Raw genomic sequence first — 72,089 nt, 5'->3', positions numbered from 1 at the left:
ACTGTAGGTTTCACAAACACAGTCTTTGAGGAAGAAGGAACATCAGAAGAGGGAGCTACTACCCGAGACCAGTCTTGTCATTTGGGCTATTCTGGATAAACAGCATACGAGTCAACTTCTCATCAATGACTCTCTCTAGTTGGAGCTGCTTCTCTAGTAGCTTTTCCTCGAGCTCTTGTATTTTGAGCAGCATTGAATTCTTCTCAGTCTGCAAATTGTTCAGATCATTAAGATGCTGCTTTCGGCCTTCCCTCAGCTTCTCATACTCTTTGTAGAGTGTCTTGTAAGATTCCTTGAGCTCTACCTCATTATCACTATAATCTGAATAATATGAGTCTTCTTCTTCAACATATGGGGCTACAAAGGCCAGAAATTTGTCAGACTCTGAAGCGTCTTCTTCTGACTCATCACTGAGAGTCACATTGTATGCCTTCCCCTTTCCCTTCTTGAGATTCCCGCAATCAACCCGGATATGCCCAAAGCCTGAGCATTCAAAACATCAAGGTCCTCTGGGATCTTTCTTCTCTTCTTCCTCAAGTTCAGCTTCTCTGGGAGGTTTCTTTATCTTTTCAAAAAACTTCTTTTTGAACCGATCATCTTTCATCAGTCTTCTGAAATTCTTGGCTAACATAGCCACAGCTTTTTCTTCATCCTTAGAGTCATCTTCAGATGACACTTCTACCTTCTTGGAAGTCTTCAGGGCAACGATCTTTAACTTCTTAACCGGGGGAAGAGACTGCTCATATGTTTGAAGAGATCTTACCAGCTCTTCAATCTTCATTTCCTCAAGATCCTTGCTTTCCTTAATGGTGGTCACCTTGATCCTGAAATGCTCAGACAAAGATCTTAGAATCTTTCGGATGAGTTTTACATCCGAGATAGGTTTCCTAAGACTCACCATGGAGTTCCTCAGGTCACTTATCTTGGAGTAAAACTCTCCAAATGTCCCTTCTTCCAACATCTCAATTTCTTCAAATCTCGAAATCAACATTTGAAGTTTGGCAGATTTAACAAGTTTCGTGCCTTCATATGTTGTTTCCAAGATTTGCCATGCTTCTTTGGCTGATTCGCAATTTGAAATTTTAACGAATTCAGATGGAGAAAATGCTTGGCATAGAGCATGAAGGGCTTTATCATTTGAAAGGCGTGCGTTCTTTTGAGGGACTAGTTTAGGTGTTGCATCCTCTGGTTTAGTCCAACCAGTTTCAACAATACCCCAATAGTCAATAGATTTCAAAAAGAAACGCATACGTGCCTTCCAATTGCCATAGTTCGTACCATCAAAGGCAGGAACAAAATTAAGAGTTTGAGACAAAATATAGAAGTCAACAAAAAATAACACTCAAGAATTAAATCTACACAGAGTGTACCAAGCTCTGATACTAATTGAAAATTGAAAATGACTTCTAAATAAAATGCAAGTGTGTGCAAAGTGTGCAACAAAAATATCAATGCGGAAATAAAAATAACACAGATTTTTGTTGACGAAGTGGAAACTCAATCAAGAGAAAAACCACTCCGGGGCAGCCAAACCCAGGAATTCCACTATTCAGAAGACGAAACTAGATACAAGACAGTAACACTCACATGTACCCGATGCAATGGTCTTACCTTACTCTCTAACGTGTAACCCAACACGAATGCTTCCCAACCAGGTCACCTACCTGAAGGGGTCTTCAATGGAATCCTTTATCTTAGAGCCGACCTCTAAGATAGACTTCAGATGTAGCGCAGCAATAGCAAACTTGTAATGGCTTCAGAGGAAACTTGAACAGCTAATACTTCTTTGAGCTCTAATGGAATTCAATACCGAATTCTTGCAGTTCTCAATGCCCAGGGGCCTCCATTTATAGGCTAAGGTGCAGAATGGGCGACTGTTGAAATATAAGCAGGTGCTGTCCAGAAGGTTGTCATGGCCGTCCGGACGGGCAACTATGCGACAGGATTTTCAAAAAATTTCGATGAAAATCTTTACTGTTTAAGAGCTGCGTCCGGACAGAAGACACAGTCATCCAGACGGTTGCACGTCCACTGCAAGTATTTTCCATATAAGGCTTCACGCGTCTGGACCATGGGGATGAACGTCCGGACGGCTGATCTTCAACACGCAATTTCCATAACTGATGTGCGCGCGTCCAGACCATGATAGGTAGTCGTCCGGACGGTTGAAGTCGAATCTGCAATTTCCTTCTTTGATGAACGCGCATCCGGACCAAGGCTGTATGATGTCCGGAAGGGTGTATTTGAATTGCAATTCTTGCCTTGTGGAGACGCGCGACCGGACGGGATACCACATCGTCTGGACGTGTTAGTATTTTGGCCTCATTCTGTGTTTGGACAAAGTCACTTGTGTGTAACGATGCTCCACAGGGATTCTACTATTCAAAAATTCTTTAGAGTCAGAAGATTTTCAGTTCCCTGTCAACCGTCCGGACGATCGAGCCATCTCGTTCGGACGTCCATCTGTCACTGTTCCATCCGTCCGAACGACGTACCATACCGTCCGGACTCCAGACAGACCAAGCATCATCCGTTCGGACGACGTATCTCTCCGTCCGGACCCTCCACTGTGTCGAGAAGGTTCTATCCAGCTTGCATCCGTCCGTACGTTTCAGCAGCACGTCCGGACGCCTCTCAGTACTCGATCAGTTTCAGATTTCTTTCCAAGTTCCAAGAAAGGGAAGATCGATCAATCGTCCGGACGCGTGTCTCTTTAAGGCAAGAATCGCAATTCAAATATCAACGTCCGAACGTCTGACAGCTATGGTCCGGACGCGCGTTCATCAAATAAGGAAATTGCCGATTCGACTTCAACCATCCAGACGACTGCCTATCATGGTCCGGACGCACGCATTACAGATATGGAAATTGCGTGTTGAAGAATAGCCGTCCAGACGCTCATCCCCCTTGGTCTGGACGCGCGAAGTCTTATAAGGAAATTACTTGCAGCGGATGTGCGACCGTCCGGACGATGTGCCATCCCGTCCGGACGAGGCTCATAAACAGAAGGATTTCCTCGCGAAATTTTTGAAAAATCTTGTCGCACAGTTGTCCGTCCAGACGGCCCATGTCCACCGTCCGAATGGCACCCAGGTATATTTTGCCTGACGCCTATAAATAGAGGCCCCTGGGCAATGAGAACTGCAAGAATTCGGTATTGAATTCCACAACTGCTCAGAGACGTGATATTTCCTCTGATGCCCTTTCAAGTGTGATGTTGCTGTGCTACATCTGAAGTCTATCTTAGAGGTCGACTCTAAGGTAAAGGATTCCATTGAAGACCCCTTAAGGTAGGAGACCTGGTTGGGAAGCATTCGTGTTGGGTTACACGTCAGAGATCAAGATACGACCACTGCATCGGGTATATGTGAGTGTTACTGTCTTGTATCTAGCTTTGTCTTCTGAATAGTGGAATTCCTGGGCTTGGCTACCCCGGAGTGGTTTTTCTCTTAATTGAGTTTCCACTTCGTCAACAAAAATCTGTGTGTCATTTATTTTCCGCTATGCTTTAATTTTTGTTGACACTTGTGCACACACTTTATTTTTAGAAGTCAATTTTGTTTTTTAGGACGGTTGGTTGATCTTCCCTTTATTGGAACTTGGAAAGAATCCGGAGCTAGTCGAGTACAGAGAGGCATCCGAACGGGCTGCTGAGACGTCCGGAGGGATGCAAGTTGGACAGAACCTTCTCGACACAGTGGATGGTTCGGACGGAAATGCATGTCGTCTGAACGGATGATGCTTGGTCTGTTTGGCGTCCAAAAGGTATGGCACGTCGTCTGGACTGATTGAACAGTGCCAAATAGGCGTCCGGACCGGATGGCACATCGTCTGGACGGCTGACAGGGAACCGGAAATCTTCTGACTCTGAAGCACTTCTGAATAGTTGAATCCCTGTGAAGCATCTTTTACAAACAAGTATTTTTGTCCAAACACAGAATGAGGCCAAAAATTAACAAAGGCATATTGTAAATTTAGCACATAAGCAGAAAATATACATATATAGCACATAATTCATAAGAGTAACTGCTTGATTCTTTTAATGCTGCAACCTAGAGAAAATGCTAGAATTTTTAGGTTCTAGGTTCAACTAGCATTCAATCAATTTGGCCATCTTATCAAAAACCTCTTCTCTTATCCATAATTTCTAGAAGCAAAAAGTCAGAGAAGGAAAGATGTACGTTTAGGGGAGTCTTGGATAGTGTACATTTTCATCGAGATTTACCTTTAGGGGAGTCTTGGATAGTGTACATTTTCATCGTATGAGGAAAGAAGTTATCCAACTTTTGCATATACAGGAAAACACTTGGCAGATATAGTCATAAACTCTCAATCATATCTAAGCAAAGTAGATTAATGCATAAAGAATTGAGATATCAGGTGAAAACACAAGCAATATCTGACATGCCAAGAAAAGAAAAAAAGTTTCCTGCAATTTCTCCCCCTTTTTTTCTATTATTTTTTTATTAAACAAAATGCTATATGGAAATGACATCATATAACATGCAAGGCTTGATCAAACCTGTGTAAGCTCGATGTTGCCAATACAGAAAAATAGTCGCTCGACCTGCTTTTTCTGTCTTCCCAAATAGTACCTGGAATATTCTCTCAAGAGAAATAGGGGCAAAACAAAATTGGTTCCTAGATTGCATAGTAAGCACAAAATATAGCAAGGAAAAGTCAAGCAATCAAACCTGATGCCTTAGGATTAGGAACCAAATCCTAGGCATGAACACCTTTTCCTACTTGGTGCGTACATTCCCCCTCATGGGGTGAATGTCCCCCTTCTTTTTGACCCAAGCCTACCTTCCTGTGGGTGGTTGCTGGCAGGACTTCATCTGTTGACCCATCCACTCCATCATGCTTTGCATCCAAATAGGTGGCTCCATGCAGTATTAATCATCTTCCACCTTCTGTAGCCATTTAAAGTGCTTGGATTTGGTCTTGGACTTGCCACTATGATTGGCAGGTACAAATCGTTGCTGAGGCCGCTGATGTTGTGATGCCTGGTGCCGAGGGGCATGAGACCAAGGAGCTTGATATTGAGGAGCCTGATGCCTTGGTGCTTGATTCCATGGAGCATGATACCATGAAGTCTGCTGCTAGGCCAAAGGTCTTGTGCCATAATTTGCTTGTCTGGGCACTTCTTTATTGACCTTTGCCTTTTGTTCTTTGAGAAGGGAGCACTGGGGTAAGACATGCCCACTTAAATCGCAGTGGTGGCAAATAGGAAATTTTCTTATGGAAGGAGGCTTTTGAATGCCCGGAACATCTCCATCAATTTTGTCATTCCCTTTATCTTCAACAGTAGGGGGAGGTTCTGGGACTACAGGCTTGACAAAGACAGTCCTGGAAGTAGAGGGAGTATCAGAAGGAGGAGCTACATACCCGAGACTAGTCTTGTCGGTTGGACTCTTCTGGATAGATAACATGTGAGTCAGCTTTTCATTCGTGACTCTCTCTAATTGGAACTGAGTCTCTAGTAGCTTCTCCTCTAGCTCTTTGTATTTTGTGCAGCAATGAACTCTTCTCAGTTTGCAAACTGTTCAGATTATGAATGTGCTGCTTACGACCTTCCCTCAGCTTTTCAAACTCTATATAAAGAGTTTTATAAGCCTCCTTGAGTTCTTCCCCATCATCACTATGCACCGAGTAAGAATCTTCTTCTTTGACATGTGGAGCCACAAAGGCTAAAAAGTCGCGTTATATGCCTCAGGAGCTTCTTCTTCTTCAGACTCATCACCGAAAGTCGCGTTATATGCCTTCCCCTTACCTTGCTTGGGATTCCCACAATCGGCCCGGATATGCCCAAACCCTGAGCATTCATAACATCTAAGGCCCCTGGGATCTTTCTTCTCGGCTTCCTCAGGTTCAGCTTCTCTAGGGACCTTCTTCAGTTTTTCAGAAAACTTCTTTTTGAACCGCTCATTCCTCATTAGTCTTCTAAAATTTTTGTCCAACATGGCCACAGCTTTTTCTTCATCCTCAGAGTCGTCTCCAGATGAGACTTCAACCTTCTTCTTGGAAGCTTTCAGAGCAATGGTTTTCAGCTTCTTTACTGGGGGCAAGGACAGCTCATACGTTTGAAGAGATCCCACCAACTCTTCAATCTTCATTTCTTCTAGATCTTTGCTTTCCTTAATTGTAGTTACCTTGATCCTGAAATGCTCAGGCAAAGATCTTAGAATTTTACTGATGAGTTTTACATCAGAGACGGTTTTTTCAAGACTCACCATTTGGTTTCTTAGGTCGCTCATCTTGGAGTAAAATGCTCCAAATGTCTCATCCTCCAACATCTTAATTTCTTCAAATTTAGAAATCAACATTTAAAGTTTGGTAGATTTTACAAGTTTAGTACCTTCATATGTTGTTTCTAGAATTTGCCACGCTTATTTAGCGGACTCACTATTTGAAATTCTTGCGAATTCAGATGGTGAAAGTGCTTGACAAAGAGCATGGAGGGCTTTGTCATTGGAAAGTCGTGCGTTTTTCTCAGGGACTAGTTCGAGAGTTTCATCAATTGGCTTAGTCCAACTAGTTTCAACAATACTCCAACAGTCAATAGATTTTAAAAAGAACCGCATACGAGCTTTCCAATAGCCATAGTTCATACCATCAAAGGCAGGAATAGTATTAAGACTTTAAGACATTTTATAAAATAGAAGTAAAAAAAAATAACACTCAAGAATTTAATTTAAACAGAGTGTACCAGACTCTGATACCAAATGAAAAATTAAAATTGACTTCTACTATAAACAAGTGTGTGTGTGTGTGTGTGTGCACAAAGTGTTAACAAAATAATAACAATGCGGAATTTAAACAACACAAGAATTTTGTTAACGAAGTGGAAACTCAATATGAGAAAAACCACTCCGGGGCAACCAAACCCAAGATATCCACTATTCAGAAGACAAGACTTGTTACAAAGTAGTAACACTCACATACCCTTGATGCAGTGGTCGTACCTTGCATTATAACGTGTAGCCTAACACAAACGCCTCCCAACCAGGTCTCCTACCTGAAGGGATCTTCAATGGAATCTTTTACCTTAGGGCCAACCCCAAAGATAGACTTCAAATCAACGCAGCAACAACACACACATCAATGGCTTTAGAGAGACTAACTCAGCTCAATAATCTCACAATATAACTCTCTAAGCACTAATGGAATTCAATACCAAATTCTTGTTGTTCTCAAGCCTAGGGACCTCTATTTATAGGATGCAGGTTCAACTGAGCGTCTGGCTTGATAAAACCTAGGCGCCGTCCGGACGGTAGTCATAAGACGTCCGGACTGACAACTGTGCGATCGGCTTTCCAAAATTCGCAGAAATTCTTTCCTGATTTGAGCAGCGTACGGACGGTGGTGCCCTGTCATCCGGATGGTTGCACTTCCGCTGCAAGCAATTTCTATATAAAGGCTTCGCGCGTCCAGACCAAGGGAATGGTCGTCTGGACGGTTGATCTGATGCACTCAATTTCCATATCTGATGCACGTGGGTCCGGACCAAGAGGACTGATGTCCGGACGTCTGGATTTTGAATGCGATACTTGCCTTATGGATGAACGCATCCGGACGGGATTCCACATCGTCCGAACGGTAGCAGCGAACTTCCCAAATCTGTGTTTTGGAAAGAAATCCCGTAGCTGGTGGAACAATGAGTGTCGTCCGGACGTGCTGATGAAACGTCTGGACGGATGCAAGATGTAACAGTTCGAAGCTTCTCAACACAGAGGAAGGTCCAAATAGAAATTTCTCGTCGTCCGAACGGAAGATGCTTTGGAAAGTTGGGCGTCCGAACGGTATATCATGTCTTCCGGATGGCTGGCAGGGAACCGAATTTTCTGACTTGTAAACTGTGCAGAATCTTCTGTAATCACTCTAAATAGCGGAATCCCTGTTTAAAAGCATCATTACAAAGAAGTGATTTTGTCCAACAGAATGTGGCCAATTACCAACTAACAAAACCGACCATCCTGTTAAGTTGCAACCATTACATAAAGTGTTTTTGTTTGTCCAGAATGTAACCAATTAAAATACTAACGTAATTATTTCCCTTTTGTGTGTACCTACCATAATACTCTTTGCCTATATCAGATCTTACGATCTTCATGTTATTTCTCTTCTTCTTCCTTATAGGTATTGAAAGCATTCAATACCTCAGCTTATTATTTAGAAGATAGAGATACATAAACCTTATATGGTCATCACTAAAAGAGATACAAATATCTCTGACCATTTAGGCAATATGTATGAAAATGTCAACACCTTTCAATGTACATGACATCAAGAATCTCAAAAGGCTCTCTTTGGCACCTTTAGTGGTCTTGTTGGTATACTTTCCCTTATGCAATCCACACAAGTACCAAAGTGAGTAAATTATTATTTTCTGACTTTTATTTTCTGTATGGAGATATATTTCAATCTCCAATACCATAATAAGAGTATTTTTTAAATTCACAAAGACTCCACTTTATGTCAACATCAATATGCAAAAATAATTTTGTTTCAAAATTTGGACATAGGTCAATTTTAAATAGACTTTGAATAAACCCCCAACCAATATTCCACCCAAGATAATAAAAATATCAAGTTTAAAATAAAATTGAAATTTTTAAAAAACTAAAATAGAAAATAAATTTCTAAAAGATTATGGAATATAAATCAATTTTTGAGATAAAAAATATAACTAAATTTCAAAATTAACCTATAGATCCTAACAACCTCCAATTATGAAAAACATGTGTTCTGTATTTGTTGACAATGTGGATTGTTAAACCATAATCAATCCACAACATATTTGAATGAGTCACTAAAATAGATTCACGGCATACTAGATATATGAGATTATCTTTATTTTAAGTCATTTCTCATACTTCATACAATCTTTCTTTATATGCCCTTAATTTTCCTTATTGCAGGAGAAATAGGTATCTTAATTGCCATAATACTTTATTGGCACCTTATTCTCATACTTTAACTGTTGGACATGATTGCATTTATTGGTCTTTTCCTTAACATGACTAACCATGTGAACACTTTATGGATTCTCTCATATTCTTGAACATACATGGTCAGAAGTTTATTTACTAACCAATTATTCTTATGTATGCCTCAAGATAAAATTCCATATTTAGAAGAGAGAATTCAAAAAATGAAATAGACCAATAATGACTCAAAATCTCAATCTTTAGGGACTTAACCTAAGCTATAATATCCTTCATTCTCATAATGGAATTAGAAACACTCAAATGAAAAAGCATATTAATCTTTTTCCAGTCAGAAAAATATTACCATAAAGTATTGGAACATAAAACTACCAAAAGGAAGAGTAATAAGAATAGTTGGAATCATCAAGAAAATTTAAATAATAATACTTTAATGCTATGAAGTAACTTTATTTTGAATTAGCCAATGCTAATTTAAATAGTAAATTTCAACCTAACTGTGGGCAAAAGTTGCATCACGCATTAAATTTACTCTTTATTAATAAGACTAATAAACTTAAATATTAATAAATAAAAATTCTCCATACCTGTGGGCAACCGAGAGAAATTTTACTTTTAATACTAAATTTGTTATCTTATTCTAATTAAGTCATAAAAATAAAAACCTCCCTGTGGGGATAAATAATTAAATTTATGAATTAATTACAAGACGATGTCAATTTTTCTATATGAAGTTCATGTGTATAATCTTTATGCAATTATTATAAAATCGAGATGCTGTGGCTTTCCCAAAATCATAATAATCACGCTGCAATTCATGAACTTCTAATGAAATTGTTTATGAGGTTCATGCGTGTAATCTTGATGTAATTATCATTAAAAATTGGGATGCTGTGGCTCTCCCAAAATTATTATGATAATTACGTTTGTGTAATCTTGATGCAATTATCATTCAAAAATTGGGATGCTGTGGCTCTCCCAAAATTATCATAATAACTGCAACTTTATTAACATCTAACAACTTTATAGATGCCTACAAATGGCCTCAAGTATATAACAAATCAATACCGAAATGGAGTAAAAAACAATTTTCCAAGGTGCAACCAAGTGAGTTCTCAGGAAAGTGATGGGGTCACAAGGACACACTTAAATCCCAAGACTTTCCTGGCCAGAACTTTTCTAGATATTGCATTCTTGGATATTACTGTAAACACACCAGCATATATGATATTGTTAATTATTCTTAAGTCTAGGTATCAAGTAATTTATAATTGAACAATATAAATTAAACAATTAAATATATTCCTAAGTTCATGTATTAAAGAAATAGTAATTTTAATACAGAACAATGTAAATCATAAGTGGAATAAAACTTTAATAAGAAAATATAAAACCAAGCATAGCTGAATGGTTAGAAGCTTGGCACTTTATGGACATGAAGGTCCAAAGTTCAAACCCCATATATGCCCAATTTATCTTATTTGACAAAAACCGAATGGGCTTCTGGGTCAACTTTATATCTGGCGGGCTACTATATTGGGCTCGGGTCAGCCCACCCCTTTTTTAAAAAAAAATAAAAAAATAAAAAGCTAAATTAGGTTGACCCAAAGGGGTCGGCGCACTTAGCAACCCAACGCACACTTTAATATTAATACCCGACCCGAACCGGATTTGCTTAATGGGTTGAAATCCTACCCGATTCCCAAACCAAGGAAAACTGACACGTAATATTCTTAACGGGTTGAAAACCCTAAAAGCTGAAAAATGAACCCTAGCTACTGCCGCCGCCCTTTTCTCCTTCCTGTCGTGCAACCTCATGCAGTGGCCACGGGAGGCCGCTGCTCAGTAGGCCACGGCGACCCATAGGGGTCGCCGGTTGCCTAGAATCTAGGCGGCCGGTAAGGGCCACCGTTACTTCTCTTTGTCGTTTTTAGGGACCAACGGTGCAATTATCCCTTGTTTGGGTATGCATATCATGTGTTATTATTTTGGTCATACTATTTTTGACGTGCAAATGGGGTCTAACTATTTGGATAATTGGTGCATTTTCTGGGTATATTTGTTTTGTTTTGTTTTACAAATATGTCTAGCCAACACAAGAGGACAAAAATAGAGATTGTCGCTACCAAGGCAAGGATCGAGAAACTGACCATTGTGATGGAGCGAGCTGTTGTGAGATAGGATGTCATGGTCACCCCATTTGACTTCATCAATCAGATCTCTGAGGAGAATGATTGGCAAAGCATGTTTACTTGGAGCAAAGTCTACCCTAGACTTGTGCGGGAATTCTATGTGAATCTGCTGATTTATTAGATTAGTTAGAGTTGTCCAGTACTAAAGATTAAAGTGCTTGAACAAGCAATCAAAGTTGATCCTACCCTTATCAGCCTAGGGACTCACATCCCACTATTTCCTGCTCTTGGTATTCCTTATCCAAATTCTATGGATCCCCTCTCCAATGAAGACTTGAGGTTGTTGTTTGATCCTCAGGGGGCTCGAGATTGGAATGAAGACATGAAGAATATTCAAATCGGTTGGCTGCAATCTTTTCACCGGCTCCTAGCTCGCATTATGATGCAAAATCTTTGGCCGCTCTCTAGGAACAACAATGTCACCATTAGAAGGGCCAGATTTTTGTATGCTATTATCCACCGTGTTCCTTTCTACCTATGCAAGCACATTGTTGTGACTATGATGGAGATGCAGGAGGAGAATCAGATGGGATTGCCTTATGGCTGCTTAGGGACTAGGATCTGTCAAAGGTTTGTGACTGACATTCCTGCCTATGAGCCTGAACCTTCAATTAAAGGAGCTTTCAGCAAGCATATAGTCATGAAGTCCAATGCTCAACTTCAGAGGCACATGGACCCAAAGAGCAAGATCATCCAGCTCATCCAGCTCCATGAGCTCAACCAGAGCCGTCAGCCACTTCTTCTTCATATGTGACCCCTCCCAGTGATGCAGTCATGAGTGCACTGGACCGGATCACAAGTCCTCTACAATCCAAGGATGCTCGGTGGAGTGAGTAGTTCTAGACCATGGATACCAAGATGACTGAGCATTTTTGGTCAGTTGACGAGCGGTTCCAAGTGTTAGATGCCAAAGTGGAGCAGGTCAATATCAATATGGACACGTCTTTACGTTATTTGCCATTAGAAGATGATGAGGATTAAGTGTTGTGTCACTTCTTTTTATCAGTTGTTTGATAAACATTTTACTTTATTTCTGGGCTACTGTTGATGAACACTGATATTTGTTGATTACATTAAACCTATGTGGTTTATTTTTACTGGCTTTTATTACTCTATTTACCCTTTGTCTTTTTTAGACAAAAAGGGGGAGTAATTTTTATTTTTGGTATAAGTCGTTTTTGTCCCAGAATGGCCAATGAGGGAGTTTGTTGGTTTATTTTAATTGGCTACATTCTGTTTGACAAAAACGCTTCCATATCAAGGACTTTCATATCAGGTACTTCCATAACAGGGACACCGTAATTCTAGAAGAATATTGCAAAATATTAATTCCAATATGGAAAGGACTAATCAAGGCATGAATCTGCACATAATATCACTAAGAAGGCAAGTTCCTGTTGAAGGAAATATTTCTGGAGAATTTACAGCTCAAAAAGTCAGTTTTGCCTATGGCCCGTCTAGACGCCCAAATGCCAAAGTCTGGATGCCTAGCTCAGAAACTCAGAGTCCTATGAAGGTTCGAACAGCTCAGTGGATGCAAACCACAGAAAGCATTCGTCTGCAAGAAGTCCAGATAGCTCAGCAGACGCGAGCCACAAAGAGCACCCGTTTGCAAGAAGGTACGAACACTAATGCGATGATTGCTGACGGAGGAACTATTTTATGCAATTGTTTGGACGCTAGGGTTGCCAGTTTTGATGCGCTTCAGTAATTACTTGAAATTTCAATTGCAGGTCTGGACGCCAGAAGCCAGGTCCATACGCTACCTATGCAAATTTGAGTTTGAGTAGAATTAGGATTTCTGAAGCCTATTTAAAAAGGATTATAGGCTGTGTTTTGTTAAGAATTCCGTGTATAATTCCAGTGTGCTAAGAGAGGGTGTTTAGGCATAAATTGTTAGATGCGCTAACTCTCTTAGAGTTTTTATTTGGTTTGTATTCAACCATTTGAAGTCTAACTTAGAGAGGATCTCTAAGTCAAAGGGATCTATTAAAGAATTCTTCAGACCAGGGTCTGGTTGAGAGGCGCTCAAGTATAGGTACTTGTTAGAGTTCAAGATACAACTACTGCAAGGGTCTTATGAGTACTACTATCTTGTAACTAGCTATTTCGTTTGAATAGTAGATTTCTTGGTTTTGGCTGCCCCGGAGTGGTTTTTCTCTTTGGTGCAAGGAGTTTTCACTTTATAACCAAAATATCTGTGTCCATTGCTTTTCTGCTTTTATATTTTGGTTGCATGTTTATTTATGGTTGATTATTTATGAGTCTTTTTTATTTTTCAAGTACCTATACTTGAACACCTCTCTCCCAGACCAGCCTGGAGAGTTCTTCAACTGACTTCCTTAACTAGAGCTCCTCTCTAGTTAAACTTCAACGGTTGATCAGTTACAACACAAATAAAACTCTAAGAGAAATACATATAAACGTTTATGCCTAAATAATCTTCTCTTACCACACTGGAATTCTCTACAAGAATTCTTGCAATAACATTGCCTAGAAGCCTCTTTAAATAGGCTCTGGAAATCCTAAAATAAGACATGAACGGATTCCTAGGCGACAGCGTCCGGACAGGATATTGAGGGTCTGAACGGGCAATAGCAACTTCATGTTTTGTTGAAGGGCATCTAGACGACTTGACCTAGCGTCCGAACGGTTGCAGAAAAATTCTTCTCCGTCCGTAGTCTTCACTTTTGCGTCCGGACATCCTTGTAAACAATTGCTCTTTGTAGTTTGCGTCAGCTAGGCCTTCTGGACAAGTAGCGAACATGAGTTTTCTGTGGTTCACGTCCAATGGGCCGTCCGGACAAGTATCGAACACTGACTTTCTTTGACTGACGTCCAGACGCTACTTCTAGTCGTCCAGACAGGCTGCAGGGAAACTGACTTTACTGATTCTGTGAAGTCTTTAGGATATTTTATTTCCTTCTCTAAAAGATACTCTGCATAGAGTAATGCGACATATCACCCCTGTGTCCCCCTTTTGTTCCCTCAAAATTGATGTAGCTTTTAAAATCACCATTTGATCAAAATTCAATAGTGTTCTATCATAAATCAAATGGTGATTTTAAGAGCCACATCAATTTTGGGGGGGACAAAAGGGTGATATGTAGCATTACTCACTCTGCATATCTTGCCTTGTTCAACTCTTTCCTTTTTGGATAAATATTCTTTCAATATATTTTCTAATAGTCTTGGAAATATGGAGTCCATGATATGGTAACGTTTTTGTCGACAAAATTTAGCTAGTAAATAAACCAACAGTATCTGATAAGCGTTGAATATTGCACATTCATTGTAATATAATTTATGTTTTGTGTTGATTTTGTGTTTTAGGCATTCTCAGGTGTCTAAGGAAAAATACAAGCAAATCCATCACTATTATGGTTTAAAACACAAATCCTGAGTGCTACTGGAAAAATGGGCTCAAGCACACCAACTACCTGAGCTCGACAAAACTGAGAGCATTTTTTTTTTCTTTCCTTTTCTTTTTCTTTTTTAGTTAGGCTGTGCAATGCTTAGTTCCCTTAAGCTTTCTAATTGACCCATGTAACGAGTGTTAGGCCAATGCTTCCCAAACCAGATGGTTTTAGGGCACTGGGTGTAAAAGCACCCTTATGGGCTTACTAACTCGAGTAAAAAAGGTTACAAAACTAAACTAGCCATGGCATTAACCAATCCAAACTTCTCACCTTTTGACGTGAACACTCATTGCTTAATGAGGCAAGAAGTCGAATTACTCAGTGAAAAACTTCAAAATGGTCTTTTATATATATATATATAATGCCAAGGTATTTATCCAACAAGTTACTCAGCTTCACCCAAGACATTGAAAGCATACAAAATCAGGTTCACATGTCATACCTCACAAACTATGTGCTAATGTGCTCGTGGTAAATCAAATTGAAACAAGTAATTCTCATTTTGCCAAAAGTAAGTAACAAGACTAAAAATCTTAGTCATTTGATCATGTGTTTAGCATTCTAAGCTCATCAATAAAATTTAAATCACAGTACCAGATCAACCAAATTCTAAAAAATAATAAGAATATGCATTTTCAAAAATTTTGGACAAAGTGTGTGTGTGTCTTTTCCATACCCCCAAACTTATTACACATTGTCCTCAATGTGTAGATAAAATTGAAAGACCATACCATGGAGATAGGAAATCTGAATAGGGAGGCATGGCTCATAGCATACCCCCAAACTTGAATGTAAGAATACTTGTCCCTGAAAAACCAAATACTAAACTAAAAATATGAAAACAAACTAAAAACAACTAATAGAAAATGAAATAAAAATAGAAAAATAAAAGGTTCCAAAGTTACAGCCGCGTAAGACCTGAAGTGGCCTCAGTACCACTGTCCAAGAAGATGTCACTCGAACACAGCGTCCTGTGGCTCGAGCACCAATTTTGTGTAGTGGCCGAACCTAAAACGAAAACACAGAAGAAAACATACAAAACAAAGTTGAGATATGCATGCAGTAGCATCAGTACTACTATATGTAGTGTTAAAAAAAAAACAAGCAAAAACACAAAATGAAGTAAAGAGCAAAATAAAATAAAAACCAAAATGAAGAAAAATAGATGGCATTGCATTCAGCAGCATCAGTACTGCTGTCTGGGATGTAGTGCTCGTGCCCTATTCTCCTTTTGGGCTACCTCCCAAGCAGTGCTAAGTTTATAGTCTTCAGCCAGATAAAACACAAATATATAAAATAAAAGAAAAATTTTTAAAAACACAATTTAACACAATCCCCAGCAACGGCACCAAAAACTTGTTGTGCAAATATCCATCTAAATAATAGGTGAATAAATGTTAAAACGACTCGAAGTGAAGCCTTTTTTTCTAAAACAGCTTCACTTCGAGTCGTTTTAGTTGAGAATGCTCCAAGTGGATGCGTTTTGTTAAAATGACACTAACCAAAAACCACTCAAAAAGGCTGATATGTTGTAGTGATATATCTATATATATATATATGACAATTTTCGGAGGCAACGAGAAATGGGGTCACGCATGTATAATTATATTAATACATGCATGTGCCGCTCATAAGAAGTATACTTAAGTGGAGTTGTTTTGTTAAAATGACACTAACCAAAAACAACTCAAAAACACTGATTTTTTGTAGTGATATATATATATATATATTTCGACTTTTGGAGGCAACAAGAGATGGGGTCATGCATGTACAATTATATTAATACATGCATGTGCTGCTCAGAAGAACTGTAATGAAGGGGATACAGGTATTGATGTACGTGCCGATCCTTGTCTAGAAAAGGACGTGAATTGAAGGTAGGGTTTGCTAGGTAGACATGCTCTATAAATTGGAGGCAAATCTACTTGTTTCCTTCACAAACTCCAAGTGTTAAAACATCATTACATTACATAGTTTTCTCATAAACGAAAAAGAAAATAGGAATGGTTAATAATATTCGTGTTTTGATGATGGTGGTGAGCATGGCCATATGTCTCACTTCAGTTGCAAATGCGACGCTGGGAACAGCTACTTTCTATACGCCTCCTTATGTTCGTGAGTATCTTTCTGTGTCAAATATAAAATATCAAAAATTAAACTAATTTAGTTTTAACAAATATGTATACTAATTGTTGATCGGATTTTCAATCTGCGTTTTGCTAATTTGAGCCCTTATCTATATATATTGTGGTTTTGTGTTGTTTGCAGATGTAGCCCTAAAGATCATGAAACCACTTTAAAAAAATTTGTGATATTTTGTAGATGTTTCTATTTTTTATTCTTCCAACATATTCTCATGAATTAGAGTCTACTTTGTCACAATAAACTAGTCTCAGAGTTTAAGATTTATTTATGATATATCGGTGATAATTGAAGCAAGTATAAAAATGGGATTTCCCGATAAATCCAAACAAAGGGGTTTCAAAATTTTCAAAATACCCTTCATTTTTAAGGGAAAAAAAGAAAGAAAAAAATTTCAAGGATTTAAGCATTGGTCAGGATTTAACAGAATTTGAAAAAATACTCACGCCTAAATCTTTGAAATTATATATATACATACCCATATTTTTTTAAAAAAATTACAAGAGTATTTTGAGAATTTGACAGAATCCCAACCAATTGATGAAATTGAAAAAAATTGAAAGATAAATACACTAAATTGAGAGTTTATGACGGTTAAGGAAGTAATTACAAAAATGGCAATAATTCAAGAGAGTTGAATGAAATTTCCTTAAATCCTTAAAATAAAATAAAGTACAAAGTTTATTCTTGGCTGTTGAACTTTCTCTATCGCAGACATTCTTGTGGGGCAAGACAACGTAAGAAAGAAAAGAAAAGACAACCATGAAGTAAATTGTGTGTTCTTTCTCTGATACGTCAAACCAATTAAAGAGGCTCTAGTGTTGCTTGACAATCTTTAGGAGTCATTTCTTTTTTTAATTTTATTTTTAATTTTTAATTTTGTGCTTTAGTAAAAAAAAAAAAACTATTTTTTTTTTTTTTTTGTGACAGAGAGGTGAAAATAATTTTTAATTTTTTATAAAATTAAAAAAATTAAAAAAAAATTGTTTGTTACTATTTGAACTTTTCTGGATAGAAAGGAAAAATAAATTAATTAAAGATAAAAAAATGTTAGCAAACAAGCCCTATTCTTATAAACAAGAACTATATATTACACCTTATTGTTTTTCTAACTCTTATCAATATTGTAGGATTCAATGTTATTTGAGAGAATTTACGACCCTCAAATGTGTACTACATTAATTCTTGTTAGAACAGATTTCTATCTGGTAGCTTGCTAAACTGGAAGAGCCTGCCTTCTAACCTGTAAAAGAGAAGACTGTGTCGGGGGTGGGGAACCCGACAATCCCACTCTGATGCTTAAGTTAGTATTATCTCAAGTGTATAATTTCTTTTTTTTATCACTGAGAGCAATCTTTTCATACCTGTGTAGTTGTACAGTATTTATAAACAGAGTGGTCCGGTTTTTTCTTTGGACCACGTGTTGGGTTCGAAGCACTTGTCGACCATCCGGATTGTGGGATCGTGGTACATGTTCTACAATCATCGCGACGTAGGTCCTTAGCCAACTCTAGATCATGGGTCACCTTCCGTAATAATCGCCATCATGTAGATCGTGAAGTTGGTCTTTAACCGGTTTCAGATTGTGGGACACCTTCTATGATAATTGCTATTGTGTGGATTGTGGGGTGTCCTCCATGATTGCCGTAGGGTCGGTTTTTAACCGGCCCTAGGGCATAAGCGAACTCAGTATTTTACCGATTCTGGGTAAGACAACCTCAGTGAAATATTATCATGACCTATTGGGCCTTTCTGTTGTTGACCTTGATGGGCCAAGGGTTCAGCCCATTCAGCATGGTCAAGATTATTTCCAAACAGTTACCCCCAATTCCTTTTACACGAAGTGGTTTCGGTGAAAGGAAATTTTTATGGGATAATACCTAAGTTGAATGTGGAGCATGTTGGTTCCCAAAAAATACCGAGAAATTTGGAATTCAAATTTTTTCAAAATTTGAAATTTAAACATCCTTGGAAGCGGAAACATCCAAAGTCATGGTTTGAAATTTAAACGTCCTTGGAACCGGAAACATCCGAAATGATGATTCTGGTCATGATGAGATTCGAAATACTGCTGTCAGGTCGGTTTGCAATCTAGTACGGCGCTGTTAGGTCAATTCGAGTTCTACGTGTCGCGTGTAGTCAGGGTCAGCCATTTTTGGCCTGGATAACAGAGTCATACGCCAAGACGAGTGTGTGACTTTTTTCTTTAAAGCGATTTGTGCGCCCGACGGTGATGGAACCTTCAACTCGGCGCATTTAATGCTCGTCTTTTCGGCTTCTGGAGGAAGGCCTATATAAGCCTCACTCAGCAAATTTACTTCTTCACTTTCACTTTTCACTGTTCTGAACTTTCTCAAACTCTCTGAGTTTTCCAGCAAAGTTTTTTGATTTTTTCCAATCTTCTTCGAGCACTTTACCGACCCTCTTCAAACAGTTTACCGACCTTCTTCAAAGGATTTTCCGACCCTCTTCAATGGCATCTGTCTCTAATTCTGATGGCGGTCGCGTGGGTGGTGGCGCTCCAAATCTTGTTCCTCATGAGAACAAGTTCAAGACCTTGATCCTGGCTTCTATCGAAGCCCGCCTTGGCCTCGGTAAAGCTTCACTTTCAGGAGCCTAGGGAACTTTCCATCGCTGGCGACGATGTGGCTTACCCGAAAGGATGCTGATGGCCAACTTTCGGTTCCCTTTTCCATCGATAGCCCGTGAGCTCGTGGTGAGACTGGGAGTGGCTCCCTCCCAGATCAAGGGAGGAGGTACTTGTTTGACTCCTTTATCATTTGGAGGATCCAGCTCCAGAAGAGGATGTCCATCACCGAGTTCCTCACTATTTACCGTGCTGGCTTCCAACGAGATGGCATGGTAGAATTCACCGTCCGTAAGAAGCCGACCTTCATCCATCTTGCCTGGAGGTATTCGAATAACAAGGAGTGAAAGGAGCAAGTCTTTCAAGTTTTCGACCAGTGGGAAAGGGTCGAGTCTTCATTCTTCCCAGATCACCAAAGGGTAACTCGGGAATGGGCTCACATGAGGCCGGAGGCAGCTGAAGCTCCCGAGCTTATCGACGAGGAGACTGACAACGTTGACACAATGATTGCCTTTTCGAAGGTCGAATCCAATGAAGACAAGTTGGATTTTGACCATCTTGTGACCAACTAGAATATGCAAAATATTCTCGGTTACAATATACCCATCTTAGATCTTCCTTACTTGAAGGTGAGGAAAAGCAAATCCCAGGAAGCCAAAAAAAAGTTCCGAGGCTACTTCCCTAAGGACCAAAGAAGCATAAGGAGCCGACAAAAGCTCCAAAGACTGTGAAGAAAATTCTTGCTGATGCCAAGCAGATTAAGGCTGAGCAAGAAGAGAAGGCAAAGAAAGCACCGAAACAAAAGCCGTCGAGAAGGAGGCTACTCGGTCTGAGCCCATTTTGAAAGAGACGGCTCGGTTGAAGCACGTCATGGAAAAGGCTACTCGGTCGAAGCACGTCGCGGGAGAGGCGGCTCGGTTGAAGCACGTCGTGGAAGAGGCCTCCCCTATAAATGCTGCCGAGAAAAGGCCTCGATTTTCCAAGAAGTCCAAAGAGGTGCCGACAAAAAAGAAACCAAGGATGGAGGCCTCTCGGCCATACCTAAAATCCACTTCGCAGGGCCGATTGTTCAAGACAATGCATTTTTTTTTCAAATCAAATAAATCATTTTTTTTATATGATTCATTAGAACAAATTTTTATATGATTCATTAGAACAAAAAAGGCCCAGCGAGGTACTGACCAGGCCGGGCTGTGGAATTAAAAAAAGCTCTTGCAGACGAAATCAAAGAGGTACTTTTATTATATATTTATAACTTTTTATTATATATTTATAAATTGATTATATATTTCTAAATAATAAATAGATTTATAAATATATTTATATTCATTGGAATAGTGGATTGGAGATATCTCTTTCGAGCCCTTACTTTATCTCAATGGAATTACTTTTATTTTTGATATTTTTTATATGTCTAGCTATTAGATAATTATATATCTATATAATAATATATATCTATATAATAAATTATAAAATTCTATTTATATATATAAATATTTATATATATAATTAATATATAATTATAATAAAATAAAAATAATATAAAAATAATAAAATAATATAAATAAAATAATATAATAAATAAAAATAAGAGGTATAAAAGAAAGAAAGACTCTTTTTTCAAACCTTACTTTTTGCGTAATGTAACATAGTAATTAGCCTTTTTCGATTGGGGGAGATGGCTGAGTGGACTAAAGCGTCGGATTGCTAATCCGTTGTATGGGTTTTTCGTACCGAGGGTTCGAATCCCTCTCTTTCCAATTTGTCAATGACTTGGTATTTTTTATTTAGCTTTCAATTTGGACGAGTCTTTTTTTTTTTTTTTTTTTTATTTAATAGTTAAAGATGTGTAATAGATAAAATCCTAAGAACATTTCAAAATCGAGCAAGGAAAACAAAAACTTTCTTTTTTATTCTTCACGTCCAGGATTACGTCCTGGATCATTCGATAGGAATCCGAAGATAAAGAGAGAAACAAAGAATATCACTACTGTGTAAACAAATAGTTTGAGAGTAAGCATTACACAATCTCCAAGATCATTTTTTTGGAAAAAAAAAAAAGAGAATAGATTCTCCATTTTTATACCACATATACCTCATTTTGACACCAAAAAATGGTTTTTATAAATCTATAATTTTTAGAAATCTAGAAATAGAAAAGAATTTTCAGAAATTCATTTGTAATGTAATATGAGTCAAGTCTTTCATTACCAATTTTTTTTTCATATCCACAATATCTAATTGTGGGGAACTCTAATAGGTTCTTTCAATGTAAAAAAGGGGTCCGAATTAGTAAATGGGGTGATCTCCAGACTTATCGCGGCGATACAAGAATTTCAATATTTGAATCGAAGCTTTATACTATAAGACTTATCTGATCTTATCAATTGTTAGAATCTTTTTTTTTTTAGAATAAATCATGAATTTTTCTAGGACAGTATTCAAGATCTCATTGAAAACTTACAGCAGCTTGCCAAACAAAAGCTAAGAGAAAAAATAGCAAAGGTATTACTGGCATAATATCTACGATTGGATTCAAAAAAGCGTAGGCCTCAGGCAATTTGGCGAAGAAAAAACTATTTGAAGAAAGAGCAGAATTAAACCAGATACAGATCAAACTAAAGATATTAAGCATAACAAACGTTTTGTTTTTCCTCTCCGAGTCAAGCCCATTAGTACCGTTTTTCCCGAGGCTACACAATCTCGGGACACTGCTGAGGAAACTACGCCCTAGGTTGGGAGAACTGAAGGGGCCTCTGAAGCTCCCAAGGGGAAGGAGAATATTGCTACTTCTTCGACCGAGGCTGTCGAGACTGCGAAAGAACCCGAGAAAAAGGCCGAAGGGGAGGCCTGCACCATAACTGTTTCGATCATAGACTTGGATCAGTTGGGGTCGCCAGACACTCTTGTCGAGGTCAGAATGGAGTTCCAGGAGAAAGCTAGCCCTTCCTCAGCTTTCTTTAACGAGACCGTGGGGCAAAAAAATATTCAGGCCGAAGTCGATAGTGAGATTGCTGGGCCGAGCAATAAGCCCCTCAAAGATGAAGACATCGGACCTAGCAAGAGGGCCTTGCGTGATTCCTTGGATTTTTTAGGCCCAACCGGGGGTATGAGGAAGCTTCGGCTGAACAATAGCTAACCGAGCCACTTATAGAGGCAGTTCGGTCTTTTATTCCCTCGAATTACCTTGGAGGAAGCCAAGCCGGACGCATTTCGCCCGAACATTTTCTTGAATCGATCGTTCGACTATAGTCCATGGTAAGCTTTCCTGAAAACCTTCCTACACTTTCTTTCTTTTTTATGAATTTTTTTTCTAAGTCATCTTTTTGTTCGGCAGCAACTCATGGACACGATAGCTCTCTTTGCTCAACACCGGGACTTTTGCCGAGAGCAACTTTCGACTGTGGCCGAGCTTAGATGCTAAGTATCGGAATCAGAATTCGAGCTAGGCCGAAGATAGTCCCTAAAGTCTGAAGTGGAGAGGTTGAAGAAGTTACTCGCCGAGCGGGACCTCAAGTTAGCTAAATCTGACAAAGCGGTAGCTGATGCCGAGCTCAGATGGGATGCAGCTAAAGAGGCTAGTCGCAGATTATCTACCGAGCTGAATGTGAGGGCTCGAGAACTGGCTGAGACTAATGCTGCTTTCATGTCCATCAAGTTACGATACTCGTCAACTTCTTCTAGTAATTCTCTTTTGCGAGTTGATCTGATAGCTGCGGAGAAACGAAGATCGTGACCGAAAAGAAGTTGGCTGCGGCCGAATCTGAAAAACAGGCCCTCCAGGTAAAACTGCTTAAGTCCGAAACTAAACTTCGGGAGTATGAGAAGAAGGCCAAGCACTATAAGTTGAGGGCTGCCCATCACAAGTTCGAGGCTGCTCAACATTATGGCCAGATTCGTGCCTTTACCAAAGTTCGAGATCAAACCTGGGTCAGAGGTTTCTACTGGGTTTTGTATCCCTAAGGAACTTTGTGCTTGATCCTCCAGTACCCTCTCCAAATTATGCCAAGCTGTAACCTATGGACTTCATGGATGTCCCTGAGGAGGCTATTGAGGAGTTGAGAGCGATAGGCCGGGATCTGATACTAGATGTCCCTGACTGGATTGATGAAGATGCCAGGGCTAGAGGGTTGGATGCTTCTGCTGCAACTTCTGATGGTGAGGAGGCATCTTTGGCTAACCAAGATTCCGATAACCCGAGTGCTTAGGAGCCTTAGTTTTTTTTGTATTATGTATTTCAGCCTTTTTTGTTGCTTCCGCTAATTTGTGTAATCGTTGACTCAAATCTCAATGAAGCTTCAGCCTTTTGAATGGAATTTCAAAAACTTTCTTGTCGGTATTTTCTATTTTTTAACTTTTTAATTCTTGCATTCGGCACTTGTACTTTACACATGCTTTTACCACTAATAATAGTAGTACCCCCCAACTTTTATACTTTAGCCTTTGGCTAAGTGTAAAATTTTAAGTGTTGAGTATGTGTCAAGCATTTGAGTACCGAGAGTACCCCCGAACTTTTAGACTTAGCAAAATTTGGCTAAGTGTAAAAGTTTAATCAATGCTTTTGAAAACTGGATTTTGCCAAAAATCAAGTACTTATGATTTATTCTCCAAGTCATATAATTTTTTCAACTTGAATCCTCTCGACATGATTCAAGCCTTGGCTCGAATCCCCTTAACGTGATTCGAGTCATATAATTTTTTCGACTTGAATCCTCTCAACGTGATTCAAGTCTCGGCTCGAATCCCCTCAACATGATTCGAGTCATATAATTTTGGTATAATGGTGTTTTGCACTTTAGTATGCTGTCTTAATCTGCATTTATTGATAAACAAAGAAGTTTAAAAACAGGCAGATTACATATAATACTTTTGAAGATGTTCGGCATTCCATGGCATCGGCTGTTTCTTTCCTTCGGTGTCTTCAAGGTGGTACGCTCCCTTCGGATTACTTCTAAGGACTCGGAAAGGACCTTCCCAAACCGGCCCTAGCTTCCCCTCTATTAGTTTTTGTGTTGGCTGCATTCTGTTGGACAAAATCACTTCTATGTAATGTTGCTGCTTTCACAGGGTTGCTGCTTTATCCAGAGTCTACTCTTCAGCTATGTTCTTCAAGAAGATTTTGTGAAGTTTTCAAAGAAGTTTATTTCAGTTCCCTGTCAACCGTCCGGACGACGTGGATTTCCATCCGGACCTTTCCTTGGGTCGAGAAGCTTCGAACAGCTTTAGCTTGCATCCGTCCAGACGTTTCATCAGCCCGTCCGGATGACACTCAGTGTTCGACAAAACTTCAGGATTTCTTTCCAAAACAAAAATATAGGAAGATTGTTGCAACCGTCCGGACGACGTGGATTCCCATCCGGACGCGCTAAATCCATAAGGCAAGTATCGCAATTCAAATCCAAACGTCCGGACGCCAGCCAGCATGGTCCGGACGCGCGAGCATCAGATATGGAAATTGCGTGCGTCAGATCAACAGTACGGACACCATCCTCCTGGTCCGGACGCGCGAAGCCTCTATATGGAAATTACTTGCAATGGACGTGCGACCGTCCAGACGACAGGGCAACACCGTCCGGACGCGTCTCTCAAACAGGAAAGATTTTCAGCGAAATTTTTAGAATTTCGGTCGTACAGTTGTCCGTCCGGATGGCCTATTACTGCCATCCGGACGGCGCCTAGTTTTATCAAGCCAGACGCTCATTTGAACCCTTAGCCTATAAATAGAGGCCCCTAGGCTTGAGAACTGCAAGAATTCAGTATTGAATTCCATTAGTGCTTAGAGAGCTATATTGTGAGGTTATTGAGCTGAGTAGATCTCTCTAAAGCCATTGATGTGTGTGCTGTTGCTGTGCTTAATCTAAAGTCTATCTTAGGGGTTGGCCCTAAGGTAAAGGATTCCATTGAAGACCCCTTCAGGTAGGAGACCTGGTTGGGAGGCATTCATGTTGGGTTACACATTAGAGTTCAAGGTACGACCATTACATCAGGGGTCTGTGAGTACTACTACTTTGTAACTAGCTTTATCTTCTGAATAGTGAATATTCTGGGTTTGGCTGCCCCGGAGTAGTTTTTCTCTTAATTGAGTTTCCACTTCGTTAACAAAATATTTGTCTCCTTTAATTCCGCATTTAATATTTTGTTGCACATTGTTCACACATACTTGTTAAACTTAGAAGTCTCTTTATTTTCACCCTCTGTGGTGTCTTTGGCTGCCAATGTTAACTTTCGAAGCACCCAATCACCTGGATTGAACGATCGGGGCTTCACTGTTTTGTTGTAATACCGGGCTATTTTTTCCTTATAAGCAAAATTCTAATTCTTACTCCTTCGCGCCTCTCATCCAGGAGGTCAATGTGTAGTTTTAGCCCTTCATCGTTGAGATCGGGGTTATAATGCTGAATACGAAAGCTCGGGGAACCCACATCAACCAGGATCACTACTTCGGACCCGAATGCCAGGGCGTAGGGAGTCTCTGAAGTTACTGAGCGAGTTGTGGTTTGGTACGACCACAAGACTTCCAATAAATATTTTACCTAACCTCCCTTTCACTTCGGGAGTTTCTTTTTCAGTATCCTCACCAAAGTTTTATTTGTAGCTTTAACCTGACCGTTGGACCTAGGATGATACACTGATGAAAAGAAATGGCAGATTTTAAGTTCGGAACACCACTCTTGGAATGGTCTACAGTCAAACTGCGTTCCATTGTCGGTAACTAAGGCGTACGGTATTCTGAACCGACATACAATCGCTTTCCAGAGGAAATTTTTGATCGCCCCAGCTGTGATAGTCGCCAAAGGCTCAGCTTCTGCCCACTTGGTAAAGTAGTCTACTACGACAACTAGAAATCTACAGTTCCCTTTTCCCGTGGACAGGGGACCTACGATGTCAACCCCTCATTGGGCAAACGACCACGGTGACGAAACCGAGCTGAGTTCTGCTGTGGTATTTGTTTGCACCTTTGCAAACCTTTGACACTTGTCGCATCTTTGGACCATCTCCACTGAGTCTTGATTCATCGTGGGCCAATAATAGCCGGCTCACACAGCTTTGTGAGCTAACATCCGACCCCCTGAATGGCTACCGCATACTCCTTCGTGAATTTCTTTCAGCACATATTCTACCTCGGCTGTTGAGAGGCACTTTAGGAGTGGAAGCATGTAACCTTGATGATACAGAATTTCACCGATGAGAGTATACCGAGCTGACTACATCCGGATTTTTCGAGCTTCCTTGTTGTCATCTGGTAGTAGTCCATCCCTGTCGTCCGGTAGTAGTCCATCCGAATTTTCTGAGCTTCCCGCTCGTTTTCGGTCCTCAGGATCTGGGTGACTACCACTCGCTCGAAACAATCCCAAAAACTCCGTGCACCTCTGCTTTTACTTCTTTCTCGCTAGGGTTCCTCCCGACGGGGTTGCTCCCTTCTTCTATCTCGCTAATCGTCTCAGTGCTTTGGATAGGAGCGATCTCGGCACCTTGGTTCTTGATCTTGATGCTGCCGAGACCCCTAATTCTGTCAGGGCTGGCCTTTGTTATCTGCTATGAATCGAAGAAGTTTTCCATTCTTGATAACTTCTCAATCAGGACTCAGAGATTTCTGTACTCCTCAGTAAGGTGGCCTCAAGCGTCATGAAACACGCAGAATTTGTTTCCATTCTCTTCTTTCGCATATTTATTGTGGAGGGGATAAGGCCTCTTATACTGCGGACCCTTTCTGATCTCCATTAATACTTCATTAATAGGGGAATTCAAGGGAGTCTAGTCATCTATACAGAACTGGTAATACTTCGTAGGCTTTGTTGCGGTCTTTGTCTCAGTCGATTTTTCCTCCTTCCAGCCCTTTTTGTTTTTCCTAGAATTGCTCGTCTCCAGGACCTTCTGCTTCTGGGACTCTCTTAGAGCAGCAAGGGTTTCCTCTTGGTTCACGTATTTCTCAATTACATCCGTGAGGTCGGCCAAATTCTCATGATGATTGATAGTGATCTCGGACATTATGGACCTTTCCACCCGTAATCCTTGATAAAGAGTAGCATAAACCATCTCCTCAGTCGGATTATCAACCATAAGTCTGGCTTGATTGAATCGGACCACATACTCCTTCAAAGACCCGTACTTCTTTTGGCGTATCGCCATCAGTTGACAGGAAGGCTTATTCTGTTTACACCCGACTAGGAACTGGGTTACGAATTTCCGTTCGAGATCCTCAAAACTAGTGATGGAACTCAAAGAGAGTTTTCGAAACCAGTCCTGGGTGGAACCAGACAAAAGTGAGCGGAAAGGCTCGGCATGCCAGCTCCTGTGGCATCTCCTAAAGATCCATGTGCATCTTGTAGTTGTCAAGATGCTCAGTTGGATCTTCAACCCCGGTATAAGTCTGGATGGTCGGGATTTTGAATCTTTCAAGGAGTTGGATCTCCATGATACGCTCGGTGAATGGAGAAGATCTATTCAAGAGGTTGTCTACTCGAGAAATTTTCCCCTTGCTCTTCTACTGGATCTCGTGCCGCAGCTGGTTATACTTTGCTTCATACTTTTCATCGAGCATGGCAATAGCTTCGTTGAGCCTTCTTTCTTCAAAACAAGGATTCATTGTGTCTCCACTAGGGGAAGGGTTTCTGGCTCCTTCAGCTCGCTAAGACCGATTCTCAGCTGACTTCTCTCGGTGGTCCTTTGCTCTCTCTATCTCCTTCGTCGTTCGTGTTGCTCTCTCCTTCTCCATGCCCTTCAGATGCCTCAAGAGCTCGTTCATCTGTCAGTCCCCTCTATAGACAGAGGTTCTGCTGAGTTAAGACCTCTATGTCCCTAGACATTTGGGCTATTCGAGCCTCCATCTCAACTACATTCTGATGGGATGTACCTCCCACCTCGTGCCGGGGGTTGTTTGCTCCTGAAGTCGTGGCTCTTGTTCGCACCATTTTGGATTTTTTTTTTTTTTTTTGCATAGTAAGCGAAGCACACTCGCTAACCGTTTCCTACAGATGGCACCAATCTGTTAGAGCAGATTCCGATCCGGTAGCTTCCTGAACTGGAAGAGCTTGCCTTCTAACCTATAAAAGAGAAGACTGCGTCGGGGGGGGGGGGGAACCCGACAATCCCACTCCGATGCTTAAGTCAGTATTATCTCAAGCGTATAATCTCTTTTTTTTATCACAGAGAGCAATATGTTCGTACCTGCGTAGTTGTGCGGTATTTATAGACAGAGTGGTCCGGTTTCTTCATTGGACCACGGGTCAAGTTCGAAGTACTTGTCGACCATCCAAATTGGGGGATCATGGTACATGTTCTACAATCATCATGGGGTCGGTCCTCAACTGGCTCTAGATCGTGGATCACCTTCCGCAATAATCGCCATCATGTAGATCGTGAAGTTGGTCTTTAACCGATTTCAGATCGTGGGACACCTTTTATGACAATCGCTATTGCGTGGATCGTGGGGTGTCCTCCATGATTGCCGTAGGGTGGGTTTTTAACCGACCCTGGGGCGTGTACAAACTCGGTATTTCACCGATTCTGGGTAAGACAACCTCGGTGAAATATTATCATGACCTATTGGGCCTTTCTATTGTTGATCTTGATAGGCCAAGGGTTCGGCCCATTCGGCATGGTCGGGATTATTTCCCAACAATGCTAAAATCAATAATGAGAGAGAAGTTAATAAATAATTGATGAATTACATATAAAGTACAACAAATATAATTGTTTGTGAAACACAATTGAGAAATTCCAAATAATCATAAGACATATTAATTGATGATATGCTCATATATTTTTATGTGACTGTTGCTATTATTAAGTATTTAGCAAAGTCAAATATACCCAAAAAAAAAAAACATAAAAATTGAGATTTCAAGTCTTGCATGTGCATGCACCATTTATAACTCTCAAAATATCTTCCATACAGATGACATGGCGACATGTAGTCCATGAATATAATTTCTACTAAGGATGGCGTATGGAATAAATTTTCCTCAATTTCATATATTGGTGACAATCACTTAATTATAGCATCCATGCATGCATGTTTGTTGTATGTATAATTAAGGAAGCATCGTTATCTGAAGTTTGAATAATAAATTTTGATATCCATTGATAGCCTCTTCATGCTACGGATATCAAAACAATGGCTCGATGATCGCTGCAGCAAGTGATGTAATATGGGGCAATCGAGCAGCATGTGGGAGAAGTTATAACGTCAGCTGCATCGGGGCTACAAACAAGGGTGTGCCACCATGCCGGGGTACCAGCGTTGTGGTTAAAATCGTCGATTATTGTCCGGCAGGATGTCAAGGAACCATTAATCTCTCTCAAGAGGCTTTCTCTGCAATAGCTAATCCGAACGCTGGAAAAATCATAATTGAATATATTGAGTAAGTCTAATATTACTACTAATTTAATATTTCTTCTGCTCAAGGTTTTTGGAATATGGAAAGAATATAATTCATGGTGGCTACTTTTTTCATTTGTAGGGTTTGACATTCTCCTATAGTATGGTCTCGTAAAAGCCAGTTATGATAATATATACAGGAATAAGTGGCTCATGATGGGAACTTGTTTGTATCATGCAAGCATGGAAAGTTGATGTTAAATATAACTATATGTATGTGATCTATGAAAAAACAGAGGAATATTTGAACTTTTTACTTAATACTTCAAGCTGAAATGCCAAGGACATTATATACAATTTTTCTTCACATAATGTATTGGATTTTCTTTTACACATATTACATAACGTATGGGAGTGTTTATTACACAGATAGCATAGCGTATGGGATTGCTTTATTGCATAACAATGTTGCTCTGTCTTTAGTGAATACCGATGTTGCTATGCTTGTCCAGCAGCTGTAGGAGACAACTTTCCTCTTATGTGTTGTTGGATCATGTGGCTCTGGAGTAGTATCTGTGATGACAGCATTATTGTCATCACTAATATCCCCCCGCAAGCTAATGAGTGAGGGATCAACCATTAGCTTGGACTTGAGTAGCTGTAACCGAGCAGTAGATAAGCCTTTGGTAAAGATATCTGCAAGCTGATCATTGGTTGAGATGAATTTAATCAGGAATGTCACCATTAATTACTTTTTCCCTCTCAAAGTGTTAGTCAACTTCAATCTGTTTGGTTCTTGCATGATAGACTGGATTGGAGGCAAGTGATAGAGCACTGATGTTGTCACACCAGAGCACGGGGGAATAGGAGAGAACAATGCTCAAGTCTTTGAATAACATTCTCAACCAGAAGTGTTCTAAGTGGTAATGGCCATAGCTCGATATTCAAATTTAGTTGAGGAACGTGAGACCACTGCTTACTTTTTGGCACTCTAGGAAACCAAGCAGTTGCCAAGATAAATGATAAAACCTGATGTGGATCGGTGGTCATCAGGAATGCCAGCCCAATCCGAGTCACAAAATGCTTGGAGATGTAAGAAACTCAGGGGAGATGTAGGGTAGATCAAAACATGATCAAGGGTACCTTTAAGATATCAAAGAACTTGTTTGGCTGCTGGCCAATGAGTAGTAGTAGGAGCTCGCATGTGTTGACACAATTGATTCATGGAGAAAGAGATCTCAGGTCTTAAATGTACAATATAGAAGAGCACCCACTACACTGCGATACTCTCGTGGATTAGGAAGAGAATCCCCTTCGAGTTGGGATAACTGGGTACTAGTAGGAGATGGAGATGGGGTTGGCTTGGCTCCTAACATTCTCACTCGGTGAAGAAGATTAGTGATGTATTGAGTTTGACTGAGATGAAGACTAGCTGAGGATCAGTGAACCTGTATACCCAAAAAGTAACATTCTCATTTAGAAAATATGTTGCTCACGAACCCATTTCTGCGACCGATAAGGTTCTAGGACTCGAAGTCCTATCCTCGGATTGTCTTGGAAAATGAGTTGCTCACAAGCCCGTTTCCGAGACCGATAAGGCTCTAATATTCCAAGTCATATCCTCGGATTTTCTCAGAAAATGATTTGCTCACAAGCCTGTTTCTAAGATCGATAAGGATCTTGGACTCCAAGTCCTATCCTTGGATTATCTAATAAAAAGAGTTGCTCACTACCTTGTTTCCAAGACCGATAAGGCTCTAGGACTCTAAGTCCTATCCTAGGATTCCAAGTCCAATCCTCGGACTGTCTCGAAAATTGAGTTGCTCATAAGCCCGTTTCTGAGACTGATAAGGCTCTAGGACTCCAAGTTCTAAATTCAGTTTCTTAAGAGCCCGTTTCCACAACCTATTAAGTTAAAAGGACATGCCTAAACGAGACAGATCGAATGACATCATCTTTTTTTTTTGGGCCGGGGGGAGGGGGGTGGGGCTACTATACCTATTCTTATACCCCAACCACCAAAACGAAAACCATTTCTTTCTTAATCTCATACAGACTACTTGTTGAAATAATATCGCTATGCCTATTAAAGCATACAAGGCAAACAACAATAAGAATTTAAAAATTAAAAAAAAAAAAAGAAAAAAAAAAAGAAAAAAAAAAAAAACAAAACAAAAGAGAAGAGATATAAGAAAGTATTTGTTTTATTAGTAACTACAATTGTTACATAGCAAAAGTATTTAACAGCACAATAGAAGCAAGTTCAAAACAAATTATCTTCCAGCTAATCTAAAGGCTACTAAGTATCCTCGGGCTTTAAAAGACCAAACCATACAATGAAAGGAAAAAGAGACTCAAAAAGACTCTTTTTCGTTATCTATAAAAGAGAATTGCAGGACACAAAAAGGGGGGAGCTTTCTCACTTTGTATTTTTCGGCTCTCTCTAGGGTGTTGGAGTTGTGTTTCTTGAAGGCAGCCAACAGATACTCTATTTCTTTTATTGCTATTTTCAACTTCTTTACTTTTAGTTGCTATGTTAATCATAGGGAAAACTTAGAAAATAAAAAGAGGAACACATTCAATTGCTAGGGTTTTGCTGAGGGTGCTATAAATACATGTTAAAGAGACCTACAAGAGGCACATGTTTTTTCTACTAGATTTTCTTCTAAGGTGGCCGTCTTCATGCATGGGAGCTCTTGTTCTCTAAGGATTATAATCATAGAGGAGTTGTCTTTTCTTTCTTTTATCTATTATTTTGTTGTGATGATATTTTTCATTAGATTTATGTGTAATTAAATATTTTAGTTAGGGCTCCATTGAAGCCCTAGTCATGTTTTCTTAAGGATTTCAAATTTCTTTGTTACAAATTATTTTTGTGATGCTTAATTGATTACTTCCAGGTTTTATTTCATTCTTCATATGGTTTACGTGCTATGCTTGATCATCATATACATGTGTTATATGGAGATTGTCTTCTAGGTAAATTTAGATTATCGAGTCTTGTGCCCACATTAAGTGACGAATGAACCAATTATGGGTTCTTGGGATTAATCAACATGAAAAACCAGAATAGATACCATGTTCAAGGTTTTGTGTGTTTGTTTCCATTGTTTTATGCTTTCTTGAAGTGTAACTTAGTAGATACCATGCTAAACACTTTGAGAATGAAAAGAGTTAGAGTAGACACCCATGCCGAACTTGTTGCTTAGGAAAATCAATAGCTCAAGGAGTAGATACCATACTCTTAAGTTGGCAAACATTAAGAATCTAAATCTAATTTGTAGCATTGTGCAAGTTGTTTGCTTGAAAGATGATAATTAGTGGTGAATATCGAAGCCTTAACTTATTTTCTCATTATTTCAAGTCTAGTTGCAAATCTATTCTAAGATTTTCTTTCACTAGTCCAATCTTCTGTTTATTCAAATATGTTATTTGTTTTGTTTCATTTAGATAGAAGCTTTAGGAAATTATCTTTAAGCACAATTAATCAAATCCTTGTGGGAATGATCTCGTATTTGATAGCTATACTATTTGTTTGATCTTGTGCATTTGTGAGTTAAAACATACATTTAGAAGCTTATTATTTAGGTTGATATTTGTCTACCCTTTACGTGATTTTCTTTTTTCTCTCACTGTTTTAGGGTTTTTTGTAATTAAATAAAAAACTTACAAAGGTCGAAGAACATACCAAGGTTGAAGATGAATGATGCAATCTATTATTTTTTTTTTTCTTATCAAAACGCATCGTTTAACTAACAAGGCAGTGAGGCATATATGACTACAAAACTGCACCGACTTTGTTTATCTTTGTTGTTTTTTTTTTAATTTCTATTTTGGAAATTTGTGCTACTTTAACTTTGATTTGTATAAATTCTTTTTTTTTGTTAAAAAAAAAAAAAAAAAAAAAAACTTTGTTTTGTGAAAGTGGAGCTAATAAGTGACAAGGTAGCTTTTTGAGAGAGGCATAGACTACGAGGACCTCACTGAGGGGTACCCTTTCATCGCTGAGGTGATGACGACTTAGAGATGAAGGTCTCTTGGGGTCTGCTCGATCCCAGCTCTAGTGGACCTGGTTCACGAATTCTGCACAAATATCCACAAGGCTCGTGAGGCCTCATTCTCAATCTATCTTCGAGGTGAACCCAAGCCTAATATGACGGATTTGCAGAGTTCTGCTTGTACTTGACCCCATTTACCCATACGCTGGGGAGACTAACCTAACCGGGCTGGGGCTAATATTATCCGGTGCTTTTCCAATAGTGCCATGGAGGGATGGGGAGAGAAAGGCAACCCCTTCAAGTTCATTATATAGGAGAAGTGGCTACTCATCACCTAGCTATATTACTGCCCTTGATTTAGCCTATAAATTTGGATGTAATTATTTTACGTTAATGGTAGCCTTCCAACCGATGATTAAAAATAAAGAATTTTGGTTTTGAAATTTTATTGGTTTTCACAACTACGTGGATTTTAATATTTGTAACCACTCGCAATAGTACGAGATTTTGTAGAAGAGGACTAAGGAGGGTATCGAACCACAAGGATTGGGGGTTGTTTGGTTATGAAATACCTAAGACGTTATCCAATTTAATTTGAAAAAATATATATATATTTTTTTATTTTTATCACTAAGCTAACATGAACTAAAAACAATTAAAAATGGAGAGATCTAAGAAAATGAAAAGTGTAGGGAATTGATTTCACTCAATCCTCATACACATGACATATTATGTCTATCTCGGGTTTCCTTCACATGCATAATACGAGCGCATAATGATTGTCAATCACACGATGACCTCAACATGAAACTACTTTAGTTAAAAGGTAATAATAATCCTCCAACTAAAATCTACGCATGAATGATTAATGCTCCCTAGTATGGACTATAAGACCTCTCAATAAGCATACATATATCTATGGAGAAAGCATAAACCATCTTAGTTTCTCACATATTATCCACATAAAATTATACTATAATGGAAAAGCATCTAAAAAGCATTTTAACTAAAAGGATGTGGAGTAATATATGTTCCTAAGCATGATCTATCAAATTCACATAGATCATGTCAAAAAGCATCATTACATAGCCATCGTTCCCTTAATCAAAGAAAAAGAAAATGTTGAGTTCATTCAAGAATCGAAGGGTTCTCATAGACAAGAACTCCCTCTTTTCAAGATTGAGTTTTGTTTTGAAGAACGTTTCACAAGAGTTTTGCAAACCTCTAGGCTATGTAATCATTAGACATATATGTAGAAATCCAAGAATAACCTTAATCAAGCCATGGCACTTGGATAGAGTTCCATCAACACCCTATAATTAATTTAGCTACTCATGAAGAAATGAGATTCTCTTATAGAAGAGGAAGAACTCATATCTCTAAGAGGATTTAGAAACTACAAATCAAACTAACAATATGTAAAACAACTTATTTTAATAAAAGAAACTAAACTAAGAACTAAGAACAATGAAGAACAAGAACTAAGGAAAGGAAAACCTAAAGAAAAACATTAAAGGAACTAAGTTAAACCCTGAATTTTTGGATTCCAGAGTTGTATCAAACATAAAATGAAACAAACAAGAAAAGAAGAAAAAAGAAGTTGCTGGAAAATATAAAGGAAAATTGCATTAAACTAAATTCAAACTTTATTTGAATAAAAACGGAATTAAAGTGAGTTACAGAACTAAAATACACTAAATCTAAGCTCTTTGGAAAACATAAAAGAAAGAGGTGCATCAAAGGATTGCACAAAAACTAAAACCTAAAAAATCTAGCCCCTTTAACTCTCACGTTCATTTTCTATTTATAGAGAATTTGATACAAAAAATTTAACCCATCCATTCACTTTCAGCCGCACAAATGAAGAGTGTCAACATCCTATTACAACCACACAACTTGAAGATGATTTTGGTTCGCACAAAATAGTTTTGACATCTGCAAATCTTTTCTAGAATATCCGAACTCGATCGATCGCATCCTTAAGTCATAGAATTTTCAATCGATCGATTATACTTAACCGATCTTCAATTTGTCCTTGATGTATCTTACCTAATTTTGATGATTTTGCTCTTGTTTCCAATTAGGACCTAAAAAAGAGTGAAAACACTAAAAGACATTAACACATTATTTAACAACACATTTTAAGGTCTAACATATGCGAATTAAGGGACTTTGAATGTAAACAGTCAATGCTTATCAGTTAACCATTTAGATTTGTGTTGTCCATCATACATGAATAACATTTTTACACATAGACGTATGTAGTCGATGGTATGCCTCAAGGTCTCCTCAGAGGTAAGTGTGCAACAAGATGTTAGCAGGAAAAAGACTCGAATTACAAAGAATTGCGTAGTCTTTAAAAATTTTAAGAAAAAGGTCAAGCATTCCATAGAAAAACTTATTCTTAACCAATAACAAATATTTAGGACGTGTTTGGAATTGTGTTAAAGAGTTTAAAAAGTACTTTTTAGTACATTGAAAGTTGAGCAAAGCAAAAATTAGTCTGTTTAGTGTTTAGTAAAAAACTCAAAAAGTACGTCTTTCATTTTTTATTTTTTTTTTTTGCTGCTCTAAAAAGGCCAAAACACACTTTTGAGAAAAACTTGAAAATGAAGTTTTTTTTTTTCTCAAAAGCTCTTACCGAATATATAAAAGCTCTATTTCCCAGCACAATTCTAAACTAGCTCTTAGAATTTATTTGTAATTGTGTTAATGAATTAAAAAAAAAAAAACACTTTTAGTACATAAAAAAATCTATTTGGTAAAAATCTTCTTTGACTTCTTTGCTATAAAAAAGATTAAAACTGTGTCTTAGAGAAAGCTTGAAAATGAGGTTTTTTTATGCTTCTTTTTTTTTTTTTTTTTTCTAAAAAGCTATATAGACAAAAACTTGATTTCCTAACACAATGCCAAACGGACTCTTACATATCGTGAAAAAGGGCTCTGGTCACCAATCCTAGTTAATAGAAGAAAAAAAAAAAAAAAAAAAAAAGAATTACAGCAAAGACCGACTTACTCATCTCATGGGCCCATATTATTTTTTATGATACGCCTAAAGCTCTCATGGGCACTTGATATACAACAATAACTCTGAATTACAAAGTCCAAAGTTAAGTATTTTATTATCTGGTAATTACATTTTATTACCGGATAATAAAATGTTATTTACAAACAAAAATAATATAAATCAAATACTACTATTTTTTTAAACAACGACTCTTCGTCTCATGAGAAAGTAGCAAAAAAAAAAAAAAAAAAGAAGAAAAGGTCTATATTTTTTCATCAAATTACCATTTAATTGACAGTAAAATAATATTATATTTCATCAATTCATCTCTGCGAGCAACCAATTCCTTTAGTATGGAGGGGGGTATCACTACATAGTTGTCCTCCCAGTTTTTTCTAAAAGAAATTTCTATTCATCCAGACGAAGGATGTAGCATTACTCTTGACAATGTTCTCTCAAATTTTAAATTGAGAAATGTCCTATCGAAACTACTAAAAAGTTGTTAATGTTTCGCTCAATATCAAGAAAAAAGATAAAAATGACCATAAGATTTTTTTCAATAAGATAAAAAACATTTCTATAAAATAAAAATTAAAAAAAAAATAATACTAAAAGGAGGTCACCGGCAGCCAAAAGGGGTGGTCCATGGCCTTGGAATAAGAGTGACTTCAAGTTAGGCAAAGACCAATGGTGCAATAAAGCACAAATTAAGCCTTATTGTTTATTCTTGTAGTATTTCATTCAACTTTAACATTTAACAGTATAAATTAAGCCTTCAAGTTTCAATAGTTAAGAAACTTCAAATCAAATTTTTCTTATGAACTTACTTTTAGGTATGTATATCAAATTTTTATATCTAGATTACTTGTTCAATTTTTTTAATTTTTTAATTTTTGAATTACTCTTTTTTATAATTGTTTTTATATTTAATTGTTATATATATATATATATATATATATATAATTTTTTGTTTATTTTAATTATATAAAATATATAATTTTGTGTGAATCTTACAAATTCAATAATTAATTAATTTTTAAAATGGAAAAATAGAAGAAAGATTCAAAGTACTAAACAACATGGCTTTTATATATATATATATGAAAAATTTTGACGTTTGGAGGCAACAAGAGATGGGGTCATGCATGTATAATTATATTAATACATGCCATTCCTTGTATAGAAAAGGATGTGAATTGAAGGTAGGGTTTGCTAGACAGACTTACTCTATAAATTGGAGGCAAATATACTTGTTTTCTTCACAAACTCCAAGTGTCAAAACATCATTATTTCTCATAAAAGAAAAAGAAAATGGGAATGATTAATAATGTTCGTGGTTTGATGATGGTGGTGAACATGGCCATATGTGTCACGTCAGTTGCAAATGCAGCGCAAGGGACAGCTACTTTCTATAAGCCTCCTTATGTTCGTGAGTATCTTTATGCGCCAAATATAAAAGATCATAAATTAAACTAATTTAGTTTAAACAAATATATATACCAATTGTTGATCACATTTTTAGTCTGCCTTTTGTTAATTTGAGCCCTTATATATCATTCATACGCGCATATATAACTATAAATGTATATGTATTGCGGTTTTGTGTTGTTTGCAACAGATGGAGCCCTAGAGTTCGTGAAACCACAATAAAAAAATTTCAAACAAAGGGGTTTCAAAATTTCCAAAATACCCATCATTTTTAGGAAATAAAAAAACAAAATTCAAGGATTCAAGCATTGGTTAAGATTTAACAGAATTTGAAAAAAATACTCACCCCTATATCTTTGAAATTATATATATATATATATATATATTGAGATTTTGACAGTATTTAACCGAAAATCCTAACGGATTGATGAAATTGAAAGAAATTTAAAAATGAATATACATTAAATTGAGAGTTTTTTTACAATTGGGGAAGTAATTACAAAAATGGCCTTAAGGAGATTTAAATGAAATTTCCTTAAATTCTTAAAATAAAATAAAAATAAAAAAGTTCAAAACAAAAGTACAAACTTCATTCTTGGCGGCTGAACTTTCTCTATCGCACATGTTCTTCTGGGGTGCAACAACGTAAGAAAGAAAACAAAAGACAACCATGAAGTAAATTGTGCGTTCTTTCTTTGATACGTCAAACCAATTAAAGAGGCTCTAGTGGTGCTTGACAATGTTTAGGAGTCGTTTCTTTTATTATTTTATTTTTTATTTTGTGTTTTAATTTTAAGAAGATTATTTTTTGTGACACAAAGGTAAAAATAATTTTAAATTTTTTATAAATAAAAAATTTTAAAATTTTTTTTTTTAAAAAAAAAAATCTGTTTGTTAGTATTTGAACTTTTCTAGATAGAAAGGAAAAATAAATCAATTAAAGATAAGAAAGTGTTAGCAAACAAGCCCTGATCTTAGAAACAAGAACTATTACACTTCATTGTTTTTCTAACTCTTATCAATATTGGAGGATTCAATGTTATTTGAGAGAATTTATGACGCTCAACTATGTACTACATTAACGCTAAAAAGCAACAATGAGAGAGAAGTTAATAAATAATAGATGAATTACATATAAAATACAACATATATAATTTGTTTGTGAAACACAAATGAGAAGTTCCAAATAATCATAGGACATAGTAATTGTTGATATGCTCATATTTTTTTAGGGAAAATTATAATTTAGCCTCCCAAACTAACAGTCCTTCTACGAGTAGCCCTTCGAACTACCAACACTTGGACTCTGGCCCTCCAAACTACCAAAACCTTTAAAAAATGCCAATTTTGACGAAATATGCCCATAATACCCGTAGCACATGTCATTTTTCAGTTAAAAAATAATAAAAATTAAATTTAAAAAAAACGAAAAAAAAAAATTAAAATTTAAAATTTAAAACTAAAAAAAACAACAAAAATTTATTTTTTATTTTTTTGGGTGGTTGCTGCCACTGGGGAGGGGGTGGCCTGCAAGCCATCCCCAAACATTTAAAAAAAATAAATAAATAAATAAATAAAAAAATTCAAAGCTGTTATTGTAGTCAAATCTTGGTCATCCACCTTTATATTTCTTTGTTGTAGGTCGTTGGATTGTTAAGGTTATAAAAAAGTAATGCCACATGTTTATGATATAATTTTGCCATAATCTGGTGTATATATATATCAATTAAATACATAGTTTTTTTTTTATATATACCATTTTAGATGTATAAAAGCATAACACTTTTAGTCTATTTTATAAAAACCTTGATTAAATCGAATGAAACTTAATTTGGAATGCAAATTTTGGAGAAAGATTTCATTAAAATTAGTCCATAAATGCGGTATGTAATATTTATTAAATAAAATTGGTTTTAGATAGTGATTTGTTGACTAACTGATATGACAATAATTCTGTTAAGGGAAAAATAGATATTAGCCCCCAAACTACCACCCATTCTCTGGATGGCCCCCCAAATTACCAATGCTTAGATTATGGCCCCCCAAACTACCACTTTCTAAAATTTTTGGCCTCATCCGTCTATTTATGCCGTTAATTTTAACAGAAATTGACCAAAAACCCGAAAATACCCCTCCCTTAACCATGAGAATATCAAAGTGTAGGAGGGGTATTTTCGAAATTTTGTTTAGAATTAACGGCATAAATGGACGGATGGGGCAAAAAAATCAGAAAATGGTAGTTTGGGGGGCCAGAATCTAAGCATTGGTAGTTTGGGGTGCCATCCGGAGAAAGGGTGGTAGTTTGGGGGGCTAAAATATATTTTTCCTTTCTGTTAATATTTTTTTCTTTTTTAAAAAAAAAACAACTTACAAAAAAAGTTATTTTTTAAAATGATTAAATCTAATTTTTTTTTTTTTTTTTGTTTAAAATGAGTTCATATTTTTATTTCGAGAAAAGATTAAAATTGTTCTCAATTTTAAAAAAAAAAAAAATACAAATTTAGTTTTTTTAGTTTTTAAATTTTTTTTATATTTAAATTTAATTTTTATTATTTTTTAATTGAAAAATGACACGTGGCAGTGGTATTATGGACATATTTCACCAAAATTGGCATTTTTCAGAAGTTTTGATAGTTGGGGGGGCCAGAGTCCAACAGTTGGTAGTTCGAGGGCCCATTGGTAGAATGGCTAGTAGTTTGAAGAGCTAAATTGTAATTTTTTTCAATTTTTTATGTGACTGTTGCTATTATCAAGTAATTAGCAAAGTCATATATACCCAAAAAAAAAAATTGAGATTTCAAGTCTTGCTTGTGCATGCATCATTTATAACTCTCAAAATATCTTTCGTACAGATGGCATGATGACATGTATTCCATGAATAGAATTTCTATTAAGGATGGGGTATGGAATAAATTGTGCTCAATTTCATATATTGGTGACAATCTCTTAATTATAGCATCCATGCATCCATGATCGTTGTATGTATAATTAAGTAAGCATCGCTATTTGAAGTTTGAAATTATAAATTTTGATATCCATTGACAGCCTCTTCATGCTACGGATATCAAAACAATGGATCGATGATCGCTGCAGCAAGTGATGCAATATGGGGCAATCGGTCAGCATGTGGGACCAGTTATAACGTCAGCTGCGGCGGGGCTACAAACAAGGGCGTCCCACCTTGCCGGGGTACCAGCGTCGTGGTTAAAATCGTCGATTACTGTCCAGCAGGATGTAAAGGAACCATTAATCTCTCTCAAGAGGCTTTCTCTGCAATAGCTAATCCGGACGCTGGGAAAATCTTAATTGAATATACTGAGTAAGTCCAATATTACTACAAATTTAATATTTCTACTGCTTAAGGTTTATGGAATATGGAAAGAATATAATTCATGGTGGCTACTTTTTTCATTTGCAGGGTTTGACGTTCTCCTAGAGCATGGTCTCGTAAAAGCCAGTTATGATAATATATATAGGAATAAGTGGCTCATGATGGGAACTTGTTTGTATCATTCAAGCATGGAAAGTTGATGTTAAAATTAAATATATGTATGTGATATATGAAAAAACAGAGGAATATTTGGACTTTTTATTCAATTCTTCAAGCTGAAATGCCAAGGGCATTATATACAGTTTGTCTTTACATAACGTATAGGATTTGCATTTACACATATTACATAACGTATGGGAGAATGTATGGGAGTGTTTATTACACATATGGCATAACGTATGGGATTGCTTTATTGCATAACGATGATGCTCTGTCTTTAGTGCATACCAATGCTGCTATGTTTTTCTAGCAGCTGTAGGAGGCAACTTTCCTTTTATGTGTTGTTGGATCATGTGGCTCTAAAGTAGGATCTGTGATGACAGCACTATTGTCATCACTAAAATCCCCCTGCAAGCTAATGGAGGAGGAATCAACCATTAGCCTGGACTTGAGTAGTTGTAACCGAGCAGTAGATAAGTCTTTGGTAAAGATATCTGCAAGTTGATTGTTGGTTGAGATGAATTTAATCAGGATGTCACCATTAATTACTTTTTCCCTCACGAAGTGTCATTCAACTTCAATGTGTTTGGTTGTTTCATGATAGACTAGATTGGAGGCAAGTGATAGAGCACTGTTGTTGTCACACTAGAGCATGGGGCACAAGAGAGAACAATGCCCAAGTCATTGAATAACATTCTCAACCAGAAGAGTTCTACAGTGGTAATGACCATAGCTCGATATTCAGATTCAGTGAAGGAACGTGAGACCACTGCTTTCAGAGCAACTAAAAATCGGGCCATCTACAGTGGCAAAGAAGCAGTCGGAGCAACTAAAAATTGGGCCATCTACAGATAAGACCTACGAGGAGGCGGATATGACCTCCAAAGAGGCGGATAAAACCTCCAAAGAGACGGGAAAAGGCGGGGGAGGGAGGAGAAGAGAAGTAGGAGGGAAGGGGAAAGCCGAAGCTCCCCCCTCCCCTAGCAACTTGAAGCTCAAAAAGGGAAGGAAAATTATATGAGAGAGAAGAGAGAGTTTTTAAGGGGGGGGGGGGGGGGAATGACTAAAGTGGTGATTGTTATTGGTGAGTGTACAAAACTGGAATTTCATAACAGAAAATACTATTTTTCAGGAGACTGTGCATTGGCTATAAGGTGGGAAGAGGAATTTTTTTTTTTTTTTTGAAAAAACAGGGTACAACAAGGGGTTGAGAGCGTTTGTTAGATGTAGAGGAAGAGAGAGTTAGAGATTAGATATGACAGGGAGAGAGTTAGAGATTAGATATGTCCTAGTGTGAGGAAGTATCGGTTTCTATCATTGTGAGAGTCAAAGAGGAAGCAGTGCTTTCTTTCAGAATTAATGGGTAGACATGTATGCATAGGATGACGTCTGTTTCATTTAATTTTATTTTTATTTGGTGACATTAGTTTTGTTATAAGTCAATGGATCCCTAGTGTTCGCAAAACCTCGTTAAATTATTTTGTGATCTTTTGTAGATGTTCCAACACACTGGCATGCATTAGAGTCTACTTTGTCACAACAAACTAGTTTTAGAGTTTAAGATTTAATTCTTGATATAACAGTGATATTTGAAGCAAGTATAGAATGGGTTTGAGATAGATGCATGCTAGTTTAGTTTAATTTATGATATTATATATATCTATATATATATATATATATATATATATATATATATATATATATATATATATATATATATATATATATATATATATATATATATATATAACAATAAACCAATTTGATACATAAAGATACTCACGAACATAAGCAGGCGTATAGTAATTAGTTGTCCCCTAAGCTGCATTTGTACTTTATGTGAGATATATGGCCATGGTCACCACTATCAAAGCAAGAATATTAACCATTCCTTCTTTTTCTTTTTCTTTTTCTTTTTTATGAGAAAACTATGTAATGATGTTTTAACCATTCAACTTTGTGATGTAAAACATAGATGTTTTACAATTGGAAAATGTAAAGCGTAGGTACTCTACGCGTACGACTCAGTAAACAAGTAAGCTGGTACTTAGTGTGTGATTGTTAACATTTCATTACGCAGATAAAAGTATTCTTAATACAAGGTTCTTTTCTAAAATAATCTTTTAAAAGTATTTCTCTTGAAACATTTTACTGAAGACATCCATTTTGTAAGTATCATTATCTCATGAATACAAACATCACTAGCTCTACATAACCCCTAAAGGAAGGTTGTACTTGCCTTGCACATTATGTTTCGGCAAGGAGTTGTCTGTACATCTTCTCTCCATTGAACCCTATCCGCCTAGCCACCTTTACTTAGTGCTAACGGCCACTGAGGCAACTAATCGTGTGTTGCACTGCCTCAACAATTATTGAATTACACATACGATATTGGTGTCATCACATTTCATCATACTTATCACATTCATCAATTTATCATAAATAAAATCATAGGTAATACCGCTTAGTCATCACATTTTCATATACCAAAGTAGTCCTTTAAATTTTTCATGCATAATTGGAGGCAACATTTATAAAAGTAACCCACGTCACACATTTCATGCATAAGAATATTTTCTTACATTTCAAAATGCTCAACAGGTAATTCGGGCTTTTCTTTTCAAAACTTTGCATATTATTGTACATAAAATGCACCAAATCAATATTTATAAAAATACTTGCCCAATGATTGCGTATTATCCTCTTATTATGATGGATCCTTTTGAAGTTTTTACACAAAACTTTAGAATTGTGTCACAGAATTTCGTTAATTAGAAATGCCTCATCTAAAAACCCTATCTTAGAGCCTAAACCCCCAAAAATTGCACTCTACCCTAGCACCGTTCGTCGCCACTTGGATCATTCAATTGTCACTCGGACTGTTCGATTGTCACTTAGATCATTTGATAGTTCCTCTGGACAGAAACCCTAAAACTCCAAAAGGTCAACCTTTAACCTATCTAACACGTTTCAATGCCTAAAGATGCTTCCGTACAATATTCTAAGAACAAATCAGTCCTCAAAGTAGCATCCAAACATGAAAAGTCCACATTTTTTTTATCAAAGGTCCAACCTTTCTTTCAAAAGACAAGGCTTTCATTTACCATACTTCAAAGATACAACATATATACACATCAACACCTTAAAAAATAGCAGATCAACTCTTAAACAACATGTAAAACGAAATAGCTCAAGGCATCCCTAAGACTCCAACTCTCTAATTCTAAAATCATCATTAATCCACAATAAATCTCATAAGCACTCCTCTAATCTCGTTTTCCATCCTCCTACAATCCATCTTTCACCATAAATTCCAGAAGTCTCAAGCTTTTTGGGTCTTTTCATGGAGAAGACCTTCTCCTCTACCATCCTCACTTAATACATAAACCCATTAACTAAATATATACCCACATGATACAAATATCGGAATAGTAAATCCATGTACCATAAATGACTAAAAACTTCAAGAAACTTAAAAGAGAATAGCGTTAGAATCTTACCTTTTAAGCTTGCTCTTAGCCCTTTTGCTCAAAGTACACTCCCTTCTCTTTTTCTCCTCTCAACTTTCCTTCAATTTCTCGCTTTATCTCTCTATTTTCTCACTCTTGGAGCTGCTGGTTCGTGTCTTGAAGTTTAGGGATGCAAAAAAATTTAAAAACTGATATTTTAGTGTTCTAGGTCTCACCGATCGATCAGTGCTCTAGAATGATCGATTGCTGCTCTGGACCATTCTATTGCTGGTCTGAGCCAACATTGCACAATGTTTAGTAAACAGACATAACTTTTACTACGAGTCTCGAAATTGTGCATGTGACCCTGTTCTAGGAATCTCTTTCCGAGATGCACGCCGTGGTAATAGTTCTAAGCTTGGTGAGTGTTGTCTTAGGATTCAAAAACACATTGCTTTCCCTATTGAGAAAGTGTTTCCAGTCCTTTCGTATCCTTTAGAAAAACTACATTAACCATCGCACCATAATTGCTTTCATAATAATTATTCTATTGATTTCCTTCTAGTTACCACGTATTCCCATCGTGTTTATCAACATTACACTCAGTTTCACATTTTAATCTATAATTTTAAAGCCGAGTGTTACAGATTTATACAAGGAAAAATAAGATGGGCATTGGATTGATAATAAAATATCATGAAAGACAAGTTTTGGCTTCTATGTGCTCTACAAAACATCGGATATTAGATCCCCATAGTAGCAGAAGCCTTAGCAGCTTGAACTAAAGTGATATTTAATAGAGATTTGGGTTTACAATAGGTTCTACTTGAAGGTGATGCATTGCTAATAGTGCAGGCATTGAAGAAGGGAGCAAGAAATTGCGGTCTGTACAGACAGTTGATTGAAGATACCAAAGTTGTGTTGAATCATATGCCAAACTGTTCTATTGGTCATATCAAAAGAGAAGAAAACCCAGTAGCCCATTATCTTGCAAAGGAAGCAATGAGTCAAGATGTAAAACAAGTTTAGATTGAATGTTTTCCTTGTTTCATTTGAGACATTATATATAACTGAGAATTTAAAAAAGATTATGCACATAATAAAATGAAGTTGTAGGATTCTTAAATAATAGGCTTGCCCAATTGGAAGCACCAAAAAACAAAAAAAAAAAAAAAAAAAATCAGTTTTTTGCGTTGTTTTCAACTAAAACGACTCAAAGTGGAGCCGTTTTAACAAAACGTCATTTTAAAATGACTCCACTTGGAGTTGTTTCAAAAAAGATGGCTCCACTTGGAGCCATTTTTTAAAATGTCTCCACTTTGAGTCGTTTTAAAAACAACTCCACCTGGAGCCGTTTTAACAAAAATGGCTACACTTACACTCATTAAAAATAAAATAAAATAAAAAAACAAAAAATAAAAACTCCATTTATAATTATTTTTGTTTTTAACCGGTTTCCTAAAACCCTACCGGTTATCCAGTTGTTGCTATTTCCAGTTTCCCAATTATCCAATTCGCGGTTATTAATTGACAGTTGCACATGTACACCCCTACTCGACCCCATCCCTTTTAGTAATATATCTATAACCCTAACCCTATATACTATATATAGCACTAAATTAACCAAAATATGTATAAGCCCTAATTAAGTTGTATAAACCCTAATTTAGTATTATATATTATATATGTATAAACCCATTATATAGTATACTACATATAACACTACATAATTAAGTTGTATTTAGTGTTGTAATCGAGATGAGCTGAGCTTTAAGATTTTAAAACTGGCTCATTTATGAATTGAGCTTAAATAGTTGATCTCGAACTAGAGCCGATCTATGAAATGTCTGTTCAAGCTCGGCTCGTTTAATACTCGGGTGAGCTTGAGCTCATTGAAAATGCCATTCGAGCCGAGCCAGGTTACTCAAGCTAGGTTATTAAATTTTTCAATGTATGATCAAAGTGGAGTTCAAGCCCGAATTTGTGAACAACCTCTATTCATTTATCAATAACATAAATATATAATATGTAATATATATATATATATATATATATATATATATATATATATATATATATATATATATATATATATATATATATATATATTAATTAGAGTTCATAAACTATATATATATGGTATAGATGTTATAGTTAGTTATATAGAATATATTATACTTGCAACTTGCTCACATTATATATATATATATATATATATATATATATATATATATATATATTGTTAACCATGTGTGATGTGATATATGTGTTTATATATATATATAACACTACATTATTTAGGGTCGTAATCGAGATGAGCCGAGTTTTAAGATTTTAATACTGACTTATTTATGAGTTGAGCTTAAATATTCGATCTCGAACTAGAGCTGATCTCAAACTAGAGCCGATCTAAGTAACCATGATATAAGTATAACATATAATTGTTGTTAATTAATCATGTGTGATGTGATGAGAAGAGAACTAAGGCAAGGCTGGTGATGTGCCGAGGGTTCAAAGAGAGGATATATGGGAAAAATACAATTTAGCCCCCATAACTACCACCATTTCTCTAGATGGCCCCTCAAACTATCAAGGCTTGCACTCTGGCCCCAAAACTACTAAAACCTTTGAAAAAGACCCCATTTGGCGAATATCCCCATAATACCCCTGCCAAGTGTCAATTTTTAATTAAAAATAGGAAAAAAGACACTTTACCCCCCTGTTTTATTTGCGGTTTGGCGATGTGCCCCCGAATGTATCAAAATTGTTAGATGACCTTCCCAAACTTGCCAACGTGTGGCAAATTATACCTTCCATCCACTCGCCCATCTGTTTGGTCGGAAAGTTGGTCACGTGTGTTACACGTAACCTTTTAATGCATTTTCACTTCCCAAAATACCCCCTATCTGGTTCAAACCCACCAAGCCTGCACCACTTCTAATTAAAGAACTGCCACTGCACCATGAGTGAGTTCATACGTGCCTCCAGGATGCTGCACGAACTCAGTAGGTGAGAATGTGCTTCCACGGCAGACACAGACAATACTAACCTCCGATTTTGAATGTCTGTACATGAACCCGGTAACGGTTTTCTCGCCTTCTCCCGATCTGTTCACAAAATCAACTCCTTATTCGAATGACGCTATTTATATATATTACAAAATGTGACTGTTTTTTTGTTCATCGATCTTCACACAAATAAATGATAATCATCAATATATATATGCTCTGCATGTTGATCAGTCTTGTCTTATGGGTTGGATTCTCTTCAACTATAGAGGTGGAAATTAAAAAAGTCAAAGAGCAGACTTTTTCTCTTCAACCCATCGCCCGCAATTCCACTTCTTGAATTTTTTATTTCTACTTCCCCTTTCTTTCCAAGCTGTTTCTCAGCAAGCAAATAGCACCAAGAAATGAGAATCACAAATCGCAAACACCCACTGAACCAATTGTAGAGAAGACGCAACTCAACCAAAATCAGACGAAATCATAGAGAAGACGGCAACTCGAACAAAATCAGACGTAATAGCAAACACCCACTGGACCAAAATCAGACTGACGGGCAGACGAAATCGCAAACACCCATTAGACGAACAGGCAAAGAAAAAACTTAGACGAAATCGCCAATCAAAAATCAGATGAAATCAGCATTACCATGGTTATTTGCACTCTCTGGGGGAAAGACGTCATCGTTATTTTTCCCACGACACTGTGGCTTCTGGGGGGTTCGAACCGGGTATTTGGTGGGTTTGTGAAAAATTGAAATGACTTCTAAAAGTAAAGTGTGTGCATAAGTGTCAACAAAAATTAAGGCACAGCAGAAAGTAAATGACACAAGGATTTTGTTGACGAAGTGGAAACTCAGTTAAGAGAAAAACCACTCCGGGGCAGCCAAACCCAGGAATTCCACTATTCAGAAGACAAAGCTAGATACAAGATAGTAACACTCACATGTACCGATGCAGTGGACGTACCTTGCTCTCTGACGTGTAACCCAACACAAACGCTTCCCAACCAGGTTCACCTACCTGAATGGTCTTCAATGGAACTCCTTACCTTAGAGCCGACCTCTAAGATAGACTTTGGTTTACAACACAACACACTTGAAAAACGGCTCTAGAGGAAATAACACGTCTCTGAGCTCTAATGGAATTCACACCGAATTCTTGCAGCTCTAAGTGCCCAAGGACCCCTATTTATAGTCTGGGGGTCAGAATGAGCGTCAGGCAAAATAAGCCTGTGAGCCGTCCGGACGGACAACTGTGCGACAGGATTTTCTGAAATTTTCGCGGAGAAATCTTTCCTGTATAAGAACATCGTCCGGACGGGATAGCTCGATCGTCCGGACGGACGCACGTCCGCTGCAAGTAATTTCCATAACAGGCTTCGCGCGTCCGGACCAAGAGGCAGGAGCGTCCGAACGGCTAAACTTCAGCACGCAATTTCCATAACTGATGCGTGTGCGTTCAGACCATAAGGGGGAGACGTCCGGACGGCTAAACTTTAGCACGCAATTTCCATATCTGATGCGTGTGCGTCCGGACCATAAGGGGGAGATGACCAGACGGTTGAAGTCAAATTGTCAGTTACCATATACGATGCACCAGCGTCCGGACCACAGCTGTCAGATGTCCGGACGGTTCATTTTGAACTGCGATTCTTGCCTTACGGAGATACGCGTCTGGACGGTATATCACATTGTCCGGACGGTTGATTGATCTTCCCTTTCTTGGAACTTGGAAAGAATCAGTGAACTGTTCAAGAACTGATAGGTGTCCGGACGAAGCAAGCTGGCACAAAAGCTTCTCGATATAGTGAAGTGTCCGGACGGATGATGCTGGAGTATCTGGCGTCCGGATGGGATGACACATCGTCCGGACGGCTGACAGGGAACTTTGAAATTCTTCTGACTTCACTCTGAACAGTGGAATCCCTGTTTGCAGCATCCTTACATATAAGTGATTTTGTCCAAATACAGAATGAGGCCAAAATACTAACAGTTTGAATCGGATATAAAGGCCGATGGGGACAGGGATATTTTGGGAAGTGAAAATGCACTAAAAGCACGTGACCAACTTTCCATCCAAACAGACGAGTGAGTAGATGAAAAGTATAACTTGCTACACGTTGGCAAGTTCGGGAGGCTCATCTAACAATTTTGGTACATTGTGGGGTATATCGCCAAACCACAGATAAAACAGGGGGCCAAAATGTCTTTTCCCCATAAAAATAATAAAATAATTCAATAAAATAGAAAATAAAATTTTAGTTTTTTTAAAATTTTTTAATTGAAAAATGACATGTGGCAAGGGTATTATGGGGATATTTCGCCAAAAATATGCATTTTTCAAAGGTTTTGGTAATTTGGGGCCAAAGTGCAAGCCTTGGTAGTTTGGGGGGCTAAATTATATTTTTCCCTTTATATATATATATATATACTAACTATACTATATATGTTATATACTAAGAATTAATAACTAATTAATATGTTAATTTAACATACTAAATACTATTATCAACGTATTTTAGTTAATATATGGAATTAAGTAGGTGGTTAGTCACACATGCAAAAGAATTTTGGTGTTACAATTAGGGTCAAAGACTTAGGTTATTTCTAGCCTTTGTGATAATTGTAAAACTGATTGAATATATATTTATATTTATTCAGTTTCTAGCATTCATGGCTAACTTTGGTTAATTTATATTGTTTGTTTTCGTAAGAGATATTGAAGTAGACGCCAACCACCCACGCTGAAGTTTTTGTGGCAACCCACACAAGAAGTGATGGGACGGCCAGCACTTAACAAGCTTCGGAGACAATTGTATGTGCTTAACTTAGTGATTTAGCTTGTGTGTTGTTGAATTTACCATATATATTGAAATATTATAAGTATTTATCAAGGCAAATAAGTGTTTAATAATTAACACATTTAATATATATATATATATATGCCAGAACAAGCTGAAGGAGTTGATGGTCGAGGACACTACAAGAATGAACCTGGTATCTCTGCAGGGTTCAATACTATGGGCCGAAGATGATGTACTTGTTAGGGAAATGGGTAGAACGGAATACTCTGGGTGTGTTCGTGGAATAGGGCTTGGGCCCCTACTGGCTAGACCCACTTCTTGCTCATCTACATCATCAGCGTCACGCTTGTCTCAGGAAGCTGCATTCGATAGTCAAATGAATGAAATGATGGCAAAATGGGAGGAAGAGAGGAGAAGAATGGATGAATAGATTATAGCACAGAGTCAAGTGATAGTAAATATACAGAAGATGATCGAAAATCTTGCTACCACCAATGCAGCACTAATGGGCAACACTTCGGCTACGCAAGACACTGAGTCACCTAATGTCGTTAGGGCAAAATTTTCAGTAGCCAGTCGACCAGGTTAACTCCCAACATGATTAACTAACTAACAAAGTGATTTTTTTCATTATACGGTTGAAAATGTTATGCGTATCGTTACTAGTTTTCTACATGAAAATGTACAATTTAACCCCTCAAACTGCCAGCCATTTTGCAAGTAGCCCTACGAACAGCAACGTTTGAACTCTGGCCTCTCAAACTACCAAAAAGTTTCAAAAAGACTCATTTCGTCGAAATATTTCTATAATACCCCTGCCACGTGTCATTTTTCAATTATAAATAATAAAATTTCAAATTTCAAATTTTTTTTTTAAAAAAAATTAAAATTTATTTATTTATTTTTTAAAAAAAGAAAAAGAAAATAGGTGATAAGGGGTGGCTGCCACCCAAACACCCATTTTCTTTTCTTTTTCTAAAAAAATAATAAAAAATAAAATTTTAGATTTTAAATTTTTCTAATTTTTTTTAATTTTTTTTAATTGAAAAATAACACCTGGAAGGGGTATTATAGGCATATTTCAACTTTTGAAACATTTTGGTAGTTTGGAGGTCAGAGTCTAAGGCCTTGTTTGGTTCGCAAAATGGTCATTCCATTAGGAAAATGAATAGTTATTCCTGAGAATAGAAGGTGGGGGAATGGAATGACTATTCCTATTCTTTTGTTTGATAATAACTCACAATGGGTGGTCGGCCAGCCACTATGGGGTTTAGTTTTTCTCCTTTTTTTAAAAAAAAAAAAAAACAAAAAACAAAACAAAACAAAAGATTTGAAAGAAAATAAAAAATGATTTTTTTTTTTTGGAAATTGTATTCTTTACCCCAAAGAATAGGTATTTCTCTTCGTAAGGGAATAACTATTCCTTAGAATAAACCCCTACCAAATAAAAGAATAACTATTCTTATGGAATAACCATTCCATTCCAGATTTCTATTCCGGTTCAAAAATGAGAGGAATAGGTATTTCTCTTCTTAAGGGAATAACTATTCCAATGTGAATAGCTATTCCATGAAATAGACCCCTACCAAATAATAGAATGGCTATTCCATAGGAATAGCCATTCCATTCCAGGGGTCTATTCCGCAAACCAAACGGGGCCTAAGCGTTCGTAGTTCATGGAGCTACTTGCAAAACAGCTGACAGTTTAGGCAGCTAAACTGTAATTTTCCCTTTCTATATATATATATATATATATATATATATATATATATATATATATATATATATATATATATATATATATATATAGTTGCGTAACACATTTCATCCGAATCACTAATGTAGGTGTCGCGCCTTTGTCCCAGGATGATGATTCGCATGAGTGATTGCTGTGACATACAGTATCTTGAGTCGTTTTGAATGTAGGTAAAATATCAAGGTTTGTAAATGCCATAAACATTGTTTATATGATTTTATCGGTTGAACTTGATCAATTTGTGATTGTAGGTAACTAATATATTATGTTTGGAATTACTTTGAACGTTTTGGAGTTTATATTATATAAGTTTGGGGTTGAGTGATATTAATTATGTTAATACGTCGTTTTATTTGTTACTATTTTGTTTTTATAGTTTATGAGTGTATGGAGTTTGATTATGAGTGTATGCGATCGTTTATGAGTATGAATATGTAAACAATATTCTTGCTTTTTTCTTCTTTTTTTTTTTTTTTTTTTTTTCAAGGAAATAAGCTTCATTATAATATGAGACCCAAAGGGCAAAGCTGTAATTAGGGATACAAAGACTCCTAAAGACAAAGTACAGGACTACTTCTTGGCTTCTTGGCTTGAAAGGCAGCTGCCTTAGCAGAAGGACACAGAAAAACACCTCTTTTACAATAAGTTCTACTATGAGAAGATAAGAGAGCAAGATCTGATCTAAAAACTAGATCTAAAGTCTATCATGGTAGGCTGTAGAGATTAAACAACATAACACAATCTAAAGAAGCCAAAAACATAAACTCAATAACATTGGCTGGCATAGAGCGTAGAGAGTCGCTAATAGATCTATATAAGGCTTCTTCTAAATGAAAAAAAAACTGCTCTGGAATAAGCTTATCCGCATACTGGAATAAAACCCCACCAAAACCTGCTCAAGAATAAGCTTATTCCCGTGTTGGAATAAAAGTAACTCAATTGTGCACCCAAACATCAGTCTTCTTCGTCATCCAAACGTTGCCAACACCCTGGAAAAGAAATACACCAAGTTGTGCAACCCTTCATCATTCCTTCCTCTTCAAATGTTGTTGATGACCCCTGAAACAGTATAGAAAGTGCAGATCTAAGAGAGAAAACTCCCTCTACATCCTCCACACTCCCCCGCACCAGCCCGAGCCTTGCCAAAAACAGAAAACCGATCTTTGCTCCTAACTTTGAACATCCCAACCGTAGAGCGAAACCCACCAACTCCAAATCCTCAAAATGATTAGAGGAAAATACCTTCACCTATTGGGTTTGCATAGAACCACCTAGAGGGAAGAAATCCAACAGTACAAGGCTCAGTGCCGGACCAAAAACAAAGCTATAAACAGAAAGCAAGTAAACAAGACGGAAAAAGCAAAGAGTAGGAGGTCGAGGGTTTTCTCTTCAAAGAGAATTAAAACTTATAGATTAATTGAAATCACATGAAAATCTGGATAAATTCCCCCAACAATATTCTTGCTATATCAGGTATTACAAACAAAAAAAAAAAAAATTATTATTATTTTTAAATATTTTTTATTTGGAGTCATTTTGGTCAAAACGACTCAAAATTGTTTAAGTCGTTTCGGTTAAAACGATTCTAACTTAGAATTAATACACTATATGTTGAGTCGTTTTGAAAATGGCTGAAAAATAATAATAATAATAATTAGTAAAGCGGCTCAAAAGATTTGTCAAAAGTATTGGTCTTTTGTAGTGAAGTATAAAAACAATAAAATCCCATAAAAATTCGTAAAGCAATAAAAACTAGAAAGTTGTTTTCCTAGAAAAATGATTTTATTTTTTATTGTTTAGTAAAGACCTTGAAAATTAATTTTATGATATTCGGTTGCATAAAAAATATCAATGCTAAAACTAATAAAATCCCATAAAAAGTCGGTAAGTGATCATGCAAAGGAGAATGAAAGAGAATCAGGTTTGATAAAACAAAATGACTAAAATTAAGTAAATTTTAAGTCGTTTTCCACTTTTTCTTTTTTCTTTTTCTTTCTTTTTTTGTATAATTTGACGACAAAACCTTATTCTTTAACTAAAAATTTTCTGTTGTACCAAATATAAGAAAATGTGAGAAATAGTTTTTTAAAAGGAAAAATACAATTTAGCCTCCTAAATTAGAAAACTATCAGTCATTCTGCAATTAGCTCTCTGAACTACCAAAACTTAGACTCTGGCCACAAAACTACCAAAATCTTTGAAAAATGCATTTTTTTGACGAAATATCTCCATAATACCCTTGCCACGTGTCATTTTTTAATTAAAAAAAAACTAAAATAATAAAAAATTTCAAAAAAAATTCAAAAAATCTTTAAAAATTTCAAAAAATAAATAAAGTAAAATTTTATTTCTTATCTTTTTTTTAAAAAAAAAAAAAAAAAAGAAAAAAAAGATGGGTGTTTGGGTTGGCGTTATTTCCCAACTGCAACCCGATTTTCTCGACACCCCTTTGGTCATCGTTCGTTTGCAATGCCGTGATGATCGATTTTATAGCCCGGCTCGACGACCTCCGATTCACAATCACCAGCTCACTGATCCCGATCGAGCTCAAGCTCGCCCCGCTCTGGAAAATATCCTCTACCTGAGAGAAAAGCTTGTGATCCTTGAGCCTCAAGTAGCTATTGACCAATGTTTTGAATGCCAAAAAATCACAGAGAGAAAAATGGATATGAACATCGATGAACAAGCTCACGGCAGTTGATTTCTCCGTCAGAAACCGATCAATGTGTTCCACAACGATGATAGACTTGCTTGTCATTTGTAATAAAACAAAATTCATATTGGAATCGTTCATAACCTTTGAAAGATTAATATCATAGACTTTGAAGGATAGGAAATTAGCCATGTCCACGTTCGAAGAGGCGGGGACGAGTTTACCGAGCTGCAGGCGTGCATTGTGCCCAACAACGATGCTGGAAAGAAGTAGTACGTCCTCCGGTTGATCGCAATATTTTTTTTAAAATAAAAAAATATAATAAATTTTTTTTATTTTTTAAGTTTTTATTTTATTTTATTTTATTATTTTTAATTATTTGAATTTTTAATTGAAAAATGACACGTGGCAGGGGTATTATGGGGATATTTTGTCAAAATGAGCTTTTTTTCAAAGGTTTTTGGTAGTTTAGAGGGCCAGAATGGTAGCCTTGATAGTTTAGTGGGCCATCCAAAAAATTGGTGGTAGTTTGGGAGGCTAAATTATATTTTTTCATTTTTAAAAATATTTTATGACGAACAAAAAGAGCATTAAATTACAATTTCAAGTCACCATAAATTTTATTTATTCATTTATTTTATGAATAAGCATTTTCATTTCAAAAACAAAAATATGACAAAACACACACTAGCATGCTCGAACACCACTCTGGAACACAAAGAACCGACCCGTTGAGCGATGGTCCATGGACTTTTGTCATTTCTTCCAACACACTTTTAGGCTTTCTTTGTAGAGGCTTGAGAGAAAGAATAGACCCAAATTCGACCTTCAATCTCGCGTATTATTTTAAAATGCAAAGACACTATATTTTAGCCCCAAGGGAGCACCCCAACTGGTGGGGATGGTGTTTGGTAACTTTCTTTTTCCCTTCTTTTTTAGATTTTATTTTTAAAATTTATTTTTTAATTTATAATATAATAAAGAAAATATTAGTTTAAGATGAGGTGCGAAAAGGCTGACATGATCCTAAAGGAAGTCAAAAAAATTAGATGGAAAACTCACGGAAGGACTTCTTTCAAATGTGCGAAAAACTTAAGGAGTAAAAGTTGATTTTAAAAAAGTGAGGAAGTGATTTCAAATTCACGTTGACTCAAAGATTTATGAAACATTTACTATTTTTTTAATTTTTAATTAGGTATAGAATACGTGTCAACTTCTTAGAAGTGTTGACGTGAACTTCCGTCAATTTTTGGACGGAAAGTTGGACAAAGATATTATCTCCATCTTTAACCATAAACGAGGTACCATCTATAATACGAAATGAACTGCATATGACAAAAAATAAAGTTTTTAAACTTTAAAGGGCAAAAATGTATTTAATCCTTAATTTTAAGACATTTAGCCCCGTTTGGAATTGTGTTTAGAAATACAATTTTTTATAATAAAAAATAGCTTTTGAGAAAAAAAGCTTTATTTTCAAGTTTTTTCCAAAAATATGTTTTGGCTTAAGTTTTTACCAAACAAACTTATTTTTGCTTTACACAACTTTCTATATACTAAAAATACTTTTTAATCTACTTAACGCAATTTCAAACTGCCCTTAATCTTGTCACGTGCATTACAAGCATTTAGAAAGATCCTTAAAACAATAACCAGAAGAAAATTAAAAGAAAATATTTCCAAAGTACTGCAAAAGGTTTTCTTAACACAAAGAAAATACATGGAATGGCAAATCTCTAGTCTGAAGTCTCTCTAAAATAACAATCCTGATTGTATGCTTCCTAATTAGTCATGAACGATGGAGTGAATTAGTATGGAGGCCTCGTCGGACGTGGGAGCCGCATCATCTGCCCATGAAGATAACATTAATTACAATATATTAATGTCAATATTTGCCAAATTCATTCAATTCCGCTCATCATTATAATATTATCGTTTATTTCAAAAGCTCAAGTTTATTAGAAATAATGTACTTAATTATTTAATTTATATATATTCTAGCACTTCTTTAATAAATAAAGAAATTTCTCTAATTCATCTTTTTTTATTAACTTAAACTTTTGTAACTAGTGATTTAATATTGTAAGAGAACATAGATCTTGAATTTGAACACGAGCTCCACAATCTTATTTTAATTAAATATTCTATAATTCAGAAGTGGAACTAGGTAAGGCTTTGGGGGACTAATGTCTCTAACAAAAAAATAATAATAAAAAAAAAAAAAAAAAATTACCCCAAAATTTTATGCTTTTTTCAGAATTTCAGTTATATCCCCTGCATTTCAATGTTAAGTCTGCCTCTGCCCTATATGTTGGATCTAAATTATTAAGTGTGAAAGTTTGAACCCACGTGTTAACAAAATGTTAAGTATTAATTAAATAATGGGATAATTGCACCGGAGGTCCCCGTGGTATACCATAATTATTTTTCACTCCCTATGGTTTAAAAAGTTCATTGGAGGTCCTCGTGATATGCAATAATTACAAATCGATCCCTGGCGTCAAATTCTGTTAAAATTTTTAACAGATTCCGTCAAATGCCACGTCAGCGCCACGTGTCGCCAATAAGATGGCGACACGTGTCTATCGTAATAAAAAATATAAATTTATTAAAAAATAAATAAAAATACTTATTTTTTTATAAAAAAAATTCAAAAAAAAAAAACAAAAAAAAAAAAGAAGCTGAAGGGGTGGCCCAGCCACCCCTTTGGGGGTGGCCTGGCCGCGCGCCACCCCCAGTGGCTGCAGGGGGTGGCGCGCGGCCACCCCCAGTGGCCGGGGGTGGCGCGCGGCCACCCCCAAGGCCCAGGGGGTGGCCTTCGGGCCACCCCTAGATCTACTAAGGGTGGCCCGATGGCCACCCCTGGCCACCCCTTTTGGGGGTGGCCAGGCCACCCCTTTCCCATTTTTGTTTTTTTCTTTTTTTTTTTTGTTTTTTGTTTTTTTTTAAAAAAAAATAAGTATTTTTTATTTATTTTTTAATAAATTTATATTATTTTATTAAAATTAGACATGTCAGCGCCACGTGTCACCAATAAGATGACGACACGTGGCGCTGACGTGGCATTTGACGGAATCTGTTAAAAATTTTAACAGAATTTGACGCCAGGGATCGATTTGTAATTATTGCATATCACGAGGACCTCCAGTGAACTTTTTAAACCATAGGGAGTGAAAAATAATTATGGTATACCACAGGGACCTCCGGTGCAATTATCCCTTAAATAATTTCTTATCTTAATAATTATTTAGGTCAGAGAATCAACCCAAGATAAAAAGCCACTTCCAAAGCCTACAAACTGCCGTTATCCCCCTTATCAAGTTTCATAAATTTGACAGATACATGATAAAGATTGTAAATGGCCCTTAATTAATTTGGTTGATTTTTACCAAAAGAATAAAATATTGCCTAAAAGGATTTACCTTGAAGTGGTGAAGGCAAGTGGGAGACAAGGTTTTGAATGATGCCTCCTCCTCCTCCTCCTCTACCACCACCACCACCACCACCCTCCTCTTCTGTCTTCCGGCCACCATTTCCATCACCACCAGCATTTTCCTCTGCTTCAGAGCCTCCAGTGGAGACCAAGTTGGAGATGAGATGGCTTATAAGCCCACCTCCCTTATCTTCATCTTTACCCTCACTGACAACGACGCTTCCCTTGTTTTCATGATCACCTTCTTTTTCTACTTTTTCTTCTTCACCATCCACTCCAGACAACAAGTTACAGAGAAGATGGCTTATGAATCCACCACTTGGCCTTTCTTCATCATCATCTTTCTTATCATTTTCTTCTTCACGATCACCTCCTCCTGGACTGAGATTCATGGGATCCATCAAACAATCTTCCATATCTCCCCCTTTTTCTGATCTTTTTCTCTTTTGGGTTTCTTGATTTGATATATATATCGGTTTTGGCCAAAGCAGAGGAGACGATGCATAGGGAAGCTGTGATCTCCTTACACGTATTTTATACCTGCTGTCTCGTCAAAGTCCTTTCGCCTATTAAAAAGGCGACGCGTGGCACCTTCTTGAATATTTTTTTTTTTAAGTATTTTTTATTTATTTATTTTGTAAGTACCTTCTTGAATATTACCACGGAAGAGGATCCTTACAGAGTCGGTGGGGAATGTCCTGTACGCATGATTTGGTATGCAAAAATAAAATAAAAAATAAAAAATAGAATGATTTGGTTCACATTTAGCAATATGATTAACAAGAATCCATATAATTAAAATATATATATATATATATATATATCAAATTTATTTGTCCAGGTAAATTTTGAACTATCTAACCAATGGAGCAAGTGAATTTCAAAAAGGCAATTTTTTTTTTTTTTTTTTTTTTTTTTCCTTTTAGTGGGTGGATGAGGATAGGGGCGGCTATCGCAATATTCGAACCAAGTCAAACCGAGCTTAGGACGGCTAGATTCGGATCGAATATATAGAATAGGGGAGTTCGAGCAAAGTTTTGAAGGGTTGTTCGAATTCGACTTGTTAAGAGTCTAGCCGAGCCTTCAATCGAACTCGATTGAAGTTTTATAATAATTTTTATTACAAAAAAAAATATTAAAATTCAGTAGAATTTTAACTTTGATCTATATTTCACATTCTAAATGGAATGTTTGTAGTATTACATAATTATGTACTATGTTAATATTTATATACTATAATTATAGAATCTTATATTTATAAAACTTATTTTTATACATATATATTAATAAATATGAATACTATATACATATACAGACGAGCTGGTTAACGATTCGAGCCGAACAAGTTGAGTCAAACTTATACAAGTCGAGTTCATAAACTTTGTCCGAACCGAACCGAATTTATATAAGTATATCTCATTTAATATACGAACAAATTATTTTGTTCACAAATAATTCATTTATTTTTTTTAATCAAAATCGAATTGAGTTTAAACAAACGTCGAACCGAGTCGAAGAGAAATCGAGCTCGTCTAATACTTTAGGGCAGCTCAATAAATATTTGGCTTTTTTATATTTAAATATTAATATAATAAAATCTTATATTAAATATTAGCACTGAGCAGGTCGGTGCTGATACCTTTTGGTGTAATTAAATGCTACTTTCAGGCGTACTCTTTTAACTTTATCCTTAAAAAACTAAACAACAAATAAAAAAATCTACCTAAATTAACCCTTTAGGAGTAAGTGCTAGAACACAATATTACTTTGAATTTTGGTTGACTCTGGTTGGCGGAGAAACTGACGAGTAACGGTTAAAAATAAATAAATAAATAAAATTTTTAATTCTTTTAAAGCTCAACAGAATAGTGATTATTCTATAGGCTAATTAATAAGTATTTTACAAAGAAGAAACAAGAAAATCACCCCAAACAGAGAGAAAAGCTCTGAATTCTAATAATTAATCAATAACAATGAACTGTCGAAAAACGCCCACAAGCCGGGCTTAAATAGCTGAAAATTAGGTTTAGGAGAATTTTTGCCAAAAATAGCAAAATCCCGAAAACCCTAATAAAACGAAATACGTAATAAAATAATTATTCTGTCGAAAATCTGGCCCAAATCGGGTTCAGAATCACCTCCTAAACAATAAACGAAAAGTTACCATAAATGGCAAAAAATATTTAAAATTAGGGTTTTGACAAGGAAAACAGCGGATTTTGGGGGCTCGAAACGAGGCGCACCGAGTGAAGTTGGTGGCCACGACGTGCGCGCCGAAGAGAGCTTTTCGAATTGGGGTCATATGCGCGAAACGGATACTCGTAGCCAAAGTTATGGCCAAATTACTGCAGCGCACTCGGAAATTGTCCCAATTAGGCCAAATTACGATTTCTTGCCAATTTTGCGCTGATCCACCTGCTCCAGGTATTTCAGCGCCATTATTGTGCAATCTGACAACTCAGCGTCATTAGACTCGGATCCTCCTGCATCATCAAGTGATTTTCAAAATTATTATTAAATTAAAATATAATCATGATTCATTCTAAATTTTAATTATAATTTTAAAAGTTACATCAATTAAAATGATAAAAAAATAATAAAACGATAATTCCAAGCATTACTCCTTTAACATAGGGCATCTCATATAATAGTTATTTATTTTTCTTTCCCATAATTACGAACCGTATGGGATCCGGCTTCAATGTAGTTTAAAACTACAGCACATCTGCCGTAAAAAATGAAGGGCTCAAATTTTTTTTTTTCAAAAAAATAAAAAAAATAGGTCACAAAACGTCCGTTTGAGTTTTATGACGTCTGTTCTTACACTCTGTCAGCGATTTTGCTCAACGCCCTGACAGAAATAGAAAATGGCCGGACATCGGTAGAAGCAGTTATCGACCAGCCCAATGTTTACAAAACCCGTTTCAAGACCAATTAGACGATCTGGAATGGGTCCAAACAAGTAGTTGCCGCCGAGCAAGAGCCTCACAAACGGTGAGATTCCGGGTTCGAGTACGGCCGCTTTTAAGGCATACATTGTGGGTACGTAGCATACCGGTGAGCTTATTGTTCTCGAAGGACAAAGCAAAGAGCTCGCTTTGTGTGGCCATAGAGGCTGGGAATTTTATCGACGAGAAGTGGTTGAAGGAGAGCACGAGTTGCTGAAGAGATGGGAGCGCGTCGAAGAGAAATGCTGGGACGGAGCCACTGAGGCGGTTGTGACTCAGATCAAGCACTTGAAGATAACCCAAGTTTCTGAAGCTGTTGCCTATCATTTTTCCTTCCAAGCTGTGTTTACTGTTGTTTCTCATGGAAATTTGAACCAAGAAAGATGGAAAACTCGCTGGGATATTGCCGGAGATGGCATTGTCGCTAGCGTCCAAGAAGTAAAGGTTTTTCAAAGAACCCAACTCGGGAATTTTATAATTAACTAATCAGTTAATCACGTTTCATTCTATCTTCTGTGTTTGGTTTTTGAGAACGATTACTTGATTTCTATCTTGGATTCTTGAACAAATCTTTTTCTTGGATAACGAAGTTGAGTGAGGTTGAGTCGATGAAGCTGAGTATAAGGGAGGTTCCAAGAAGTTGTTGGAGAGGTCAAGGTTCCAAGAAGTGGAAGTGAGGGAATCGGTGTAACCTGCTTGGTCAAGACTGATCTTGGTGACTCGGCTAGTCCCTGAGACCACGAGGTCGCACCTGAACCCGCAAACGAACGTTTTCTTGCTTCTACCGGTGTCCGGCCATTTTCATTTTCTGTCAGGATGGTGAGCAAAAATCGCTGACGAAGTGTAAGAATTTTGCTCCTGTAATTCTTTGAACCATGTGATGTGACTATAACGGACGTTTTGTGGCTTTTTTTTTTTTTTTTTTTTTTTTTTTTTCTAAGAAAATAGACTTGGGTCCTTCATTTTTTACAGCAGATGTGCTGTAGTTTTAATCTACGGCACTGAAATCGGATCCAAGTGTATGATGCTATTAAATAGGAAAAAGTATATATAATCCTCTTAAATTATTACCTCATTGTCAATGTTTTTCCTCCTAACTATTAATTGTGTCAATGTCACCTCCTAAACTACGATAAAATATTAATGTCCACCTAATGACAAAAATATTCTTCATAAAATTATTAAAATTTAAAAGAGATAACTAAAAAATTATTAAAAAAAAAATCTAAAATAACCAAAAAATTATACAAAAAATAAAAACTATTTTTTCTTTTTATTCCTTTTTTTTTTTTTTTTAATTTTCAGTTATTTTTGTGTTCGGTTTTTTTTTTCGTTCTTTTTATTTTTAATTTTTTTTTTAGTTTTTATTTTTTATCTTTTAGTTTTATTTTTTTAGAATTTATAAAGATATTTTTGTCTTACTAAAAAAATTTTAAGGTCATTTTTGTTTTATGAAAAAAAATTTAAGGTCATTTTTGTCTTATAAAAAAATTTTAAGGTCATTTTTGTCTTATTAAAAAAAATTTAAGGTCATTTTTGGTTTTCTCTGTTGTCTTAGGAGAGCTATTGACATTTTTTTTATAGTTTACAAAGAAACATTAAGACAATTAATAATTTAAGAGAAACATTAATAATTAAATGATAATTTTAAAAAATTATGTGTACTTTTTCGGTTTAAATATGAGCATCAATTATGAAAAGAACTTTATCTGAGGCATTTTTGTTCAATTTTACTTTTTTTTCTTTGTTATAATTGTTGCTCCCATCATTATTTTTTTTTCCTAATATTTAATACGTTATGATTGGATAGGTAACAACTAACAATCATGTCGACAATAAGAATGAAGGTGAGTCCGAGGACAATGGATAAGAGCTTTTTGAGTGATACTTTTTGAGTGATGACTGTTGCTTGGCTATTTGAACATATCCATGGGCAAAATTTTTAAAAGGGAAAAGGAGAAATATTCTCATCAAATTATCACTAAATTATTAATTTGTTTCCTTAAATTATCAATTATGTTAATATCTTCTAAACTATTAAAAAATGCCAATGTTCCTATTAAGATTAACAAAAAGATAAAAATAACTCTAATTTTTTTAATAAGACAAAAATATTCTTTTAAATTCGAAAAAAAAACTAAAACTAAAGAATAAAAATTAAAAAAAAAATCAAATCGAAAAAAAATATCCGAAAATTATAAATACAAATTTTTTAATTTATTTTTTGTGTTTTTCTTTATAACTTTTTGTTATTTTAGATTTTTTTATTGTTTTATTGTTTTTTTGTTTTTTTAAAAAAAATTAATAATTTTATGAAGTGTATTTTTGTCATTAGAGGGACATTGACATGTCTTGGTAGTTTAGAGGGGACATTGACACAATTGGTAATTTTTTTGGGAGGATATTGACAATGAGGTAGTAGTTTGAGAGGGTTATATATACTTTTTTTTTTTTTTTTCCCCTTTTTAAAAATATATAATTTTTTTTTTTAAAAAAAAAAAAAAAAAATCTTAAATCTGTATATTTTTGAGTTTGACTCCCCAAAATTAATTTTTTACCTTTAAAAATTTCAATTTTTAGTTTTGTCCCCCTCATATTAAATCTTGGTTCCACCCCTCGACATATGACCGATGTAATGGAGTACTCTTATGGATACTTGGAGATGAAGGTATTGAGCAAATGTTTGGATGCTTGAACATTTTTTTCTTCTTCTAGAAAATCAAGTTGTTGTAGATAATTGCTCGTTGTCTTAACATTTTTGCATGGTTATATTTTCAGATCATTATTCAGCTTATATTGATACATAATATGAAGGTAGTTCAGCAGTTTTACTTGTGTGTTTAATAGTGGTTTGCTAAATGAATGAATGATTGGATTTTAGATGTATAGAGCAACTTTAAATGTAGACAAAAATATTTTTAATAAAATACAAATATTGTTGCCTTTTCCCTACTTATATTTGTCGACCTTTATATAACGTTGTAAATGTCTAATACTATTTACCAGCGTTTTGTAAACGCCGAAAAATAATAAATATTCGACGTTTATAAAATAATGATGAATTATTGGCGCTTACAAAACACCCACAATTTATCAGGGTTTACGAAACACCTACTATTTTAACGTTTTTTAATTATCCACCGGTGCCTGACTTTAGTGTCGACAAAGGATTTTACCGGTGCTTGTAAGCACTAGTAATTTATAAAACTATATTATGTCGATAATTATAAAAATATTCTTGCTTTAGGACTTTATCTTCAGGAAACAAAGTTAGGTTCCTGTTGTCAAAATGGAAACTGTCCCCAACCATCTCTAGGTATCCATGTTAAGGATTGCAAGAAAATGTATAATAAGATAGATGAAAATGTATAAGGATTACAAGTTCCAATGGTATATTTGTGAGCAACAGGGACAAAAATATATTTTTGTGAACTAACAAATTGCAGGTCATATACAAAGAAACAAATTTTTGCTACCTAAATTGTGAAATGATATTCACTTAGGCTCTATCAATCTTGAAGGAGGGAATGACCCACTATAGTTAAAGCCATCATCGCTGTAAGGGTGGTGGGAATGGCCCTTACCAGCTTCCTCATAAGTTTCCGAAGTGTATGCGGATTCAGCAATGGGGTTCAACCCAGAAAGCTGCATAATGTTCTCAATTTCTTTTACCACTTCACCCATTGTAGGCCTTTTGGCTCCTGTTTCTTCAACACACCTCATTGCCAGGTCCACAAACTTTTCTAAGCCTTTCAGCTTTGTTCCCAAACCAATGGCTGGGTCAAGAATTTCATGAAGATCATATAATTCTTTTGTCTTATCCATTGCATCCCTTACCTCTTTCACAATATACTTCCCTCGCTCTATTGGCCTTCTTCCAGTTATTAGCTCCAACAGCAGCACTCCAAAGCTATAGACATCACTCTTCTCTGTTAGCTGTTGGGTCATGTAATATTCAGGATCCATGTATCCCTAAAACAATGAAGAAAATTCATAGTCCACATTAGATTTTCATGCAATCCACTGGGCTAGAGATTTGGAAAATGTGTTTCCTGTTATACTCACCACTGTTCCTTTAACCTGAGTGGTGACATGATTCCTTTCACTGTCAAGCTTAGGCTTGGAGAGTCCGAAATCGGCAACTTTTGCGTTTAAACTTTCATCCAGTAGGATGTTATTTGATTTGATGTCCCTATGTATAATGGGAGGATTCGCGTGTTCATGCAGATAGACCAGGCCCCTGGCTGCACCAAGGGCTACTCTAAGTCTACTCATCCAATCCAACTTGATTCCTGACTTCCCTGCATAGAAGATATGCATGTTATCAAATAAAAGACGAAAATGATTGTTTTCTTACTTAAAAACCTTTTGCAGAAAAGTTAATAGGTACGTCATCTGTTAGTTTCAAGAAAGATGTCTCCAAGTGGGCTTTTAACACACGATGTACACTTGAAACCTGAGCCTAGGACTGGAAGGAAGGCAGGGCATGTCGCAAAGAAGGTGTTGGAGACTGAGAGCCTGTTTGGAATTGTGTTGGGAAATAGAGTTTTTATACCCAAAAAGATCTTTTAAGGGTTTTATATCAAAAGTCTATTAGGATTTTGTAGAACGGTCCATTTCCCTCTCAAGAGACGAGTCTAGATAGTTGAGATGAGGTTAGAGAAGCATCTAAGAATATTCATATTGATAGTGAATTCATATGTCTGATTGGTGGTCCAGTAGTGAAATTATATAAACCTTATATATGTTCATGTTCTACTACGATTTTCTTCATTGCTTGATTTCCAAGATAAAAAAAAGCTATTATGTCTCCTAACTAGTGCCTGAAGGGTGAATAACAGTAAAAGCAATTAAACTGAAGAATTCAATGTGATATGCTAATAAGTTTTGCGATGTAAGTTTCAACCTTTGCCAGAATTTAAATTGAGAGGATAATGTGAAGAACTGCATGAAAGTACCTGAAAGACTATCCATCACAGTACCATTTGGAATATACTCATATACCAACATTTGTTCAGCTTGCTCAAAACAGAAACCCTCAAGGGTGACAAGATTCTTGTGATGGACCCTTGATAGAAGTTCAATCTCAGTTTTGAATTCATTCCCCCCCTGCATAGAATCTTTTTGAGCTCGTTTGATGGCAATCCGTTGCCCAGTGGAAAGAGTCCCCTGATAGACCTGTACATATGTTCACAGATAGGTATTTGGCAACTACTTAAAATAGTCAAGAATATTGTGAAAAGATTGTAAGTATGTTTTAATTAGAAAATTTTCTTTGAAAACTATATCCTTTTTTAAGGAATCAAGTTGCAGAAAAGCAAAAATATTCGTTCAAAACCAACCTTCCCATAACCCCCAGATCCAACACCATTCGCGTCTGAAAAATTGTTGGTGTATTTCTTAAGTTCTTCAAAAGAGAACCGCCTGGCTCCTTTTAGTTGGGGAGCGCTACCATTTCCCATATTCAGATCCCAATTTGCTGCATTAGTGTGACATGATAGCAATAATAAGTCCGTAGAAATTCCACATGATTAACTACAAGGTGCTAATTCTAAAATTATGCCTATCTTACCAAAGGGATTATTCTGTTCAATAGCCATTCGTGCTCTTTTCTTTTGGTGGAAAGCATATACTCCTGCAAGGACTAGTAATAACAGAAGGAGAGAACCACCAACTACTGCTCCAATTATAATGCCACTGCTTATCCTTTTATTTGATCCTGTAGGTACCTCAATGACGTGAGAGAGAGAGAGAGAGAATACATCATGATAAGATTGAACAAGCATCACAATGCAATAAGCAAACATCAAACTCAGAATTACCTGCATAGAAATCATATGTATCAGCAATAAGAAAATAGGGTCCAAACAGAAGTGGTGGGCGGAAACTCAAGTTGTTAAGCACATATCCAATCATAGTAATTCCCGTTTTATTGAAACGGTCTTCACTTGATGGGAAAACTTCCAGGCTCAATCCAAGGTAACCAAATGAGTCTATGGTGGGATTACTCAGAGAAACTGAATCCACAGGAAGTTCATAGGACTTCAAAGTTTGCATGAGGTACTCCTCTACAGTTACATAGTAAGTTGAGTTTCCCAGGTCGAAGGCGGAAAGAGCTCTGAAGAAGAGAGTGCCCTTGTATGGATAGGCACATTTGCAGTTGGGGCTGGCAACCTCACCCGAACTGCAGGAAACTTGCAAACAGTTGTTGTTTCGTGACATCGAATTTGTGGAACTTGATTGGGAAGAATTGCAGTAACTCTGTGTCTTTTGATCTGTCTTCTCACAAGTTGGGTTACCCTCAAGTCTGTAAAATGTTGCGGGTAAATTAACTTCCGACAAGTAATCAAAAAGCTTACAGTTCTTCAACAGTCTAACAAAGAAGAAATGACCAAGATAATTGAAGTTTTGGGCTTACAATATTGTGATGTTGTTTCCTCCAGTTATTGGTACAAAATCAGTGATAGAATTGTTCTGCAAATCGATGCTTTGCAATAGGTTGCTATACGTGGTACTAATATTCAGGGTGCCATTGAGATGGTTGTTGCTCAATTCCCTGTTCCACATATCAGACAATCACCTCATAAACACAACTGTCATTTTATGAAGATATTTATGCACTGAAATTTTACATGTTTGTTCTATTTGGATACAATCAAGTCTCAACAACAATGAAATTTAATGGTGGTAATACTTGAGATCAAGCTGATACCTACACTGTCTGTAAATCGGGAAGGCTGAATAGGTTAGCAGGAATTGGTCCTTCAAGTTGTGCGTTTTCCATCATTCTGCCATACAAGGTCATGATGTTTATGAATACTAAGCACTTTCAACCTCCTTTTGGCTTGACCAAATTCTTAATTGCATTCACACACACACAAAAACATAGAGTATGGAGGAGGGGTGAGTGAAACATACAATGTTGTCAAAGATTGTAAGGAAGAAATCCAAGGAGGAACATCAGAAATATCAAAACTGTTAATGCTCATATCCCTGCAGATTACGTTTCAGTCAACGAACGAAATTAATAACAAAAATAGTAAACATAGATATCATAACAGATTTGTGTCTGTGACTACTGGTATCTTCTCTGAACTACAAAAAAGAAATAACCTTTTAACTGACAATCTTCTCTAATTCAGTCAGACCATGCCTACTTATAACTATTACTACTTACACATAGTTGAGGCGGTTCATGCCAGTAAGGTTGGGCATAGGGCCAGTAAGGCTGTTGTTGGACAAGGCCCTGCAAACAGATGACAATAAGCCTCTCTTAAATTAGTGAAAAAACTTCTCAGCTACAAGTTTAAAGCTTTAATTGGTATGTTTATCTTGTCTGCTTACAGCTCATGAAGATTTGCAATATTACTGATATTTGGAGGCACGGTCCCACTTAGCGAATTTCTATCCAAGCGTCTGCATCCAAAACATGACAATCAGTGGAAAAAACTTGACAGAAGTTCACAGCTACCAATAGTCTTTGTTGGAATATATTCAAAATATATTACGATATTTACCTTATTGATTTGTATTTCCTAGTATAGGTCGATTTATATTTCCTTGTATAAATTGATTTAGGATCACTTGTATAGGTCGACATATTCAACTATAAATAGGGACCTATATAAACAATTAAGTTAATGAGTACAATCTAGCCCTATAGGCTATTCAGAGTGGTAAACGTAGGTGTCTAACACCGAACCGCCTATAATTATTTGTTTATATCTTCTCTCTCTTTGCTTCCTCTATTATTCCGCTTATTCCCCTATTTTAGATTTCTACTCAAATCTCAATAGTCTTAACTATGCGTATGTAAGTGAAACAGATACTCACACCACCTCCAAGGTCTGCACAAGTCCAAGGGTGGATGGGATGATACCAGAAAAATTATTATTATCAAGAAGCCTGCCAAGAAAAATAAAAACTATTAGCGGATAGAAAATTAATGTCTATAACTGACAGAGTTTGTATAACTATTTGGATATTGAAACGAAAACTCCCATTCCTCAATTTCCATATTGAAGCCACTTAAGCTATAATTACAAATTCTTGAAAATAGACAGTTTAATAAAGCTTACACATGTAGGAGACGCATATTTGAGCTGAAAAGTTGGGGTGGAATTGTGCCTGACAGCTGGTTCTTTCCAAGATGACTGTTTAGATAATGAAGGAAGCTTAGATGGTTATTAATTAGAGAAAACAAAAATGGTAGTGCAAAAAAGAATTTATCAGCTTGAAATCATGATGAGACTTAACATACAAGTGCCTCGTTTGAAGTAGCATATCAAGGCCAGGTATAGTCCCGCTAGAGACTGGGATGGATCCACTAAGCTGGTTGTCAGTAAGGTCCAAATAATAGAGATTGGACAGATTACCAATTGAGTTTGGAATTGGTCCAGAGAATCTATTAGAAGTCAGAGCTCTGCAATTAACAGCAATGAATAAAATCACAATTAAAAAGTTGGAAAGTAAGAATGAAAAAGAAAAGGGACTAAACAAAACATTAGACAGCCTCATCCAAAGCATCAGTATCCATAGGAAACGAAATGTGTAATTTGCCATTGCAGTAAAACAATAAAAGAAGTACAATGTGAAAGAGCCTTACAGATAGAGTAGCTGCTGCAGAGATCCGATTCCGTTTGGAATAGGACCGGAGAATCCACAACCAGTCAGGCATCTGGAGTGCATATAAGAATCCAACAGGTTAACTACAAGGATTTTAAACACACCAATCAGTTAATAAACTCTAATAGCAATCAATATTTCCTCACAAGGATGATAGGTTCTTCAAATTCACAATTTCTTGTGGTAGTGGTCCTGTCATGAGCTTGTTGGAAGATAGATCCCTATACGAAGAAGCTGGTTATTAGGAATGAATTGCAAAAGACTAGACTAATCGAAAAAGCTACTACCAAATACTGATTCTAATGATGTAAGTCTTGAATTTGATTAATTTAAACAAGCAAAAGAAACCATTTCCTTAGTCACTACTTTATGATGATAAGCCCTAAAATGGTTAATTTCTACGTGCAATTACAAGACTTACAGAGTCTGTAACTCAGATAACGACCCGATATCTCCTGATAGCTGTCCCGTCAAATTCATGTTCGTCAACACTCTGGAATTGAGACCAGTCAGATTAATAAAAATTGGACAGAATGAGCAACCCTCCAAAATCATCAAAAAGGTGAAAACGGGGGGACAATGAACTTACATCGAGGTCACACGTGAATTGGTGCACTCAATTCCTACCCAACCGCTGCCACAAGGATCAGAGCCCACCCAATTGGATGGTGTGTTCTTCCAGCTACTCTGGAGAGCATTTAGAGCAGCAGCTGCATCAAAAATTAAAGTGCAATGTTGATAATTCAGTCACCAAAAATCGATGATATTCAATCGGAGAGAACGATTCAACTAGCTTTAGCCCCCACCCTGCATGAAATGATAGCACCAAAATAACAAAAGAAAGCAACTTACACATGCATACCAAAGAATCCTACATACAGTAAATAGCAGATATGTAAAGGCAATGATCACTAACCCATTTTCGGGATATGAATTACAATCATTCAAGGCCTTAAGGCAATGAGTTCCTATTCTGGATGGAAGCTATTAACAACATGTAAATGTTTTGTTGTTTGTATAAGGAGATGTATAAGATTCAAGGAAAGAAAGCAAAAGAACAGATAATAAACTCTATCAAGTATCAACAGAAATTAAATAACCAAACAAAAATTAGCAAATTAATCCGAACTTACCATCATTATTGTTTGTCTGAGCTGCTATAATCAGACATTTAATGAATACAAGTAGCAGGAGCACCAAACTCCTTCGACCCATCGCTCAAAGAACAACAAGATTCAAACCTATAATTCTTGTAAAACTAATGTTGGGTAAGAAAAACAAAGGCTTAATTCAATAACATTCAATCATTCAAAAAATCTTGTTCATCTAAATATCAACAGAGGACATGAATGGATCGTATCTGTTCACATAAATTAAAATACAATGACTGGTCACCATGATTATATACTACCCAAATCTTTTACACCAGCCCTGCCAGAATGTTTACTTGATCAAGTCAATAGTGTGATCTTCAAGAACTCATGTTTAAAAATTGAATTTTGTCAATGGGTGTAGAAGGATCTGCATAAGATGAAAACATCAACGGTTATCTTGTCTGAACTCTTCCGCTGTACAAAAGAATAAGGCATATGTTGGTTGAAAGTTACCATATTATTATAAGATAATTTAGCTAAATTTGACTGTATGCTTAGATTGTTTCTCTTCTCTCAATCCTTTTCATAGAAACGTTTAAAAGAAGGCAAGTGATAGTTTATTCACCATTTTGGTCAAAACAAATTTAAGATGCTTACTTTTTATTATATATATATATATATAAGATAAAACCTTGTCCAGCCATTAACCTTCCCCGGTATTGCCTCCACAACCTCCAGAACACCATGTCATCGTGCGTAGTCTGAATTCCTCATTTCCCCATGAACAGA

The 72,089-nt window shown here is 36.5% G+C and overlaps 4 protein-coding genes, 1 non-coding gene and 1 pseudogene across 5 annotated transcripts; 3 read left to right on the top strand and 3 right to left on the bottom strand.

The window, feature by feature from the left end:
* The first annotated feature begins 16,488 nt into the window (after nucleotides 1-16,488).
* On the top strand, nucleotides 16,489-29,923 carry LOC133870238 (EG45-like domain containing protein). Its single transcript, XM_062307323.1, has 3 exons — nucleotides 16,489-16,674; nucleotides 29,379-29,652; nucleotides 29,752-29,923. Exons 1-3 carry the CDS (start codon nucleotides 16,563-16,565, stop codon nucleotides 29,756-29,758), a joined length of 393 nt encoding a protein of 130 aa, XP_062163307.1. The 5' UTR covers nucleotides 16,489-16,562; the 3' UTR covers nucleotides 29,759-29,923.
* On the top strand, nucleotides 20,961-21,048 carry TRNAS-GCU (transfer RNA serine (anticodon GCU)). The gene has a single exon. It is a non-coding gene; the product is annotated as a tRNA-Ser (tRNA).
* A 7,945-nt stretch (nucleotides 29,924-37,868) lies between the features above and the next one.
* On the top strand, nucleotides 37,869-41,674 carry LOC133870942 (EG45-like domain containing protein). Its single transcript, XM_062308242.1, has 3 exons — nucleotides 37,869-38,043; nucleotides 41,088-41,361; nucleotides 41,461-41,674. Exons 1-3 carry the CDS (start codon nucleotides 37,926-37,928, stop codon nucleotides 41,465-41,467), a joined length of 399 nt encoding a protein of 132 aa, XP_062164226.1. The 5' UTR covers nucleotides 37,869-37,925; the 3' UTR covers nucleotides 41,468-41,674.
* Nucleotides 41,675-56,795: 15,121 nt separating this feature from the next.
* Nucleotides 56,796-59,142, bottom strand: LOC133871802 (uncharacterized). Its single transcript, XM_062309222.1, has 2 exons — nucleotides 58,623-59,142; nucleotides 56,796-57,047 (listed from the first exon to the last, which is right to left on the bottom strand). Exons 1-2 carry the CDS (start codon nucleotides 59,047-59,049, stop codon nucleotides 56,986-56,988), a joined length of 489 nt encoding a protein of 162 aa, XP_062165206.1. The 5' UTR covers nucleotides 59,050-59,142; the 3' UTR covers nucleotides 56,796-56,985.
* A 2,321-nt stretch (nucleotides 59,143-61,463) lies between these two features.
* Nucleotides 61,464-62,657, bottom strand: LOC133871492 (receptor-like protein 34; annotated as a pseudogene).
* A 2,256-nt stretch (nucleotides 62,658-64,913) lies between these two features.
* LOC133871293 (leucine-rich repeat receptor protein kinase HPCA1-like) lies at nucleotides 64,914-71,773 on the bottom strand. Its single transcript, XM_062308703.1, has 20 exons — nucleotides 71,618-71,773; nucleotides 71,340-71,447; nucleotides 70,796-70,916; nucleotides 70,628-70,699; nucleotides 70,353-70,427; nucleotides 70,187-70,258; nucleotides 69,842-70,003; nucleotides 69,660-69,734; nucleotides 69,415-69,486; nucleotides 68,926-68,997; nucleotides 68,759-68,827; nucleotides 68,500-68,574; nucleotides 68,298-68,369; nucleotides 68,000-68,137; nucleotides 67,404-67,888; nucleotides 67,154-67,300; nucleotides 66,924-67,060; nucleotides 66,540-66,759; nucleotides 65,647-65,882; nucleotides 64,914-65,553 (listed from the first exon to the last, which is right to left on the bottom strand). Exons 2-20 carry the CDS (start codon nucleotides 71,419-71,421, stop codon nucleotides 65,077-65,079), a joined length of 2,859 nt encoding a protein of 952 aa, XP_062164687.1. The 5' UTR covers nucleotides 71,422-71,447; nucleotides 71,618-71,773; the 3' UTR covers nucleotides 64,914-65,076.
* Between the last annotated feature and the right edge of the window lie 316 nt (nucleotides 71,774-72,089).

This window comes from Alnus glutinosa, chromosome 6, assembly GCF_958979055.1.
Source record: "Alnus glutinosa chromosome 6, dhAlnGlut1.1, whole genome shotgun sequence".
NCBI lineage: Eukaryota > Viridiplantae > Streptophyta > Magnoliopsida > Fagales > Betulaceae > Alnus > Alnus glutinosa.
The sequence above is the reverse complement of the archived record's forward strand: the minus strand, read 5'-3'. Positions and strand labels throughout refer to the sequence as shown.

Coding starts and splice junctions, on each gene's coding strand:
- LOC133870238 (XM_062307323.1), top strand. CDS start 16,563: ATGGTTAATAATATTCGTGTTTTGATGATGGTGGTGAGCATGGCCATA. Junction 16,675..29,378: donor CTATACGCCTCCTTATGTTC/GTGAGTATCTTT, acceptor ATCCATTGATAG/CCTCTTCATGCTACGGATAT.
- LOC133870942 (XM_062308242.1), top strand. CDS start 37,926: ATGGGAATGATTAATAATGTTCGTGGTTTGATGATGGTGGTGAACATG. Junction 38,044..41,087: donor CTATAAGCCTCCTTATGTTC/GTGAGTATCTTT, acceptor ATCCATTGACAG/CCTCTTCATGCTACGGATAT.
- LOC133871802 (XM_062309222.1), bottom strand. CDS start 59,049: ATGGAAGATTGTTTGATGGATCCCATGAATCTCAGTCCAGGAGGAGGT. Junction 57,048..58,622: donor CTTGCCTTCACCACTTCAAG/GTAAATCCTTTT, acceptor CTTCATGGGCAG/ATGATGCGGCTCCCACGTCC.
- LOC133871293 (XM_062308703.1), bottom strand. CDS start 71,421: ATGGGTCGAAGGAGTTTGGTGCTCCTGCTACTTGTATTCATTAAATGT. Junction 69,735..69,841: donor CTACTTCAAACGAGGCACTT/GTATGTTAAGTC, acceptor TTATCTAAACAG/TCATCTTGGAAAGAACCAGC. Junction 67,889..67,999: donor GGAAACAACATCACAATATT/GTAAGCCCAAAA, acceptor AACATTTTACAG/ACTTGAGGGTAACCCAACTT.